Source organism: Coregonus lavaretus, assembly GCF_964263955.1.
Source record: "Coregonus lavaretus genome assembly, chromosome: 32".
Taxonomy (NCBI): domain Eukaryota; kingdom Metazoa; phylum Chordata; class Actinopteri; order Salmoniformes; family Salmonidae; genus Coregonus; species Coregonus lavaretus.
The window spans coordinates 29682461-29754549 of NC_140019.1; the positions used below are offsets into that span (position 1 = coordinate 29682461).

Consider the following 72089-nt stretch of genomic DNA (forward strand, 5'->3'; position numbering starts at 1 on the left):
AGGATGGCTCATGTAACTGGCTGAAAACGAGTGAATGGAATGGCATCAAACACATGGACCCATGTGTTTGATATATTTGATACCATTCCACTCATTCCTCTCCTGCCATTACCACGAGTCTGTCCTCCTGCATTGGAGACTGTTTAGTGATAAATACATGTAAAGATCTTTCTGATATCTCTCAGATGTAGGTAAGACACTTAAGAACAAACTTTAGCATTTGGTGGGACTATCTGTTGTACCATTTAGTGAATCTGTTATTCAATGTGTTCATATGGGCTAATAGCAGTAAGGCCAAAAATAATTTGGCAGTTTCTGAATATTATATTGTGAGTTGTTATATTCAAATAATGGTCGCTCATGTAGGAGAGTGCTTGTAGTTTACGGAAGTGCATTATGTTAAAAGACATTCTGGGATTCAATTCAAGTTAATGATATATAGAAATTGATTCTTAAATAATATACTGTAGCTTATAGATGTCACATGAGCTTGTTTTACACCATTGTTTGTAAATAATGTTATTGTAAACAAACACTGTATAGCATCAAAACATGGTTAAACTATAATTGTGTTATCATGGAAGGTCAGTCTGTGTTACATTTCGTCAGCACTATCCCTTAGCTGTTTATCAACATAAGTGGTGGGGGGGGGTCACTTTGTTGTTTTTTCTCATCTTGGATTCATCCCTTCAAACGATATTATCAATATTGTATTATTTTATTTTCTATTGTATAAAGCATCAATGCCGGCCCGTCCTGTAGTAATTGCACTGGGAGTGACATCAGTTTGTGTGTCTTTGTGATTGTAGTCATTATCATCTGCAACAGAAATACAAAGCCAGAACGTGAACATTGTAAAGGTGAGCTCTAAAATATTGCCAATTGTTGGGCACCAATTTTCTGATTAATGTGGTGTATAGTGAGACATTTCTAGTCAATCATCTTGCATCTAAGTGAGATCTGCTTCATTTGGACTTTTGTTATTTTAATCCATGGAAACAGTGAGTACCTCTCAGCGAATCAGATGTGACTCCATGTTTCTTATGGTCTGAGAGTCCTTTAGGTGCCTTTTGGCAAACTCCAAGCAGGCTGTCTTGTGCCTTTTACAGAGGAGTGGCTTCTTTCTGGTCACTCTACCATAAATGCCTGATTGGTGGAGTGTTGCAGAGATGGTTTTCCTTCTGGAAGGTTCTCCCATCTCCAGAGAGGAACTCTGGAGCTCTTTCAGAGTGACCATCGGGTTCGTGGTCACCTCCCTGACCAAGGCCCTTCTCCCCCGATTGCTCAGTTTGGCCGTGTGGCCAGTTCTCGGAAGAGTCTTGGTGGTTCCAAAATTCTTCCATTTACGAATAATGGCCACTGTGTTCTTGGGGTCCTTCAATGCTGCAGAAATGTTATGGTACCCTTCCCCAGATCTGTGGCTCGACACAATTCTGTCTCGGAGCTCTACAGACAATTACATCGACCTCAAGGCTTGGTTTTTGCTCTGACATGCACTGTCAACTGTGGGACCTTATATAGACAGGTGTGTATCTTTCCAAATCATGTCCAATCAATTGAATTTACCACAGGTGGACTCCAGTCAAGTTGTAGAAACATCTCAAGGATGATAAATGGAAACAGGATGCACCTGAGCTCAATTTCGAGTCTCATAGCAAAGGGTCTGAATTATTTATTTATTATACATTTGCAACATTTCTCAACCTTTTTTTGCTTTGTCATTATGGGGTATTGTGTGTAGATTGGAGAGGGGAAAACATGATTTAATCCATTTTAGAATAAGGCTGTAAAGTAACAAAATGTGGAAAAAGTGAAGGGGTCTGAATACTTTCCAAATGCACTGTATGTGTCAGTACTGTTAAGAAGAATTTAATGATCTAGTTCAGTCATCTCTTTTTATAATACTTTGTTTATATACCATTTATAACAATGTATATATATTTCAAATGTCGTTTTTGACGAAAAAATTGAGATTTATAACCCTAATTCATGAAGATTCATTTGAACTTGTATCACAGAATGAACTCAAACTTCATAAATCTGTGAATATGTATATTTGGTAATATATTTGGTATTTCTCTTTGCATCCAATATATATATATATATATATATATATATATATATATATATATTTTTTATTGAATATGTTAAGAGTCTCACACGTGTCAGTAAATGTAAACAATCTGCATTTGTATTTGACCCTATAATGTTACAAAATATTAAAATTCATATTAAAACCTTTTATTTTTTTGAGTCACACTCAGCATTAAAGGGGATTTTCAGGATTTTACAACTTCATGTTAGATGGTTCCTCACCGTGAAAGTAGTCTATGTGTCAATACAAAATGTAATCCATTGGTCGGTTTTCTCTAAACAGGATATACAGACTTCAGCTAAATTTGAGCCACAGCTAGCTAAACATCTATGGGAATGATAGGGGCAATTTTCATGCAATTTTCATGGCCAAATACACTCCATATTTGGTTTGATGCTCTTAAAGGTGATTGTTCCATAAAAGAACACTGCACACTTGCCCTATCACTTCCATTGATTGTTAGCTATCGGTGGCTAAAGTTAGCGTGAATTTGTAGTGGCTGTTTCCCAGACACAGATTAAGCCTAGTCCTGGACTAAATAGCTCTTTCAATGGAAAATATTTTTAGTCGTGATCTAGGCTTAATCTGTGTCTGGGATATATGGCATCACTAGGCAATATCTTGCTGTAAAATAGGCCAACAAATTAGTGCACGCCATAAATCTTTAGATTGTATTCAGTACATGGCTGAAAAAGGGTGGAAATGTTACACAGGAAGTGATGCATGTCTTTCCCCTAACCAATCAAGTCATTCTTAGATTTTAAACAGCCCACAATTATTTTCATTTAGTCAGTCATTCATAGTAACAAAGAAAAACAGTTGTTAAAGCTACAGTCAGTCCATATCAAGATGATCAGAATCTACCTTCTTTGGGGACTTCTCTCTCAAATGTGTAAGTGCATGTCCTAATCTCAACTAGTATTTTACTGAACAGTAAAATAGAAAATCAGTAAAGAATAACACTATCTTATTGGAAAGTCATATCTAAAGGTAATGAAATATATTCCGTTTGGACAGCAATGTGACCGATATAGCATCATGCAATTTGAATTGCAGTAGTTTGATGACTTAATAAAAAAAATACTATGTTATTCATAGGCTGAAAATTGTCCATTTCCATTTCAAATTGACATCTGATAACATTCACATTTTGGCAGACCTGATTCAGACTGAAGATGCTCCTCAACCAATACCAGTGACTACACGTCTATTTGGAGACACTGTATCTTTGCCATGTCCCAAAGCGGAATCTCAACATTTCCTGTACTGGTACAGACAAACTGTTGGCCAACTGCCCAATCTTGTTGCTTCTGTATCCTATGGATCAGAACCTGTACTTAAAGGAGAGTTTAAGAACCCACGTTTCAAAGTGGAGGAATCTGAATATGTGTATAATCTCATTATCAGAAATATCAGCACATTAGATGAGGCAACATACTTTTGTGGAATAGGGACAATGTATGGGATGAACTATGGAAATGCAACATTTTTGGCTGTGAAAGGTAATTTAATTTAAATTGTGTATTTCAATGTTCACCAAGTGTTTTTGTATATTGCTATACATACAGTAGATGCACACTGCCATGTGTTGTAGATGTTCAGAAAAATTATAGACAATCTGGCTGCAGTATGCAAAGAAAGTGGATATTCATGGATAAGTGTCATAATGATCAAATGTAAAGACAACTCGTCATTTTTGTAGACAGGTTTTTGAAATGACAACGTTACGGTATAGGTAGCAAAAGAGTGTAGAAACGGCAGCTAACTAACTAAACAACTCTTAAGCTGGCTAGCTAAGCATCTTGAATGACTGTGGGGCAAATAAATTAGAATAATTACTGACAAATAAAGAAAACGTTTACAGTTAATTAGCAACCGCACCACTATTTTCTAGCAAACAAAACCCTGTATCCAAAACCGCCATGTGCCTAAAGGAATGTATACTATTTAAAATTCTATGACGTCTCAACTTTACAAGCTTATGAATAATTATTTTCTCAATACAATTACACAATATAGGACACAATCACCTTACAGTGGTGCAGCGACCAGTTTCTGATCCAGTCCATCCAGGAGACTCTGTGACTCTACAGTGTACAGTACTCTCTGAGACCTGTACAGGAGAACACAGTGTGTACTGGTTCAGAGCCGGATCAGGAGAATCCCATCCAGGAGTCATTTACACCCCTGGGAACAGGAGTGATGAGTGTAAGAAGAGCCCTGAGACTCCCTCTCCTACAAAGAGCTGTGTCTACAGCCTCTCCAAGAACAACCTCAGTCTCTCTGATGCTGGGACTTACTACTGTGCTGTGGCCACATGCGGGGAGATCCTGTTTGGCAACGGAACAAACCTAAGTATTGGTAGGTTATGAATATTATGAGTTATAGTGTCGAAATGAGAGGATAATGTTTAGAAATATTTAAGTGGTGAATATACACTGAGTGTACAACTCATTAAGAACATCTTCCTAATATTGAGTTGCACCGCCTTTTGCCCTCAGAACAGCCTCAATTCATCGGGGCATGGACTCTACAAGGTGTCGAAAGCATTCCAAAGGGATGCTGGCCCATGTGGACTCTGATGCTTTCCACATTTGTGTCAAGTTGGCTGGACGTCCTTGGTGTGGTGGATAATTCTTGATACACACGTGAAACTGTTGAGCGTGAAAAACCCAGCAGCGTTGCAGATCTTGACACACTCAAACCGGTGCGCCTACCCCATTCAAAGGCAATAATTTTAAAAAATCACCCTCTGAATGGCACATAAACACAATCCATGTCTCAATTGTATCAAGGCTAAACAATCGTTATTAACCTGTCTCCTCCCCTTCATCTACACTGATTTGAAGTTGATTTAACAAGTGACATCAATACGGGATCATAGCTTTCACCTGGATTCACCTGGTCAGTTTGTCATGGAAAGATCAGGTGTTCATAATGTTTTGTACAGTCATTGTATAGCACAGTGGTTGAGGTCTATGTGCCTTTTGCTATAACAGTATTCTCATCATTGACCAGAAATGAATGTTCAGCTGTAAATTCTTAGATGCTGTTAACAAAATACAACTTGCTGATAGTTATGAATAACTAATTTAAAGAAATATAAACTATAAACTATAACTAATATTTTATCAAATCTCTCCTTCAATCCATGTCTTTTATATGATAATGATAACAATTGTATTTAATGTGTATAGCAGTTTTTAATAGAAAAATAATCTCAAAACGTTAAAAAGCAAAACAAAATGACAAACACAACAAATATAAATTGAGATGATGGAGATGGAGATTGAATGTCCCTAGTCAGATTAGGATGATGGAGATGGAGATTGAATGTCCTTAGACAGATTAGGATGATGGAGATGGAGATTGAATGTCCTTAGTCAGATTAGAATGTGGATATGGAGATTGAATGTCCCTAGATAGATCAGAATGATGGAGATGGAGATTGAATGTCCTTAGACAGATTAGGAAAAGGGAGATGAAGAAGTTTGGGTTGGAAAGGCAGGATATAGATGAAGAGAGAGCCCCTCATCAGAGCACCACACCTGCTTCTCCTGCATTCACTTCCTCCATAGAAGCCGATCCTTTACGTAGGTACTGGTCTTCCATTACCAAAAAGGTAGCAACCACCTGGGTGATGCCACGGCTGTTGAAAAGCGCTTGAAAAGTCACTGCAAATAAACACTTATTAGGAACAGTCCCCGATCCTCCTCTACCATCTCCAGAAGGGTGATATATATCTCTCTTACTATTTTATTTTAATATAATGTCACGGTTCAGACAGACGACCAGAGGACCACAATTGCGTCACACCAGAAAGTTTATTAAACTTAAGGGAAAAGGGAAGTAGGGAGTGAATGAAGGCTCCAGGGGTAACAGGGATCCCGTCCAATGCGCTGGGTCTGTGCCCCCCCCAGTGGCAGCGGTGCGTCCTATGAAGCCGGTGGTGGGTGGTCCAGAAGTCCTGGGGGGGGGGAGACACAGACACAACAGGGCGGAATGAAACAAGGCAGCAGTACAGTTCAAGGGAAATCCAAAATACGTAGTAGCAAGGCAGAAGGCTGGTCAGAGTTACCGGGATTGAAGAGTAGTCAGGAGTCGTAATGGCAGAAGCAGGTCTGGATCTCCTGAGGCAGAAGAGTATCCAAAAAACAGGCAGGTCCGGGGTCACAAAACCAGGGTGAGCCAGAAGCGCGAGCAAACAGGTTCCGGGTGTGAGCTTTGCAGACGATCTGACACCGGAGAGCTGAAAGACAGGGCCTTAAATACTGGGAGAGGTAGTGGGTAATGCAGCGCAGCTGGCAGAGTAATTAGAGCAGAGCAGAGCAGGGACAGGTGGAGCTAGTTAGGCTGAGTAGAGAGAGTGGTGAGCAGAGTGGAAGACAATTAAGGTGGTAACCCGGTGGAGTGAGAGGCCCATGACAGAACCCCCCCCCCAAGGGACGGCCCCAGAAGTCCCAAGAGCAACACCACGCCGGGCGGGAGGAGGGGAGCCGGAGGAGGGCTAGAACTCCTCCGAACGGTCCGAGTGAACGTCCTCATCCTCGGAGGAAGCCGGAGGGCCGTGGTCGGGAGATGGGACAGGTCCCGAGACAGGATCAGGCACAGGACAGGAAGCCGAGCGGGCAGGACGGTTAGGGACCCCTCTGGGGCGGCCCCTACGGATTGCAGGTTGATCAGGATGCCGTTGGTGGAAAGCGGTGATGAGAGTCCTATCCACAATCCGACTAGCTGGCACCCAGGTCCTTTCCTCAGGTCCATAGCCCTCCCAGTCAATGAGGTACTGGAGACCCCTACCCCTCCGTCTGGACCGAAGCAGGCGGCGGACGGTGTAAACCAGACCACCATCGACGAGCCGTGGAGGAGGAGGACCAGGCGCAGCAGGGACCAGCGGACTCTCATGGATGGGCTTAATCTTAGACACATGGAAAGTGGGGTGCACCCTCAGGGAATTAGGCAGTTGGAGCCGGACAGCAGTTGGGCTAATCACTCTTATGATAGGGAATGGGCCAATGAACCGAGGTGCCAGCTTCTGCGACTCCACCCTGAGTGGCAGGTTCTTCGATGACAACCACACCCTTTGACCAACATGGTAGGTGGGAGCAGGAATTCTCCGACGGTTGGCCCCGGTAGTGTAGCTGGCAACGGATCTGAGGAGTGTGGCTCGGGCTTGTGACCAGGTGCGGCGACATCGACGGGCAAAAGCAAGTGCAGATGGGCAAGTAACCTCCTCTTCCTGGCTGGCAAATAGAGGAGGCTGGTATCCATAAACACATTGGAAAGGGGACATACCGATGGCAGAGCAGGTCAGAGAATTGTGTGCGTACTCCACCCATGTCAATTGCTGCGACCAGGAGTGGGGGTTGCGTGAAGTCATGCATCGCAGTGCCTTCTCGAGCTCCTGATTAGCCCGCTCTGACTGCCCATTGGATTGGGGATGGAATCCGGAAGTCAGACTGACTGTGGCTCCCAGCAGGTGACAGAACTCCTTCCAAAAAGCGGAGGAGAATTGTGGACCACGGTCAGAAACTACATCCTTTGGCAGTCCGTGGATCCGGAAGACGTGTTCCAGGACCACCTGGGCGGTCTCCTTGGCGGTTGGGAGCTTGGGGAGGGGAATGAAGTGTGCCATCTTGCTGAAACGGTCAACGATGGTGAGAATGACGGTCATGCCCCTTGAAGGGGGCAGCCCTGTGACAAAGTCAAGGGCGATGTGAGACCAGGGACGTCTGGGCACAGGCAGGGGCTGCAGCAATCCGGCTGGGGGCTGGCAGGACGACTTGTGTTGGTTGCAGATGGGGCAGGCTTGGACGAATTCCCGTACATCCTTCCTCAGAGAGGGCCACCAGAACCTCTGGGCGAGCAGGTTGTAAGTGCGGGTGGAGCCAGGGTGACAAGCTAGGCGGGAGTCATGTCCCCACTGAACGACCTGGGACCTCAGGTCTTCGGGGACAAAAAGGCGGTCAGCTGGGCAAGTGCTGGGACCTGGCTGGTTACGGAGAGCCTCCAGCACCTGTTCCTCAACAGCCCAGGTCAGAGCTGCAACGATGCAGGGACTTGGCAGAATCGACACAGGGTCCTTGGAGGGGGTGTCATCCTTCTGGAATTGACGGGAGAGGGCGTCTGGCTTGGTGTTGCGTGATCCAGGCCGGTATGACAGAGTGAAATTAAACCTGGTGAAGAACAGGGCCCAGCGGGACTGCCTGGAGTTCAACCGTTTGGCCGTGCGGATGTACTCCAAGTTCTTATGATCGGTCCAAACGAGAAATGGAATGGTGGACCCCTCCAGCCAGTGACGCCACTCCTCCAAGGCAAGCTTCACAGCCAGCAGCTCACGGTTCCCTATGTCGTAATTGCACTCAGAGGGGGACAACCGACGTGAGAAAAAGGCACAGGGATGGAGCTTCCTATCCTCCGCAGCCCACTGAGAAATCACAGCACCAACTCCCACATCCGAGGCGTCCACCTCCACAATGAATTGCCGGTCCACATCAGGCATCTGGAGGATGGGAGCGGAGGTGAACCTCACCTTGAGGGTACTGAAGGCCTTGTCGGCTGCTGGGGTCCAGGTGAAGGGTTGCTTGGTGCTGGTTAGAGCAGTGAGAGGGGCAGCAACGGTACTGTAGTTCCGGATAAACTTCCTATAGAAGTTAGCAAACCCCAGAAACTGTTGCAGCTTCTTTCTGTTCTCCGGAACTGGCCATGAAGTGACTGCTGATACTTTGGCAGGATCCATTTGGATACTTCCCTCTGCCACTATGTACCCCAGGAAGGCCACTGTCTTGACGTGAAACTCACATTTCTCTGCCTTGGCGTAGAGGGAATTCTCCAGAAGACGATGAAGGACTTGCTGGACATGGCGGGTGTGTTCAGACAGGTTTCTGGAGTAGATTAAGATGTCATCCAGGTAAACGAAGACAAACTTGTTTAACATGTCCCGCAGTACATCATTCACTAGAGCCTGGAACACAGCAGGAGCATTGGTGAGGCCAAAAGGCATAACCAGATACTCGTAGTGGCCTGTTGGTGTATTGAATGCGGTTTTCCATTCATCTCCCTCCCGGATCCGCACTAGGTGGTAAGCGTTTCTGAGATCCAACTTGGTAAAAACAGTGGCTCCCTGGAGCAACTCAAAAGCAGAGGTGAGCAGAGGCAGAGGGTAACGGTTTTTCACTGTGATGTCGTTGAGTCCCCTGTAGTCGATGCAGGGGCGAAGAGATCCGTCCTTCTTCCCCACAAAGAAGAAGCCAGCACCAGCAGGAGATGAAGATGAACGGATTAATCCTGCGGACAGAGAGCCATTGATGTAGTCCTCCATGGACTTTCTTTCAGGAGCAGACAACGAATAAAGACGACCCTTTGGAGGAGCTGTTCCAGGGAGGAGGTCGATGGCACAGTCGTACGGTCGGTGAGGGGGCAGAGATGTGGCTCTTGCTTTGTTAAACACCTCTCTGAGACCATGGTAGCATTCTGGGACATTGGAGAGGTCAGGAGCGGAGTTAGTAGGTACTGGCCGAGGGGGTAGTGCGGCAGCAAGCAGGCAGGTTCGGTGGCAGTCCTCTCCCCACTCCCTGATCACCCCGGTCACCCAGTCGAGCTGAGGGTTGTGCCGGCGGAGCCATGGGTAACCCAGGATGAGGGGTTGGCCTGGAGAGGGGAGCAGGTGAAACTGGATAGTTTCTTGATGGTTTCCGGACAGACCCATCGAGACCGGGGCCGTGACATGAGTGACCGATCCGAGTAAGTGTCCGTCCAGTGCCCGGGCAGGAATAGGAGGTGTCAAACGGAGGTTCTCCAGTCCCAGTTGGCGTGCCAGCTTGATGTCCATTATGTTGGCTTCGGCGCCAGAATCCACCAGAGCAGCCAGGGTGTGAGTAGAGTCAGAGAGGCGGAGGTGAACTTGCAGCAGGGGTTTGCGGTCGGAGGACTGGATGGTCATTGAACTCAACCGGACTCCCTCTATGCCCGGTGAGCTTCGGCCCTTTAAAGGGCAGGTTACCACACGATGTCCATCACCTCCACAATAGAGGCAGAGGTTTGAGGTGAAGCGGCGCTGGCGCTCTGCAGGAGTGAGAGAGGCTCGCCCAATCTCCATAGGCTCAGACTGATCAAGCTGACCTGGGTGAGTGGCAGTAGATGACAGGAGCCCAGTCGGATCTCTCCGAATGCCGGTAGTAGGTGGACCTTGGCGCCCCCTCTCACGACGACGGGTCTGTATCCTTCTGTCGATCCTGACAGTCAGTGCGATGGCTTCATCAAGAGTGGAAGGCAGTTCATGGGAGACCAACTCGTCCTTGATATAGTCAGCCAAACTATGGAAGAACGCGTCCACCAACGATGGTGTGTTCCAAGAACTTCGTCTAGCCAGGGTTCGGAAGTCGATGGAATGGTCTGCGACTGTACGTCTGCCTTGTCGAATACTGAACAGTTCACGAGACGCCTCTGCGGTGGGTGAATCCAGGTCAAACACCTTCAGCATCTCCTCAGCAAACAGGTCGAAGGTTGCACATGCGGGGGTTTGACGTTCGAACTCTGCTGTTCCCCAGAGTCGAGCTCGGCCCGTCAGGTGAGTGATGGCATACCCAACTTTAGCCCCCTCCGTGGCGAAGGTCCTTGGCTGCAAGGAGAACTGAAGTCGGCAGCTAGTCAGGAATGGCCGGACCTGGGTTGAATCGCCGTTGAACCGCTCGGGGTTTCCAATCTTGGGTTCCGGAGCAGCGGCTGCAATGACCGGGGCAGGTAACTCGGGGGCAGGGCTGGTGGGCAGACTGGCTGGGGTAAGGTTGGTGAGGAGTTGAATGATCATGGCGAGTTGTTGTTGCTGCTGCTGGAACTGCTGCTCATGCTCATCGGTTTCCATGTCGGGGAAAGTGTGCGCTGAGTCCATAATGGTCAGATCGTACTGTCACGGTTCAGACAGACGACCAGAGGACCACAATTGCGTCACACCAGAAAGTTTATTAAACTTAAGGGAAAAGGGAAGTAGGGAGTGAATGAAGGCTCCAGGGGTAACAGGGATCCCGTCCAATGCGCTGGGTCTGTGCCCCCCCCAGTGGCAGCGGTGCGTCCTATGAAGCCGGTGGTGGGTGGTCCAGAAGTCCTGGGGGGGGGGAGACACAGACACAACAGGGCGGAATGAAACAAGGCAGCAGTACAGTTCAAGGGAAATCCAAAATACGTAGTAGCAAGGCAGAAGGCTGGTCAGAGTTACCGGGATTGAAGAGTAGTCAGGAGTCGTAATGGCAGAAGCAGGTCTGGATCTCCTGAGGCAGAAGAGTATCCAAAAAACAGGCAGGTCCGGGGTCACAAAACCAGGGTGAGCCAGAAGCGCGAGCAAACAGGTTCCGGGTGTGAGCTTTGCAGACGATCTGACACCGGAGAGCTGAAAGACAGGGCCTTAAATACTGGGAGAGGTAGTGGGTAATGCAGCGCAGCTGGCAGAGTAATTAGAGCAGAGCAGAGCAGGGACAGGTGGAGCTAGTTAGGCTGAGTAGAGAGAGTGGTGAGCAGAGTGGAAGACAATTAAGGTGGTAACCCGGTGGAGTGAGAGGCCCATGACATATAAAGGTGATATATATATCTCTTACTATTTTATTTTAATATAAGGGTGATATATATCACTCATACTATTTTATTTTAATATAAGGGTTGTATATATGTCAATTATTATATTATTTGAATATAAGGGTGGTATATATCTCTCTTACTATTTTATTTTAATATAAGGGTTGTATCTATCTCTTTCACTATTTAATTTTATTATAAGGGTGGTATATATCTCTCTTACTATTTTATGTAAATACAAATGTGGTATATATCTCTCTTACTCTATTAATTTATTTTAAGGTTGTATATCTCTCTTGCTATTTCATTTTAATATTTGGGTGGTATATATCTCTCTTATTATTTTATTTGAATATAAGGGTGGTATATATTGACTCTTATTATTAAATGTTTTCTTCCTTTTAGAAAGATCTCTGGATAATGTAGTCATTGGACTGGGAGTGACATCAGTTTTCTTTGTCATTGTGATCATTATGCTCGTCTTCAGCAGAAATACAAAGCCAATTTGTGAACATTATAAAGGTGAGTTCTTTGGTATTTCAAACTGTAGTTGAACACCTAATACATTTTACGATTAATACACAATACTTGTCACCATGTATATTATCTCTGACTTTTACCTATCTTGACTTTTGTCATGTTGATGCTTGTTTTTATTCATGTTAACAGTGAGTGTTGCACAGCATGGACATGACAACTCAACCACCGAGCGTGATCAGGTAAATAAATACAATTGTTATAATCTTGGCCTGTTGGTAGATGATTTGTAATATGATACTGAATACACCAATTACCTGACTACTATTATTATTATGACTACATTTATTTATTTTTAAAAAATGATGATGATTCACAGGCTCAAGATGGAGTTACGTTGAATTATGCTGCATTGAATTTCTCTGAGAGGAAAACTAAAAGAGGAAGAAAGAAGAGAGAGTCACCACAGGAGAGTGTGTACTCTGATGTCAGGTACTCAGACTGGGACTGAACGTTGTTTATGTGCAGAGGAATGGGTGTAGTTTGGTCAATAAACTATCTTTAATATAGATGTATATAATGTATTCAGACAGTCATAACATTTTATCCTCACTGATACTATAATGTATAATATAAATAGCTTGTTCTTCTAGGAGTGTTCTCTGTCAGAGCACCACTGTTATGGAACGGCTTGTCCTGTCAGGTAGAGGGCCAGAAACCATTGAGGTCATTAAATCAAGCAGGAAAATCTACCTTTTAGCTTGGCCTTTAATCTTAATCTGTGATTGTATTGTTATTTTAGACTTCCTTAGTGATTCTATGTTCTCCTCTTGTATCGTATCTCTTGTATCTCAGCCCATTGTTTAGACATACTGTTTAACTGTGAGCCAACTAAGTGGCTTTGTGCTTAGTGACCACCCTGAGATTAGAAGGTTGAGGGTTTGATCCCCGGTCGAGTCACACCAATTACTAAAAAAATAGGACCGAATGCCTCTCTGCTTGGCACCCAGCTTAAAGGAGATTGATTTGGTTAAATGTCCTGTCCAGGAGGTGTACTTGAACATCAAGCTGCCTTCTGCTATAGAACCAGGAGATAGGCTTCTGCCCCTATGAGCCGTTCTGACTCAGACAAGGATTGCTTACTTACGTATTGTTCTACTGTAAAGTTTGTTGCAATTTAAATGTTTTTCAAAAAAAATTAGAGTTGATCAGCCCCAGTCATTTTTCTCTATTTGCAATAATGTATAATTGTATTATTGTTTTATTTTTCTTGTTTTAATCATTTTTCCTAAATGTATGATTGTTGTGGTATTTACTGTAAGCCATGAAACAAACAATAAGATAGCATAACTTCTTAAACATTGCATATAATGTAGGTTAATTACGTTCTACAGTATTTCTTGAGATTCATCAGCATACTGTATTTATAGCTGTAATGTACCAGCATGTACCAGTAGCGCTGTGTCGAATCATCAAACCAATTTATCATTAAATATTGTCTGATTCATAACATTATTTACAATGGAGCTTTTAATAATGGTACAAAGGGTGATTTACACAACTGTCATCAAAGGACAACTCTTTGAAATTGACTACAAATTAAACATACTGCAAATGTATTCACTCTTGATTTCTGAAATAATCAAGGAAACAAAAAAGCACGAGCCAGACACTGTATATGGGATTGGTTAGGAACTCTGGGAATTATACTCCTTTAAACTGTAGAAAACAAACTGTAATCGCTGTCCATAAAAAAAGATTGCTTGTTTCTGTCAGGTTGCAACTTCCAATGGTGGACCGACTGAATGCTCTCACTGTTCTTTCATTTCTTTCTCCTGGTTCCAGTTGTCTTGTTGGTAAAGGTCACTGCAGTGTATTGTAGCCAGTCACCCTGAGAAGAAACATGGAGAAAAAAACAAAAATTCCTAACATGAGTGAATAATTCCCACAAGGCTTTGTTACAGAACAGTAGAGTGGCATAGCAGGCATCTCAAATTGCTGGTCTCAGTAAAACATATAGCATTGATGTTGATCATTAAGTAAGATAGTAGTCACATACCTTTTTGTAAGCTAGTATTTGCACCTGTTGACCCAACTGGTCAGCATTGTGAATGCCGTCAAAGATTTGTAGAGAAGTGTCATCTGTTTCCATAGCAGAATTCATTGAAATAATTAGAAAATCATTAGAAGAAAATCAACCTTCATAAAATAAAGCAACAACAACATATTGTGATTTATCCAGATACAGCTGGATTAGTAAAAGTGCATATGAGTGAGAAAAGTACCAAGAATGGTGCCTGCATAACAGTATGGTGCCTGCATAACAGTATGGTGCCTGCATAACAGTATGGTGCCTGCATAACCGTCACGATCGTTTACGGACGAGACGGACCAAGGCGCAGCGTGATATGCATTCATGTTTATTGACGACTAAACACACGACAAAACAACAACCGAAACGTGACGTCCAAGGTAGACAAATAACATACCTCACACGGAACAAGATCCCACACCCCACTAGTGCCAACAGGCTACCTAAGTATGGTCCCCAATCAGAGACAACGAGCTACAGCTGCCTCTGATTGGGAACCACCCTGGCCAACATAGATCTAAACGATCTAGAAACTAACATAGACAAACCCAACACAGAAAAATACACACCCTGACTCAACAAATACATGTCCCTAGAGTCAGGGCGTGACAGTACCCCCCCCCCCCCAAAGGTGCGGACTCCGACCGCGCCACATAAACCTAACAGGGTAGGGGCCGGGTGGGCATTCCGCCTCGGAGGCGGATCCGGCTCCGGGTGTGACCACCACTTACTCTCCACCTCCCCGTTGTGCCCCTGGTCTGGTCTGGACCTTGGCGCGCTGCTTCCTCTCTCCTTCCTCCCACGAAGTACCACGCCCTGTCTGGACCCTGGTGTGGGAGACCCCGAACCTGGAGAGGGGCTGACGTCTGGGTCTGGACTGGAACCGCTGACTGGAGCTGGACCCGACGATGGTGGATCGAACTGCTCTGGCTCCGGCATGGAGCCACTGACCGGAACTGGATCAGGCACCGGTGGAACGGACTGCTCTGGCTCCGGAGTGGAGCCGCTGACCGGAGCTGGACTGGACCCCGGTGGAGCGGATTGCTCTGGCTCCGGAGTGGAGCAGCTGACTGGTGCCGGACCAGGCACCGGTGGAACAGGCACAGGCCGTGCCGGACTGGACACACGCACCACTGGCTTGGTGCAGGGAGCAGGAACGGGCCGGACTGGGCTGACGACGCACACCACTGGCTTGGTGCGGGGAGCAGGAACGGGCCGTACCGGACTGGCGACGCGCACCACTGGCCTGGAGCGGGGAGCAGGAAAGGGCCGGACTGGGCTGACAACGCGCACCACTGGCTTGGTGCGGGGAGCAGGAACGGGCCGTACCGGACTGGCGACGCGCACCACTGGCCTGGTGCGGGGAGCAGGAACAGGCCGGGCCGGGCTGGCGACGCGCACCACTGACTTGGTGCGAGGGACAGGAACAGGCCGGACCGGGCTGGCGATGCGCACCACTGGCTTGATGCGAGGAGCAGGAACGGGCCGAACCATTCTGGGAACACCCACCACTGGCTTAGTGTGGGAATCAGGAAAAGGGCGGACCGGAATAGCGACACGCACCACTTGATTGGTGCGAAGAGCGGGACTGGGTTCCTTCATTAACCCCCGCTCCTTCTGCTGCCTATCCAGCTCCTCTCGCCGTGCCTCTACACTTTCCTTCTGTTCCCTCTGAACCAATGACCCCCTTAATCTGGCGGCCTCCTCTGCTAAACGGCTGAACCGCTCTATCGCGGCCTCCTACTGCCTCGTCGTCCACAGCGTGAGCCCCCCCCTAATTTTTTTTTTTGCTTGTCTCTCCCCCGTGATCATGGCCTCCATCCCTCTTGCCAGACTCTCGCTCATCTCCTCCCAAGTCCATCCTCTCTCCTCGTCACACTGCTTGATCCAGGATTGGTGGGATCTTCTGTCACGATCGTTTACGGACGAGACGGACCAAGGCGCAGCGTGATATGCATTCATGTTTATTGACGACTAAACACACGACAAAACAACAAACGAAATGTGAGTCCAAGGTAGACAAATAACATACCTCACACGGAACAAGATCCCACACCCCACTAGTGCCAACAGGCTACCTAAGTATGGTCCCCAATCAGAGACAACGAGCTACAGCTGCCTCTGATTGGGAACCACCCTGGCCAACATAGATCTAAATGATCTAGAAACTAACATAGACAAACCCAACACAGAAAAATACACACCCTGACTCAACAAATACCAGTCCCTAGAGTCAGGGTGTGACAATAACAGCATGGTGCCTGCATAACAGCATGGTGCCTGCATAACATCATTGTCCCTGCATAACAGTATGGTGCCTGCATAACAGTATGGTGCCTGCATAACAGTATGGTGCCTGCATAACAATATGGTGCCTGCATAACAGTATGGTGCCTGCATAACAGCATGGTGCCTGCATAACAGTATGGTGCCTGCATAACAGTATCGTGCCTGCATAACAATATGGTGCCTGCATAACATTCCGTCAGTAGAGGATACCTGCTTGTTCTTTAAAAGTGCTTTCCTCTCCATCTTAAATAAGCATGCCCCATTCAAAAAATTCAGAACTAAGAACAGATATAGCCCCTGGTTCACCCCAGACTTGACTGCCCTTGACCAGCACAAAAACATCCTGTGGCGTACTGCATTAGCATCGAACAGCCCCCACGATATGCAACTTTTCAGGGAAGTTAGGAACCAATATACACAATCAGTAAGGAAAGCAAAGGCTAGCTTTTTCAAACAGAAATGTGCATCCTGTAGCACTATCTCCAAAAAGATTTGGGACACTGTAAAGTCCATGGAGAATAAGAGCACCTCCTCCCAGCTGCCCACTGCACTGAGGTAGGAAACACTGTCACTACCGATAAATCTATGATAATCGAACATTTCAACAAGCATTTGTTACGGCTGGCCATGCTTTCCACCTGGCTACCCCTACCCTTCCATCAGCTCTGCACCCTCCGCTGCAACTTGACCATGTCCCCCCTGCTTCTCCTTCACCCAAATTCAGACAGCTGATGTTCTGAAAGAGCTGCAAAATCTGGACCCCTACAAATCAGCTGGGCTAGACAATCTGGACCCTTTCTTTCTAAAATTAGCCGCAAAAATTGTCGCAACCCCTATTACCAGCCTGTTCAACCTCTCTTTCGTATCGTCTGAGATCCCCAGAGATTGGAAAGCTGCCGCGGTCATCCCCCTCTTCAAAGGGGGTGACACTCTAGATCCAAACTGTTACAGACCTATATCCATCCTGCCCTGCCCTTCGAAAGTATTTGAAAGCCAAGTTAACAAACAGATCACCGACCATTTTGAATCCCACCGTACCGTCTCCGCCATGCAATCTGGTTTCCGAGCTGGTCATGGGTGCACCTCAGCCACGCTCAAGGTCCTAAACGATATTATAACCGCGATCGATAAAATACAGTACTGTGTAGCCGTCTTCATCGACCTGGCCAAGGCTTTCGACTCCGTCAATCGCCACATTCTTATTGGCAGACTAAATATCCTTGGTTTCTCAAATGACTGCCTCGCCTGGTTCACCAACTACTTCTCAGATAGAGTTCAATGTGTCAAATCGGAGGGACTGTTGTCTGGACCTATGGCAGTCTCTGTGGGGGTGCCACAGGGTTCAATTCTCGGGCCGACTCTAGTCTCTGTGTGTATCAATGATGTCGCTCTTGCTGCTGGTGACTCTCAGATCCACCTCTACGCAGACGACACCATTTTGTATACATCTGGCCATTCATTGGACACTGTGTTAACAAACCTCCAAACGAGCTTCAATGCCATACAGCACTCCTTCCGTAGCCTGCAACTGCTCTTAAACACTAATAAAACTAAATGCATGCTCTTTAATCGAACACTGTTTGCACCCGCCCGCCCGACTAGAATCACTACTCTCGGCAGGTTTGACTTTGAATATGTGGACAACTACAAATACCTAGGTGTCTGGTTAGACCATAAACTCTCCTTCCAGACTCACATTAAGCATCTCCAATCCAAAGTTAAATCTAGAATCGGCTTCCTATTTCGCAACAAAGCCTCCTTCACTCATGATGCCAAACATGCCCTCGTAAAACGGACTATCCTACCGATCCTTGACTTCGGCGATGTCATTTACAAAATAGCCTCCAACACTCTACTCAGCAAATTGGATGTAGTCTATCACAGCGCCATCCGTTTTGTCACCAAAGCCCCATATACTACCCACCATTGTGACCTGTACGCTCTCGTTGTCAGAGCAGCTTACCGATGACTGCACCTGTACACATCCCATCTGTAATTAGCCCACCCAACTACCTCATCCCCATATTTATTTTGCTAATTTGCACCCCAGTATCTCTATTTGCACATCATCTTCTGCACATCTATCATTCCAGTGTTAATACTAAATTGTAATTATTTTGCACTATGGCCTATTTATTGCCTTACCTCCTTAACTTACTAAATTTGCACACACTGTATATAGATTTTCTATTGTGTTATTGACTTTACATTGTGTTTATCCCATATGTAACTCTGTGTTGTTTATTGTTTTTATCGCACTGCTTTGCTTTATCTTGGCCAGGTCGCAGTTGTAAATGAGAACTTGTTCTCAACTGGCTTACCTGGTTAAATAAAGGTGAAAAAAATTAAAATAAAATAAAATGGTGCCTGCATAACAGCATGGTGACTGCATAACAGCATGGTGCCTGCATTACAGTATGGTGCCTGCATAACATCATGGTGCCTGCATAACAGTATGGTGCCTGCATAACAGTATGGTGCCTGCATAACAGCATGTTGGAAATGTGTGAGGAAGTTGACACAATGTCAGAGATATGTAAAGATAAAAGTAACAGGAAATTAGAGCACTTGACTTGTAATCAGCTCACACTCTTTGAATAGCTGCTCTGAGCTTATTTTCTCTAGACAGGTTGCTGAGGACACTAATAAATCAAACAAACATTTATTAGACTACAGGAAAATATTCAAAGAAGTCTTTTTTTTATCGATTTGTGTACATAGGAACTACATTATTTAAAAAACGAAATGGTTGAACTGTTAATAACCTCCTATCATGATGATTTGGATAAATATCATTTAATTAATTAATAGTTTAAAATTCAATGTTTCATGTAGTCAAAAAAAATCCAATTATTGCACCAATTATTCAATTATTGCACCAGTTATTAAATTATAGCACCAGTTATATTAAATTACAGCACCAGTGCAATACTCACCATTTGTTTCCTTTTGACTTGAGTAGATAAAGAACAGTAAAACAGCATTCAATATCAATGCTCCACACAGACCAATACAAACTGGAACCAGGGCATTACAGTCCATCCCAACTACAAACACATGGGGAAAATTATAACAATCAACTGAAAACATATTTTTATGATTGGACAAAATAATAATAGTGAACAATGAACAACAGGAACTTCAACCATTTAAAAGGCTGCATTGTAGGTTCCATATAAACCGCAAATATCGTAGTAGGCATTTTAATTGATTGTTGAACTCTATTTATGATAATGCTTCAATGTAAATCAGTTCTAAGGTTACTAGGCTTCTTCCCATCTGATCATTTACATGAATAGTGGTCATAAAAGTACCTTTGTCATCCAGTTTTGTTCCGTTGCCAAACAGGATTTCCCCACATGTGGCCACAGCACAGTAGTAAGTCCCAGCATCCAAGGGACTGAGGTTGTTCTTGGAGAGGTTGTAGACACAGCTCTTTGTAGGAGAGTCTCAGGGCTCTTCTTACACTCATCTCTCCTGTTCCCAAGGGTGTAAATGACTCCTGGATGGGATTCTCCTGATCTGGCTCTGAACCAGTACACACTGTGTTCTCCTGTACAGGTCTCAGAGAGCACTGTACACTGCAGAGTCACATTGTCTCCTGGGTGGAATGGGTCAGACATTGGCCACTGTACCACGGTCTTGTAATCAGACCTCTGGTGATTCTTACCTAAATGGTACATTTATGGTTTCATGTATATCAATCTGAAACAACACTTTCTAAAATGCACATGAATGTATAAAACCACACAGACACATAGAAAACATATGAAGATGTAAGAACCCTGAACAAAAAAGAAAGGGCATTAATATCTTCTCATTACCTTTTAATACTAAAACAGTCCCATTGATAAAGTTGACTTCATAGTCTATCCTATGGACACAATAGTAAATGGCTTGATCCGTTGGTTCCATCTTTGGGATCGTGAGACGATATATCCCGTCAGCTTGAGCCTTCTCCACACTAAGATGTGAATTGTTAAATTCCTTGTGCAGATCAGGCCTTGACTGATTTTTCTGCATCCTTGCAACAACCTGAGGAATTTCCCCTGTTACGTGCTTGAACCAGAACATGTTTCCCTCATTGAATACTTGCTTTGAGAAAACACAGTAGAGAGTCACAGGGTCACCAATTTGAACCCCCTGAACTTGAACATGCCGCTGAACATTGTTGCATTGTGTCACATCTAAAAATGCAAAAAACGATTTAAAAGGTTAATGAGAAGAACTAGGACTGAAGGACTGAAGAAAGCTAAACAGTATCAGAAAACCTATAAAGACAATTTCCCCCTCAATTTCTTACATTGTGAACTGAACATAATCACAATATGGATAGATAAGTCAAGGTAGGAATTGCAAAACTTACATATTGTACTGAAAAGTACCACAACAACCCTGATTCTGATCATCGTGGTGTGTAGCTCCAACTTCAGGTTAGTCCTCTGACTGGCGGATAAATGCTTGAAATAAGTATGTACCAATAAGCAGGTCTGATGTCAAAGACCTACCCGATAGGCTGGTGGAAAAAATCTAACACAACACTTCCTGTTACATTTTCCAACTTGCAACAGTGTTTTTGGTTACCCAAACACCTACAGTGTTTCATTTAGGCCACTATTCTGGTATTTGCTAAATTTGCTGCAACATCTCAATGTATCTATTATATAGAGGCCTGCCACTCTTTCCTGAAGTGCTTTACAAGAGGGTAATGGCAAATAGGCTTCACTGCTATTTGTACAGCTTTCAGATAATGTTATGCCAAAGGTAGTCACTGCCAATAGTTTTGTGAAGGGGAATAGCCAACCAAAAGTTCTCAACTTTGTGAGCTCATTGTCCCTTTATTGTCCAGGTAATATAATAACCATGATGGCACAACAACAACCCTAGTGTTATCTTTTGTCAGAAATTACACCTAGTTAAAGGTAATTGTTTCCCGCCTCATTCTCACAAATGTATCTCACTTTTTACGAAGTTTTTCATTCACCCAGTGACGCTGACCACGGGCGTTGTGCGATTTATTTCCGAAGTTAGAGACGATTGAGAAAACCTCAAACCCAACTTTTAGAACAACATAATATACTATAATATTATAACAATTGATTTAAGAGTTTGTAATTTGGGAATGTTTTCTTGGGTTGCTCTAAGTTAGTATTATATGCGTTTCTGGCATTGACAAATAAGTGCTACACTCCCTTTAATAAGATGATTCAGGTAAAATATTTAAAAAATATACCTTAAAAAAATAAATATATATTTGTATTAAGTCTTTTTTGGGGGTTAAAATAAGCAAAATGATCAGCCCATGACGTAAGATAATTTAGCTTGGTCAGAAAAAACAAGCGAAAAACCAAATTTTAAGGGAATAATCAATAGAAGATATTTAGGCTTGCTTAGAGTTCACTTTTTGCAGTGTCAACATATGTGTAATTGGCACGTTTCTATGTTTTGCAGTAAAAAAGATAGAGGCGGCGACGATGGAAGTCCCAAATTAGGTTGGGGTCCAGAACGTCCCCAGCCGGAACCCAGCTCCTCTCCTCAGGACCATACCCCTCCCAGTCCACCAGGTAATGGAGCCGTCCCCCACGGAACCTGGAGTCCAGCAGGTGCCTCACCGCATACGCCGGACTCCCGTCAATGTCCAGGGGCGGAGGAGGCGTACACCGGGGGACGGCATCCGCAAGAGGACCAGGAACCACCGGCCTGAGGAGAGACACCTGAAAAGTGGGTGAGACACGGTAGTGAGGGGGATGGAGCAGCCGGTATGATACCTCATTTATCCGCCGGAGGACCTTAAACGGCCCCACAAACCAGGTGCTCAGTTTCTTGCAGGGCAGGCAGAGAAGGAGTTTTTTTGTGGACAGCCAGACACGATCCCCAGGCTGGAATACAAGGGCCTCACTGCGGTGGCGGTCGGCTTAGTCCTTCTGCCGACGAATGGCCCTCTGGAGATGGACATGGGTGGTGTCCCAGACTTGTCCGGCCCTGTGGAACCACTCGTCGACAGCGGGCGCTTCGGTCTGGCTGGGTGTTCAAGGGGCCAGGGCCGGCTGGTACCCCAGGATACACTGTAAGGGAGTGAGCCCCATGGAGGAGTGAACGATGGAGTTCTGGGCATATTTTGCCCAGGGAAGAAACCTCACCCACTCACCCTGCCGGTCCTGACAGTGGCAACTAAGAAACCTCCCAAGATCCTGGTTCATGCGCTCCACCTGCCCATTCGACTGAGCCCTATACCCGAAAGTGAGGCTGGCTGTGGCCCTGATCTTCTCCAGGAAACCTTCCACACTCGGGAGGTGAATTGGGGGCCACAGTCCGAGACGATGTCCTCCGGAAGACCATAATGCCGGAAGACCTGTTGGAGCACGACCTCAGCGACCTGGAGAGCAGAAGGAAGACAGTTAGTGGCAAAAAATTGCATGATTTGGTGAACCGATCTACGACCACCATGACTGTGGTGAAGCCTTCAGAACGTGGAAGGTCGGTGACAAAGTCTATGGACAGGTGTGACCAAGGTCGCTGAGGCACTGGGAAAGGAACTAGTTTGCCTGCCGGGGCGGTCCGAGGTGTCTTCGTTTGGGCACATATGGAACAGGAGTTGACATAGTGGGAGACATCAGAAGCCAAGGTGGGCCACCAGTATTTTGGGGCTAGAGAATGCAGGGTGCGCGTAATACCAGAGTGCCCTGCCATAAGGGTAGTGTGCGCCCAGATCAGCAGGCGGTCACGGATACTGGTGGGTACATACACGCACCCCGGAGGGGCGTTGGCAGGCGCTGGGTCCTCCTGAGCCGCCAGGCGGATGTCTTCGTCCACATCCCAAATGACAGGTGCAACGATGAGAGACGAGAGCAGGATAGGACCCCCCAGATCCTTCCTTTCTCCGGTATGGAGCATCCTGGAGAGTGCGTCGGCCTTCACATTCTGGGATCCTGGGCGGTAGGATAGAATGAATTGGAAGCGAGTGAGAAATTGGGCCCACCTGGCTTGACGAGTGTTCATCCGTTTCGCTGCCGTATGTTCTCCAAATTCCGGTGGTCAGTAAGAATCCGTAATGGATGGACTTCGCCCTCCAGCCAGTGTCTCCATTCCTCCAGAGCGAGGACCACCGTCAAAAGCTCCCTGTCTCCAACTCCATAGTTCCTCTCTGCGGGGGTAAGCTTTTTAGAGAAAAAGGCACAGGGATACATTTTCTCTGGCTTACCGTGCCGCTGGGAGAGGACCGCACCCACGCCCTCCTCCGATGCGTCCACCTCCAGGATGAAAGGACGAGAAGGATCTGGGTTTTTAGGATGGGCGCTGTGGTGAACCTCTCCTTCAGCCTCTTGAAGGCAGCGTCAGCATCAGGGTTCCAGGCCAGCTTCTGAGGCCCACGAAGGGGGAGAAATTTGCATTTCTCCCCCTTCACCTACAGGCTGTGTTCCCGGAGATGGAGTAGGACAGCTCGGACATCCCTGACGTGCTCCTCGAATGTACCCGAGTAGATCAGGATATCGTCGATGTACACCACCACATGTCTACTTGGCATGTCCCGGAACACATCATTTACGAAGGACTGGAACACAGAAGGTGCATTGGCGAGGCCGTAGGGCATGACGCAGTATTCATAGTGGCCTTAGGTAGTGCTGAATACCGCCTTCCACTCGTCTCCTTCCCGGATTCGGATCAGGTTGTAGGCACTCCTCAGGTCCAACTTGGTAAAGTACCGGGCCCCTCGTAGCTGCTCGATGGCCGACAGAACCAGAGGGAGGGGGTACCGGTACTTGGTGGTGACTGCGTTCAGCCCCCTGTAGTCAATGCATGGTCTCAGTCCTCTGTCTTTTTTGGGCACAAAGAAGAAGCTGGTGGAGGCAGGATAGTTAGAGCATCTCATGAACCCCTGTTTCAGGGTCTCCGCCACATACTTCTCCATGGCCTCAGTCTCCACCATGGAAAGGGGGTAAATGCGACTCTTCGGGGGGTGTTGTCCCTCCAGCAGGTCAATGGCGCAGTACCAGGGCCTGTGAGTAGGGAGACACGTAGCCTTTAATGAAGAGAAGACATCGGAGAGATCTGCGTACTCACGTGGAATGTTGGGCTGGAGGGCGGACTCCGGACTCTCCACTGACGTGGAACAACAAACCACCAGCATGCAGGTCTTCCGGGATGAGGTGGACCAGGCTGTGATCCTCTTGGTGCTCCAATTGATGGTGGGATTGTGTAGTCTGAACCAGGGCAATCCCAAGACGATCCGGTGAAGGGGTGACGTTACGATGTGGAATGACAGCTCCTCATGGTGCTCCGGTAGTTTGTGAATGGTGATGGTGATGGGGAGAGTGACGTGCGCAATGGTGCATAATCCTAGGGGTTTACTGTCCAGTGAAGTGATGTATAGCGGAGATAGCAGTGGCACGGTGGGCAACCCCCATTCAGAGACCAGCTCCGTATCTATAAGGTTCCCCGCTGATCTGGAATCTATCATTGCAGTAGAAATGGAAGAGAAGGAATAACCAGTCACCGTTATGGGAACTAAAAACAATGGTTTTGTGATAGGAGCTGACGTAACACTTACGGAGCGGTGAAAGGAGTCATATCGCCTAGATAGGGAGCCACCAGGAGATCTGTTGTCCATGGTGGTGTAGGGGGTGCTGCTCACCTCCATGGGTGATGACTCGGATGCAGGGCGGCTTCCATAGCTCAGATAGGGGTGAGCGTCGAGGCTCCGGAAGGTGTTGGGAACGCCGTCTCCCTCTCAACATGTCGTCAAGACGGATGGACGTGGTGATGACGGTATCAAGGTCCATCTCGTCGTCCCGACATGCAAGTTCCATCTTGATGTCCTCCCGTAAGCCTCTCCTGAAGACCGTGCGCAGAGCACGCTCATTCCAGCCGGAAGACGCCGCCACCGTGCGAAAGCTCAGAGCGTACTCGGACGCGGGCCCCTCTCTCTGTGGTAGATGGAGGAGATGCTCACCCCCATCCTTTCCCTCCGTGGGATGATCAAACATCTCCCTGAACCGAGAGAGGAAGATGGGGTAGGGAAGCGCCACTGCCTCCTCTCCTTCCCAGACTGCCGTGGTCCAATCCAGCGCCTTTCCTTTAAGGAGCGAAATCACCAGCGCCATCCTGGCTTGGTCAGATGGATAAGCCCCAGGCTGACGCGCCAGATAAAGTGAAACCTGTAGCAGGAAGCCGCAACATATAGTAGTTTTACCGTCAAAGCGCTGGGCAGATTTTGCAGAGTTTGGAGCACTTCCTGCATTGTGATGAGGTAGCCCTGCCTGCATCTTTTAAACCCAATGTCACCCTCAGACCAGGAGGGAATTTCCTCTTGGTCAAATGCAGGGTTTCTTAAACTATAGGTCGGGACCAAAAGTGGGCCCCGGGCATGTGAGAGGTGGGTCGCAAGTTATGAGAATACATATATAATCACACACTATTTCTTCTTGATTTGGGTCGTTGGAGGACAATTTGGGTCACGATAGTACGGTCAATTTCTAATTTGGGTCTCGAGCTGAAAAAGTTTAAGAAATGGTCTCGACGTTGGTTTCCTGAGCGGTCCCCTGGTTACTGCCTGTTTAGCCTGGCACTTGAGAGCTTTAAGGAAATCAACCCAGTCTACGTAAATGATCCCAGACCTCGCTTGTATCCTCTATGACCGATGGCATTTGATCTGAACCACGTAACAAAAAAACCCTAAGATCAATGTCCGCGCCCCCGCGGAAATCTAATTAACATAATAAAAATATTCCCATAAAAATCTGTCAATTTAAGCTACAGATATCCACTGCATCCGCCTATGTAACACTTCTGCATCTGCGGTGAAAGGTGACAGAGCTAGAGAAGTGTTTGTCAGACCATGAGACATCCTGAAAATTGGTCTTCTCACAATAACGTCTGTGCCATCCGAACGGTTTGGCCTACATTAACTATTATGACCTCTTTATGGAAAGATGAGAATCTCACAAACACTGTGGTGTTACACGTTTTGCTCTACCTCCCCCACAAGCGTCTTGGGACTTGTCTGAAGTCGGTACAGCCGATCTGACAACTTCTGTCTGTAGTTTGCTATGACCCCTCTATGGAAAGATGAGATTCTCACAAACACTATGGTGTTCTCCGTTTTGCTCTACTACCCCCACAAGCGTCTTGTGACTCATCTGAAGTCGGTACAGCCGATCTGACAACTTATGTCTGTAGTTTGGGTTACATACTGCTATGACCCCTCTTTGTAAAGATGAGACTCTCACGTACATTCCGGTTGTTTTTCTCTAGGATGCCCACAGGCCTCACAAGACTTGTCTGAATGTACCCCGGTACCAGTTGGAAAAATGCGTTGAAGTATATATGGAGACCGGTGGAGGCTGCTGAAGTCAGGATGGCTCATATAACTGGCTGAAAACGAGTGAATGGAATGATCGTCTGACGAATGTCACGATCGTCTGACGAATGAGTAGACCAAAGCGCAGCGCGTTGAGCGAACATGACTTTATTAATTCAAAGTCTGGAACAAAACAACAAAACAAGAACGATTCGTGAAGTCCTCTGCAATACTGACAGAACATGGAACAAAAACCCACAAACACAAGGTGAACACAGGCAGTTTAAATATGGCTCCCAATCAGAGATAACGAGCCGACAGCTGACACTCGTTACCTCCGATTGGGAGTCATTAAATACAAACAAGGAAAACCACCCAATTAGACAACCCAACCAAAACACAACAAAACAAACACACCCTGGCTCAAAACACAAAGTCCCGGAGCCAGAGCGTGACAGTACCCCCCCCTAAAGGCGCGGACTGCGACCGCGCCTCAAAACCCCAAAATAGGGGAGGGCTGGGTGGGTGTTGCTCCTCGGAGGCGGCTCCGGCTCCGGGCTTTACCACCACCCTACTTCACTCCCCCCGTAGTGCCCCCGGTCCGATCTGACCCAGCTTGCTGGATCAGGACCTCCGACGCGCACCCCTGGCTTGGCGCGTGAGGTAGGAATGGACCGGAACTGGCTGACGATACGCACCCTAGGCTTGATGCGTGGAGCCGGAACGGGCCTCACCAGGCTGACGACTCGCATCCCTGGCTTGGTGCGAGTAGCAGGAATGGGCTGGATCAGGCTGACGGCTCGCACCCTTGGCTTGGTGCGAGTAGCAGGGACGAGCTGAACCAGGCTGACGACTCGCACCCTTGGCTTGGTGCGAGTAGCAGGAATGGGCTGGACCAGGCCGACGACTCGTACCCCTGGCTTGGTGCGAGTAGCAGGAATGGGCTGGATCAGGCTGACGGCTCGCACCCTTGGCTTGGTGCGAGTAGCAGGGACGAGCTGAACCAGGCTGACGACTCGCACCCTTGGCTTGGTGCGAGTAGCAGGAACAGGCCGGGCTGGGCTGGCGACGCACCCCGTAGTCTTGGTGCGTGGAGCAGGAACAGGCCGGGTCGGGCTGGCGACGCGCACTGTAGACTTGGTGCGGGTGGCAGGAACAGGCCGGACCGGGCTGGCGACGCGCACCGTAGGTTTGGTGCGAGTGGCAGGAACAGGCCGGACCGGGCTGGCGACGCGCACCGTAGGTTTGGTGCGAGTGGCAGGAACAGGCCGGGTCGGGCTGGCGACGCGCACCGTAGGTTTGGTGCGCGTGGCAGGAACAGGCCGGGTCGGGCTGGCGACGCGCACCGTAGACTTGGTGCGGGTGGCAGGAACAGGCCGGACCGGGCTGGCGACGCGCACCGTAGGTTTGGTGCGAGTGGCAGGAACAGGCCGGGTCGGGCTGGCGACGCGCACCGTAGACTTGGTGCGGGTGGCAGGAACAGGCCGGACCGGGCTGGCGACGCGCACCGTAGGTTTGGTGCGAGTGGCAGGAACAGGCCGGGTCGGGCTGGCGACGTACACCGTAGGCTTAGTACGTGGAGCAGGAACCGGCCGGGCTGGACTGGCGACGCACACCGTGGGTCTGGTACGTGGAGCAGGAACAGGTCGGGCTGGGCTGGCCACGTACACCGTAGGCTTAGTACGTGGAGCAGGAACCGGCCGGGCTGGACTGGCGACGCACACCGTGGGTCTGGTACGTGGAGCAGGAACAGGTCGGGCTGGGCTGGCCACGTACACCGTAGGCTTAGTACGTGGAGCAGGAACCGGCCGGGCTGGACTGGCGACGCACACCGTGGGTCTGGTACGTGGAGTAGGAACAGGCCGGTCCATACTGGGAACACACACCACTGGCCTTAACCGGGGATCAGGAACGGGCCGGTCCGGACTGGTAACACACCTCAGTCTCTCACGCCGTGCCTCCACTACTTCCCTCCCTCTACTCGCCAATGGCTCCCGTAATCCGGTAGCCTTCTCTCCACGTCTCCCTGTGGCAGCCTCCTGCTGCCCAGCCGCCCAAGCCATGTGCCCCCCCCAAAAAACTTTTTGGGGTTGCCTCTCGTCCTTCCGACGATGGCCCTGCTGACGCCGTTGCTCCTCTCTCGCCAGGGCCTTGATCCTCCCCCAAGGTCCCTTGCCCCCGAGCATGTCCTCCCAGGACCACGATTTGCCCACCTGGGCCATCGCCAGCCTCTCGATCTCCTTACCCGGCGCTTCCTCCCATGTCCAGTCTCCTTGCTCCTGGACACGCTGCTTGGTCCTTTTTTGGTAGGTTTTTCTGTCACGCACGTCTTCCAAATGAGTAGACCAAAGCGCAGCGCGTTGAGCGAACATGACTTTATTAATTCAAAGTCTGGAACAAAACAACAAAACAAGAACGATTTGTGAAGTCCTCTGCAATACTGACAGAACATGGAACAAAAACCCACAAACACAAGGTGAACACAGGCAGTTTAAATATGGCTCCCAATCAGAGATAACGAGCCGACAGCTGACACTCGTTACCTCCGATTGGGAGTCATTAAATACAAACAAGGAAAACCACCCAATTAGACAACCCAACCAAAACACAACAAAACAAACACACCCTGGCTCAAAACACAAAGTCCCGGAGCCAGAGCGTGACAGATATATTTGATACCATTCCACTCATTCCTCTCCTGCCGTTACCACGAGTCCGTCCTCCTGTATTGGAGACTGTTTAGTGACAAATACATGTAAAGATCTTTCTGATATCTCTCAGATGTAGGTAAGACACTTAAGAACAAACTTTAGCATTTGGTGGGACTATCTGTTGTACCATTTAGTGAATCTGTTATTCAATGTGTTCATATGGGCTAATAGCAGTAAGGCCAAAAATAATTTGGTAGTTTCTGAATATTATATTGTGAGTTGTTATATTCAAATAATGGTGGCTCATGTAGGAGAGTGCTTGTAGTTTACGGAAGTGCATTATGTTAAAGGGACAGTCTGGGATTCAATTCATGTTAATGATATATAGAAATTGATTCTTAAATAATATACTGTAGCTTATAGATGTCACATGAGCTTGTTTTACTCCATTGTTTGTAAATAATGTTATTGTAAACAAACACTGTATAGCATCAAAACATGGTTAAACTATAATTGTGTTATCATGGAAGGTCAGTCTGTGTTACATTTAGTCAGCACTATCCCTTAGCTGTTTATCAACATAAGTGGTGGGGGGGATCACTTTGTTGTTTTTTCTCATCTTGGATTCACCCCTTCAAACGATATTATCAATATTGTATTATTTTATTTTCTATTGTATAAAGCATCAATGCCGGCCCGTCCTGTAGTAATTGCACTGGGAGTGACATCAGTTTGTGTGTCTGTGTGATTGTAGTCATTATCATCTGCAACAGAAATACAAAGCCAGAACGTGAACATTGTAAAGGTGAGCTCTATAATATTGCCAATTGTTGGGCACCAATTTTCTGATTAATGTGGTGTATAGTGAGACATTTCTAGTCAATCATCTTGCATCTAAGTGAGATCTGCTTCATTTGGACTTTTGTTATTTTAATCCATGGAAACAGTGAGTACCTCTCAGCGAATCAGATGTGACTCCATGTTTCTTATGGTCTGAGAGTCCTTTAGGTGCCTTTTGGCAAACTCCAAGCGGGCTGTCTTGTGCCTTTTACAGAGGAGTGGCTTCTTTCTGGTCACTCTACCATAAATGCCTGATTGGTGGAGTGCTGCAGAGATGGTTTTCCTTCTGGAAGGTTCTCCCATCTCCAGACAGGAACTCTGGAGCTCTGTCAGAGTGACCATCGGGTTCGTGGTCACCTCCCTGACCAAGGCCCTTCTCCCCCGATTCTCCGTGTGGCCAGTTCTCGGAAGAGTCTTGGTGGTTCCAAAATTCTTCCATTTACGAATAATGGCCACTGTGTCCTTGGGGTCCTTCAATGCTGCAGAAATGTTATGGTACCCTTCCCCAGATCTGTGCCTCGACACAATTCTGTCTCGGAGCTCTACAGACAATTACATCGACCTCAAGGCTTGGTTTTTGCTCTGACATGCACTGTCAACTGTGGGACCTTATATAGACAGGTGTGTATCTTTCCAAAGCATGTCCAATCAATTGAATTTACCACAGGTGGAATCCAGTCAAGTTGTAGAAACATCTCAAGGATGATAAATGGAAACAGGATGCACCTGAGCTCAATTTCGAGTCTTCATAGCAAAGGGTCTGAATTATTTATTTATTATACATTTGCAACATTTCTCAACCTTTTTTTGCTTTGTCATTATGGGGTATTGTGTGTAGATTGGAGAGGGGAAAACATGATTTAATCCATTTTAGAATAAGGCTGTAAAGTAACAAAATGTGGAAAAAGTGAAGGGGTCTGAATACTTTCCAAATGCACTGTATGTGTCAGTACTGTTAAGAAGAATTTAATGATCTAGTTCAGTCATCTCTTTTTATAATACTTTGTTAATATACCATTTATAACAATGTATATATATTTCAAATGTCGTTTTTGACGAAAAAATTGAGATTTTTAACCCTAATTCATGAAGTTTCATTTGAACTTACAGTGGGGCAAAAAAGTATTTAGTCAGCCACCAATTGTGCATGTTCTCCCACTTAAAAAGATGAGAGAGGCCTGTAATTTTCATCATAGGTACACGTCAACTATGACAGACAAATTGAGAAAGAAAAATCCAGAAAATCCCATTGTAGGATTTTTAATGAATTTATTTGCAAATTATGGTGGAAAATAAGTATTTGGTCACCTACAAACAAGCAAGATTTCTGGCTCTCACAGACCTGTAACTTCTTCTTTAAGAGGCTCCTCTGTCCTCCACTCGTTACCTGTATTAATGGCACCTGTTTGAACTTGTTATCAGTATAAAAGACACCTGTCCACAACCTCAAACAGTCACACTCCAAACTTCACAATGGCCAAGACCAAAGAGCTGTCAAAGGACACCAAAAACAAAATTGTAGACCTGCACCAGGCTGGGAAGACTGAATCTGCAACAGGTAAGCAGCTTGGTTTGAAGAAATCAACTGTGGGAGCAATTATTAGGAAATGGAAGACATACAAGACCACTGATAATCTCCCTCGATCTGGGGCACCATGCAAGATCTCACCCCGTGGGGTCAAAATGATCACAAGAACGGTGAGCATAAATCCCAGAACCACACGGGGGGACCTAGTGAATGACCTGCTGAGAGCTGGGACCAAAGTAACAAAGCCAACCATCAGTAACACACTACGCCGCCAGGGACTCAAATCCTGCAGTGCGAGACGTGTCCCCCTGCTTAAGCCAGTACATGTCCAGGCCCGTCTGAAGTGCATTTGGATGATCCAGAAGAGGATTGGGAGAATGTCATATGGTCAGATGAAACCAAAATATAACTTTTTGGTAAAAACTCAACTCGTCATGTTTGGAGGACAAAGAATGCTGAGTTGCATCCAAAGAACACCATACCTACTGTGAAGCATGGGGTTGGAAACATCATGCTTTGGGGCTGTTTTTCTGCAAAGGGACCAGGACGACTGATCCGTGTAAAGGAAAGAATGAATGGGGCCATGTATCGTGAGATTTTGAGTGAAACCCTCCTTCCATCAGCAAGGGCATTGAAGATGAAACGTGGCTGGGTCTTTCAGCATGACAATGATCCCAAACACACCGCCCGGGCAACGAAGGAGTGGCTTCGTAAGAAGCATTTCAAGGTCCTGGAGTGGCCTAGCCAGTCTCCAGATCTCAACCCCATAGAAAATATTTGGAGGGAGTTGAAAGTCTGTGTTGCCCAGCGACAGCCCCAAAACATCACTGCTCTAGAGGAGATCTGCATGGAGGAATGGGCCAAAATACCAGCAACAGTGTGTGAAAACCTTGTGAAGACTTACAGAAAACGTTTGACCTGTGTCATTGCCAACAAAGGGTATATAACAAAGTATTGAGAAACTTTTGTTATTGACCAAATACTTATTTTCCACCATCATATGCCAATAAATTCATTAAAAATCCTACAATGTGATTTTCTGGATTTTTTTTTCTATTTTTGTCTGTCATAGTTGACGTGTACCTATGATGAAAATTACAGGCCTCTCTCATCTTTTTAAGTGGGAGAACTTGCACAATTGGTGGCTGACTAAATACTTTTTTTCCCCACTGTATATCATAGAATGAAAACTTCATAAATCTGTGAATATGTATATTTGGTAATATATTTGGTATTTCTCTTTGCATCCAATATATATATATATATATATATATATATATATATATATATTTTTTTTTTTTTTTTTTTTTTTTTTTTATTGAATATGTTAAGAGTCTCACACGTGTCAGTAAATGTAAACAATCTGCATTTGTAGTTGACCCTATAATGTTACAAAATATTAAAATTCATATTAAAACCTTTTATTTATTTTTATTTATTTTATTTATTTTTATTTTTTATGTCATTTAGCAGACGCTCTTATCCAGAGCGACTTACAGGAGCAATTAGGGTTAAGTGCCTTGCTCAAGGGCACATCGACAGATTTTTCACCTAGTCGGCTCGGGGATTAGAACCAGCGACCTTTCGGTTACTGGCACAACGCTCTTAACCACTAAGCTACCTGCCGCCCCTTACATTTTTGAGTCACACTCAGCATTAAAGGGGATTTTCAGGATTTTACAACTTCATGTTAGATGGTTCCTCACCGTGAAAGTAGTCTATGTATCAATATAAAATGTAATCCATTTGTCGGTTTTCTCTAAACAGGAAATACAGACTTCAGCTAACTTTAGCCACAGCTAGCTAAACATCTATGGGAATGATAGGGGCAATTTTCATGCAATTTTCATGGCCAAATACACTCCGTATTTGGTTTGATGCTCTTAAAGGTGATTGTTCCATAAAAGAACACTGCACAATTGCCCTATCACTTCCATTGATTGTTAGCTATCGGTGGCTAAAGTTAGCGTGAATTTTTTAGTGGCTGTTTCCCAGACACAGATTAAGCCTAGTCCTGGACTAAATAGCTCTTTCAATGGAAAATATTTTTAGTCGTGATCTAGGCTTAATCTGTGTCTGGGATATATGGCATCACTAGGCAATATCTTGCTGTAAAGTAGGCCAACAAATTAGTGCACACCATAAATCTTTAGATTGTATTCAGTACATGGCTGAAAAAGGGTGGAAACGTTACACAGGAAGTGATGCATGTCTTTCCCCTAACCAATCAAGTCATTCTTAGATTTTAAACAGCCCACAATTATTTTCATTTAGTCAGTCATTCATAGTAACAAAGAAAAACAGTTGTTAAAGCTACAGTCAGTCCATATCAAGATGATCAGAATCTACCTTCTTTGGGGACTTCTCTCTCAAATGTGTAAGTGCATGTCCTAATCTCAACTAGTATTTTACTGAACAGTAAAATAGAAAATCAGTAAAGAATAACACTATCTTACTGGAAAGTCATATCTAAAGGTAATGAAATATATTCAGTTTGGACAGCAATGTGACCGATATAGCGTCAGGTAATTTGAATTGCAGTAGTTTGATGACTTACTACTATGTTATTCATAGGCTGAAAATTGTCCATTTCCATTTCAAATTGACATCTGATAACATTCACATTTTGGCAGACCTGATTCAGACTGAAGATGCTCCTCAACCAATACCAGTGACTACACGTCTATTTGGAGACACTGTATCTTTGCCATGTCCCAAAGCGGAATCTCAACAATTCCTGTACTGGTACAGACAAACTGTTGGCCAACTGCCCAATATTGTCGCATCTGTATCCTATGGATCAGAACCTGTACTTAAAGGAGAGTTTAAGAACCCACGTTTCAAAGTGGAGGAATCTGAATATGTGTACAATCTCATTATCAGAAATATCAGCACATTAGATGAGGCAACATACTTTTGTGGAATGGGGACAATATTTGGGATGAACTATGGAAATGCAACATTTTTGGCTGTGAAAGGTAATTTAATTTAAATTGTGTATTTCAATGTTCACCAAGTGTTTTTGTATATTGCTATACATACAGTAGATGCACACTGCCATGTGTTGTAGATGTTCAGAAAAATTATAGACAATCTGGCTGCAGTATGCACAGAAAGTGGATATTCATGGATAAGTGTCATAATGATCAAATGTAAAGACAACACGTCATTTTTGTAGACAGGTTTTTGAAATGACAACGTTACGGTATAGCTAGCAAAAGAGTGTAGAAACGGTAGCTAACTAACTAAACAACTCTTCAGCTGGCTAGCTAAGCATCTTGGCTGACTGTGGGGCAAATAAATTAGAATAATTACTGACAAATAAAGAAAACGTTTACAGTTAATTAGCAACCGTATACTATTTAAAATTCTATGACGTCTCAACTTTACAAGCTTATGAATAATTATTTTCTCAATACAATTACACAATATAGGACACAATCACCTTTCATTGGTGCAGCGACCAGTTTCTGACCCAGTCCATCCAGGAGACTCTGTGACTCTACAGTGTACAGTACTCTCTGAGACCTGTACAGGAGAACACAGTGTGTACTGGTTCAGAGCCGGATCAGGGGAATCCCATCCAGGAGTCATTTACACCCCTGGGAACAGGAGTGATGAGTGTAAGAAGAGCCCTGAGACTCCCTCTCCTACACAGAGCTGTGTCTACAACCTCTCCAAGAACAACCTCAGTCTCTCTGATGCTGGGACTTACTACTGTGCTGTGGCCACATGTGGGGAGATCCTGTTTGGCAACGGAACAAACCTAAGAATTGGTAGGTAATGAAAATTATGAGTTATAGTGTCGAAATGAGAGGATAATGTTTAGAAATATTTAAGTGGTGAATATACACTGAGTGTACAACTCATTAAGAACATCTTCCTAATATTGAGTTGCACCGCCTTCTGCCCTCAGAACAGCCTCAATTCATCGGGGCATGGACTCTACAAGGTGTCGAAAGCATTCCAAAGGGATGCTGGCCCATGTGGACTCTGATGCTTTCCACATTTGTGTCAAGTTGGCTGGATGTCCTTGGTGTGGTGGATAATTCTTGATACACACGGGAAACTGTTGAGCGTGAAAAACCCAGCAGCGTTGCAGATCTTAACACACTCAAACCGGTGCGCCTACCCCATTCAAAGGCAATAATTTAAAAAAAATCACCCTCTGAATGGCACACAAACACAATCCATGTCTCAATTGTATCAAGGCTAAACAATCGTTATTAACCTGTCTCCTCCCCTTCATCTACACTGATTTGAAGTTGATTTAACAAGTGACATCAATACGGGATCATAGCTTTCACCTGGATTCACCTGGTCAGTTTGTCATGGAAAGATCAGGTGTTCATAATGTTTTGTACAGTCATTGTATAGCACAGTGGTTGAGGTCTATGTGCCTTTTCCTATAACAGTATTCTCATCATTGACCAGAAATGAATGTTCAGCTGTAAATTCTTAGATGCTGTTAACAAAATACAACTTGCTGATAGTTATGAATAACTAATTTAAAGAAATATAAACTAAATATTTTAACAAATCTCTCCTTCAATCCATGTCTTTTATATGATAATGATAACAATTGTATTTAATGTGTATAGCACTTTTTAATAGAAAAATAATCTCAAAGCGTTAAAAAGCAAAACAAAATGACAAACACAACAAATATAAATTGAGATGATGGAGATGGAGATTGAATGTCCCTAGTCAGATTAGGATGATGTAGATGGAGATTGAATGTCTTTAGACAGATTAGGATGATGGAGATGGAGATTGAATGTCCTTAGTCAGATTAGAATGTGGATATGGAGATTGAATGTCCCTAGATAGATCAGAATGATGGAGATGGAGATTGAATGTCCTTAGACAGATTAGGGAAAGGGAGTTGAGGAAGTTTGGGTTGGAAAGGCAGGATATAGATGAAGAGAGAGCCCCTCATCAGAGCACCACACCTGCTTCTCCTGCATTCACTTCCTCCATAGAAGCCGATCCTTTACGTAGGTACTGGTCCTCCATTACCAAAAAGGTAGCAACCACCTGGGTGATGCCACGGCTGTTGAAAAGCGCTTGAAAAGTCACTGCAAATAAACACTTATTAGGAACAGTCCCTGATCCTCCTCTACCATCTCCAGAAGGGTGATATATATCTCTCTTACTATTTTATTTTAATATAAGGGTGATATATATCTCTCTTACTATTTTATTTTAATATAAGGGTGATATATATCACTCATACTATTTTATTTTAATATAAGGGTTGTATATATGTCAATTACTATATTCTTTGAATATAAGGGTGGTATAGATCTCTCTTACTATTTTATTTAAATACAAAGGTGGTATATATCTCTCTTACTCTATTAATTTAATTTAAGGTTGTATATCTCTCTTGCTATTTCATTTTAATATTAGGGTGGTATATATCTCTCTTATTATTTTATTTGAATATAAGTGTGGTATATATTGACTCTCATTATTAAATGTTTTCTTCCTTTTAGAAAGATCTCTGGATAATGTAGTCATTGGACTGGGAGTGACATCAGTTTTCTTTGTGATTGTGATCATTATGCTCGTCTTCAGCAGAAATACAAAGCCAATTTGTAAACATTATGAAGGTGAGCTCTTTGGTATTACAAACTGTAGTTGAACACCTAATACATTTTACGATTAATACACAATACTTGTCACCATGTATGTTATCTCTGACTTTTACCTATCTTGACTTTTGTCATGTTGATGCGTGTTTTATTCATGTTAACAGTGAGTGTTGCACAGCATGGACATGACAACTCAACCACCGAGCGTGATCAGGTAAATAAATACAATTGTTATAATCTTGGCCTGTTGGTAGATGATTTGTAATATGATACTGAATACTCCAATTACCTGACTACTATTATTATTATGACTACATTTATTTATTTTTAAAAAATGCTGATGATTCACAGGATCAAGATGGAGTTATGTTGAATTATGCTGCATTGAATTTCTCTGAGAGGAAAATTAAAAGAGGAAGAAAGAAGAGAGAGACACCACAGGAGAGTGTGTACTCTGATGTCAGGTACTCAGACTGGGAGTGAACTTTGTTTCAGATACAGCATGGATGAAATTATCTCAGTCAATCATCTCTATTTAAACAAAATGTAAGCATTTTGGTTAAAAAAATCTCAGGACATTGCTTTCGTATCAACTTTTACAATTTTACAACACAATATCCGAAAACTATACAATAGACAATGGAATTCCATCCATGTTTCTGCTCAAAATGTATTCTGGAGTGGTCCTCCTACTCTGAGCTAGCTGATGTCAACTAGTAGCAGGAGGGAATTTAGCTTTATATGTCCATGTACACCACATGACCAAAAGTATGTGGACACCTGCTCATCGAACATCTCATTTCTAAATCATGGGCATTAATATGGAGTTGGTGCATTCCGAAAGTTTTCAGACCTCTTTACTTTTTCCACATTTTGTTACGTTACAGCCTTATTCTGAAATGGATTAAATTGTTTCCCCCCCTCATCAATCTACACACAATACGCCATAATGACAAAGCAAAAACAGGTTTGTAAAAGCTTTAGCAAAAAACGAATAAAAAAATCACGGAAATATACCATTTACATAAGTATTCAGACCCTTTACTCAGTACCTTGATGAAGCACCTTTGGCAGCGATTGCAGCCTCGAGTCTTCTTGGGTATGACGCTACACGCTTTGTACACGTGTATTTGGGGAGTTTCTCCCATTCTTCTCTGCAGATTATCTCAAGCTCTGTCAGGTTGGACATTCAGAGACTTGTCCAGAAGCCACTCCTGCGTTGTCTTGGCTGTGTGCTAAAGGTTGTTGTCCTGTTGGAAGGTGAACCTTCGCCCCAGTCTGAGGTCCTTAGCGCTCTGGAGAAGGTTTTCATCAAGGATCTCTTTGTACTTCATCTTTCTCAACTTTCCCTCGATCCTGACTAGTATCCAAGTTCCTGCCACTGAAAAATATCCCCACAGCATGATGCTGCCACCACCATGCTTCACCGTAGGTATGATGCCAGGTTTCCTCCAGACGTGATGCTTGGCATTCAGGCCAAAGAGTTCAATCTTGGTATCATCAGACCAGATAATCTTGTTTCTCATTGTCTGAGAGTCTTTAGGTGCCTTTTGGCAAACTCCAAGCGGGCTGTCATGTGCCTTTTACCGAGGAGTGACTTCCGTCTGGCCACTCTACCATAAAGGCCTGATTGGTGGAGTGCTGCAGAGATGGTTGTCCTTCTGGAAGGTTCTCCCATCTCCACAGAGGAACTCTGGAGCTCTGTCAGAGTGACCATTGGGGTATTAGTCACCTCCTTGACCAAGGCCCTTGTCCCCTGATTGCTCAGTTTGGCCAGGCGGCCAGCTCTAGGAAGAGTCTGGGTGGCCACTGTGTTCTTGGGGACCTTCAATGCTGCAGAAATGTTTTGGCACCCTTCCCCAGATCTGTGCGTCGACACAATCCTGTCTCGGAGCTCTACGGACAATTCCTTCGACCTCATGGCTTGCTTTATGATCTGACATGCGCTGTCAACTGTGGGACTTTATATAGACAAGTGTGTGACTTTTCAAATCATGTCAAATCAATTGAAACTTTGTTTATGTGCAGAGGAATGGGTGTAGTTTGGTCAGGAAACTCTTGTCAATATAGGTGTATATAATGTATTCAGACAGTCATGACATTTTAGCCTCACTGATACTATAATGTATAATAGAATAAGCTTGTTCTTCTAGGAGTGTTCTCTATCAGAGCACCACTGTTATGGAAAGGCTTGTCCTGTCAGGTAGAGGGTCAGAAAACATTGAGGTCTTTAAATCAAGCCGGAAAATCTACATTTTTACCTTGGCCTTTAATCTTAATCTGTGATTGTATTGTTATTTTAGACTTCCTTAGTGATTCAATGTTCTCCTCTTGGATCGTATCTCTTGTATCTCAGCCCATTATTTAGACATACTGTTTAACTGTGAGCCAACTCAGTGGCTTTGTGCTTAGTGACCACCCTGAGATTAGAAGGCTGAGGGTTTGATCCCCGGTCGAGTCACACCAATTACTCTAAAAGTGGGACCGAATGCCTTTCTGCTTGGCAATCAGCATAAAGGAGATGGATTGGGTTAAGTGTCCTGTCCCGGAGGTGTACTTGTACATCAAACTGCCTTCCGCTATAGACTCAGGAGACATGCCCCTATGAGCCGTTCTGACTCAGCCAACAAGGATTACTAATTTACCTATTGTTCTATTGTAAAGTTTGTTGCAATTGAAATGTATTTCAAATAAAATGTGAGTTGATCAGCCCCAGTCATTTTTCTCTATTTGCAATAATGTATAATACTTTGTTCCCAATGCACAGTAGTAGGTTAGCTCATCTGATGTGCTGATATTGCTGCTAACGAGATGAGAGATGTCTTCAGCTTTGTCCACTTTAAAACGTGGGTTATTAAACTTTCCAGAAAGAACAGGTTTTGAAGAATCAGTAATAGCTGCCACAACATGGGGCATTTGACCAATAGTTTGCTTGTACCAGTACAGGACTTGAAAATGTTTGTTATCAGCGAATAGGCATGATAGAGATATGGAGTCTCCAAGCTGAACAGTGGTCAGCAGAACTGGCTGATGAACTTCTTCATTTTGAATCAGGACAGCAATAGATTTGAAAGAAGTTTTGCAAATACATTAACTACAGACATCAATTTGCAGAATAATTGCCAAAGTGGTCAGAGCTATCTGGAAATGGTCTAGGAGAAAGCCTAACCAATGTCCTTAAAACCATGGAAACATACTGATATGTTGATATTTCCTGTCACAACTACATTGATATAGCTACAGTATGTCATCCTCTTTCTGCACTACTGCACTACTTTCCAATAGTCTAAGACTTTGATTACACATTCAGTTTAAAAATTCTGCAGTTCAGTAAGACAATTGGTTAGGCATGCACTTACAAAGTTGAGTGAGACGTACCAAAACAAAGCTGATTCTGATCATCTTGCTATGTTGCTATTGTTGTGACAAGAGTTTGTCTTATTTCCCCTAACCATGAAACATGTAGTGACTGATGTGATTAAATGAACAGAACTATTCATTTTGCTTGGTGCCTTTGAAATGTAAGAATGACCTGATTGGTTGTGCAACACTTCCTGTATATGGTTTTCCATCAACAAGGGTCTGGACATGGTATCACTTTAAATTACACCTTGAACTATAGTGTGATTTGTTGGCCTTATATATTGATCATTGATGCCATTGCCATATTGATTTTGAACCAGTCCAATGACTTTGAACCAGTCACAACCCACTGGGTGCACCTCAGCCACGCTCAAGGTCGTAAACGATATTATAACCGCGATCGATAATAGACAGTACTGTGCAGCCGTCTTCATCGACCTGGCCAAGGCTATTGACTCTGTCAACCACCGCATTCTTATTGGTAGACTAAATAGCCTTGGTTTCTCAAATGACTGCTTCGCCTGGTTCACCAACTACTTCTCAGATAGAGTTCAATGTGTCAAATTGGAGGGCCTGTTGTCTGGACCTATGGCAGTCTCTATGGGGGTGCCACAGGGTTCAATTCTTGGGCCGACTCTTTTCTCTGTGTATATCAATGATGTTGCTCTTGCTGCTGGTGATTCTCAGATCCACCTCTACGCAGACGACACCATTTTGTATACATCTGGCCCTTCATTGGACACTGTGTTAACAAACCTCCAAACGAGCTTCAATGCTCTTAAACACATTGTAAAACTATTCAATCGAACGCTGCTGGCACCTGCCCACCCGACTAGAATCCCTACTCTCGACGGGTTTGACCAAGAGTATATGGACAACTACAAATACCTAGATGTCTGGTTAGACTGTAAACTCTCCTTCCAGTTTTAAATGAGAACTTGTTCTCAACTGGCTTACCTGGTTAAATAAAGGTTAAATAAAAAATAAAAAAATAAACTGGGAACAGACAGTTCAACATCTAGTTTTGATTTACATTTGGTTGAGTTGTCAACTAACGTGAATTCCACTTGAAATCAACCAAAAATGTCACTGTGTTATTGGACTTAGGTTAAAAGTTGGGTGAAAAAAACCTTGAAATTCCCTTTTGTTGATAACTTTTTGCAAATTCAATCAGTTTTCCACATTGATTGAACGGCATCACTGTCACGGTCGTCGGGAAGAGAGGACCAATGCGCAGCGTGGAAAGTGAACATACTTTATTATTTAGAGCACCACACGAACAAAACAACAAACGATACGAAACGTGAAGTCCTTGGTTACAACACAAACCATACGGAACAAGATCCCACACATGACAATGCCCAAACGGCTGCCTAAGTATAGTTCCCAATCAGAGACAACAAGCAACAGCTGATTCACGTTGCCTCTGATTGAGAACCACCCCGGCCAACATAGAAACACAAGCACTAGAATATCACCCTAGCACACAAAACACAAAGAAACAACACACCCTGGCTCAACATAACAGAGTCCCAGAGCCAGGGCGTGACAGTACCCCCCCCAAAGGCGCGGACTGCGACCGCGCCAAACATAAACCGAACAGGGGAGGGCCGGGTGGGCATTCCTCCTCGGAGGCGGTTCCGGCTCCGGGCATGACCCCCACTCCCTCTCTAACCCCCCAAAGCGCCCCTGGTCCGGTCTGGCCCTGCTGGCCGGAGCTGGACTGAACACCGGTGGAGCGGACCGCTCCAGCCCCGGAGTGGAGCAGCTGACCGGTGCCGGACCAGGCACCGGTTGAACAGGCACGGGCTGCGCCGGACTGACGACGCTCACCACAGGCTTGGTGCGGGGAGCAGGGACTGGCCGGACCGGGCTGACGACGCGCACCATTGGCCTGGTGCGGGGAGCAGGGACGGGCCGAACCGGGCTGACGAAGCTCACCACTGGTTTGGTGCGGGGAGCAGGAACAGGCCGGACCGGGCTGACGAAGCGCACCACTGGTTTGGTGCGGGGAGCAGGGACGGGCCGAACCGGGCTGACGAAGCGCACCACTGGCTTGGTGCGGGGAGCAGGAACAGGCCGGACCGGGCTGACGAAGCGCACCACTGGTTTGGTGCGGGGAGCAGGGACGGGCCGAACCGGGCTGACGAAGCGCACCACTGGCTTGGCGCGGGGAGCAGGAACAGGCCGGACCGGGCTGACGACGCGCACCACTGGCTTGGTGCGGGGAGCAGGGACGGGCCGAACCGGGCTGACGAAGCGCACCACTGGCTTGGTGCAAGGGGCAGGATCAGGCCGGACCGGGCTGGCGACGCGCAGCACAGGCTTGGTGCGGGGATCAGGAACGGGCCGGACCGGACTGGCAACACACCCCAGTACCTCTCGCCGTGCCTCTACATCCTCCTTCCCCCTGGTGACCAGTGACTCCCGTAACCTGGCGGCCTCCTGCTGCCCCGTCGTCCACGGCGTGAGCCCCCCCCCTAAAAATGTTCTGGCCGTCTCTCCTCCCCGTGGGCCAGGCCTCCATGGCTCTCGCCAGACTCTTGCTCCACTGCTCCAAAGTCCAGCCTCTCTCCTCCTCCCGTGGCTTGACCCAGTCGAGGTTGATATCCTTCAGAGTCACCTCTGGCGTTGGCTCCTGGACATGCTGCTTGGTCCAGTTATGGTGGGATCTTCTGTCACGGTCGTCGGGAAGAGAGGACCAATGCGTAGCGTGGAATGTGAACATACTTTCTTATTTAGAGAACACCACACGAACAAAACAACAAACGATACGAAACGTGAAGTCCTTGGTTACAACACAAACCATACGGAACAAGATCCCACACATGACAATGCCCAAACAACAAGCAACAGCTGATTCACGTTGCCTCTGATTGAGAACCACCCCGGCCAACATAGAAACACAAGCACTAGAATATCACCCTAGCACACAAAACACAAAGAAACAACACACCCTGGCTCAACATAACAGAGTCCCAGAGCCAGGTCGTGACAATCACATTGCATTTTTTGTTGTTGAAATGACGTGGAAACAACATTGATTCAACCAGTTTTTGCCCAGTGAGTACACTACAGAGATGGTCCTTGAAGCTGAGAGCAATTGATGGAAGCAAACCTTTCTTATCTCTTAAAATCTCATTTGTTTAAACTTGGTGCTGATTTTAGAGCCCCTGACAAAGGAACCCCTCACACAGAATGTCCCAAGTGGGGTGTTACACCTCTGAGTCAAAAAGCATTGCAAATGCTTCGGCTAAGAGCCCTGGTCACTCTTTTTGGCAAAATGCCTACCACATATCCCAGCTGGTTTTGCTGGATTGCATAAATTCAGAGGTCAGGTCAGAAATTGTGTAAAATGTAGGCCTAAGCCAATGATTTTTGTCAGCTCCCCCTATTGGACCCAGTATTACGATGTGTGTGACTAGGCTGGAAAGATGAGCCATTAAAAAGTTATACCTTGCACACAGTGGCGGCTCCTGAAAAAATTCTCAGGAGGGGCAATTTTTCTGATGATTTAGGTGACCTACACACGTGCACGAGTCCGTGCACGCGATTCCAGATATCTTTACCTCTGAATAAACTGCCTTTATTATACCATATCCACCCTGTCCAAAGTCTCTACTTGGTCTCAGTTCTCCAGTAAACTTGTGATTATCAACAGTACACAACGGTAACAAACAATTGGGGGAACTCACGGGGCAGATAGTAACCACTTAAAAGGAAGCGATTCCCAAACCTTCCATAACAAAGCCATCACCTACAGAGAGATGAACTTGGAGAAGAGTCCCCTAAGTAAGCTTGTCCTGGGCCTCTGTTCACAACCACAAACAGACCCCACACAGCCCCAGGACAACAACAACAACAACAACAACAACACAATTAGACCCAACCAAATCATGAGAAAACAAAAAGAGAATTATTTGACACATTGGAAAGAACAAACAAAAAAACAGAGCAAACTAGAATGCTATTTGGCCCTAAACAGAGAGTACACAGTGGCAGAATACCTGACCACTGTGACTGACCCAAACTTAATGAAAGCTTTGACTATGTACAGACTCAGTGACCATAGCCTTGCTATTGAGAAAGGCCGCCGTAGGCAGACCTGGCTCTCAAGAGAAGACAGGCTATGTGCACACTGCCCACAAAATGAGGTGGAAACTGAGCTGCACTTCCTAACCTCCTGCCAAATGTATGACCATATTAGAGACACATATTTCCCTCAGATTACAGCGATCCACAAAGAATTCGAAAACAAACCCAATTTTGATCAACTCCCTTATCTACTGGGTGAAAAACCACAGTGTGCCATCACAGCTGCAAGATTTGTGACCTGTTGCCACAAGAAAAGGGCAACCAGTGAAGAACAAACACCATTGTAAATACAACCCATATTTATGTTTATTTATTTTCCCATTTGTACTTTAACTATTTGCACATTGTAACAACACTGTATATATACATAATATGACATTTGAAATGTCTTTATTCTTTTGAAACTTCTGAGTGTAATGTTTACTGTTAATATTTATTGTTTATTTCACTTTTGTTTACTATCTACTTCCCTTGCTTTGGCAATGTTAACACACGTTTCCCATGCCAATAAAGCCCTTAAATTGAATTGAATTGATAGTAAGGTCGCAATGACACAGAAAGCAGTTCAATGTCGGGGTACAGAGTCGCTCTCTTACCAGGATCGCGGTCCGCTCTGACCAGGGTGAAGGTGGCCGGCTCCACTTCTCTGTCCGGGACTCATCCAGCCAAGTCTCCCAGCTGTATTGGGATTCAGCTGCCAGCAGCGTTTTCATTATTTAGTCCGTTCGTAGCGGGTATGTACACGATCAACAAGATCAGTCCAAAACCAACCACTGGAAATCCATGGTTGGCAGAATGTTTGTAAACTAAGTCTACAAATTAAAAACATAAAATAACGCCGCACTGCAGGTCGCAACAGAGACGCTTCTAGCCGCCATTGTCTTAGTTACGTTCAACGTTACGTCACGTATGACGAAAGCGCGTAAGTGCAAGCCCACAGACACCCATAGAGAATGTATTGAAAGCTTTGAAATGTGAAAAAAATAGATTTTACATGACAGGCTATGAGAGACTTCTGGGCGATTTTCAACTTGACTGAAATCGCCCCAAAAACGGGCGGGGCCATTTGAAGCACGACTTTAGCCTGATTTGACATTTAGTGGCTGGCAGATCAGACGTGAACACTGATAACTGCTGTTGCCGTGATATAATTGATTAGAAAAAAAATCCCTTCCTTTTCCCGTTTGGCAGTGCGTCGCCCATATCGCCCTATTGAACAAGCCGTCCCTGCTTGCACAACAACAAAGAGGAAGAGGCCAAGCGAGAGGGTCCATTCCCGTCATAATCTGGCCACACGGGAACACAGTGATAAGTAGACCGTTAAGTAGAATGCCTCCCTTCCCGCCTTTCGGACATCATTTACATTTACATTTTAGTCATTTAGCAGACGCTCTTATCCAGAGCGACTTACAGACAACGACTCCCATTGTTAGGGTCGAAGACAAGACCATCTCATCATTATACAGTATACAGTATCTCTGATAACACACACTCATGCACACACACTCACGCACACACTCACACACACACACACACACGCACACATACACACACACACACACACACTCACGCACACACACACACACACACACACACACACACACACACGCACACACAGTTTGGGGTTGTTTTGAGGGGGTGGGAACATCAAGGCTGACACACTGTGAGCATCAGAGAGACAGACAGTCAGCCTGACACCCACCTCCTCTATAATAATAATAATATTATTATTATGAATAATAATAATAACAATAATAATAACACTAATAATAATAATAATAGATTACATTTATATAGCGCTTTTCATTACATTAAGAATGTCAAAGACACAAAGACACACACATATGGGGCTGGACAATACTCTTCCACAGAGGCGGGCAAGTCTAGATGACATCCAACCTAAAGTCACACTCCAGTCTCCTTTTCACCTCATTTACCACCTGATTTACTTAACAAAATGCACATCTCAATAGGTGGTCCAGGTGTCCTCATGACATGGCACAAGTGGGGGGGGGGGGGGGGGGGGGGGGGGCTTTTCCTCTTTTGTTCTTGATTGCTCCTCTATTGTTCCTAAAGCAAGGGGGGAGGCTGATGACATCAGAGGGCACCATCAGACATTTACGTCATTTTATCCAGAGAGACTTACAGTTAGTGAGTGCATACATTATTAATTTATATATATATCTTTTTTAACTTTGTATTTTTGGCTTGGTGCGGGGAGCAGGGATGGGCCGGACCAGGCTGACGAAGCGCACCACTGGCTTGGTACGCGTCGCCAGCCCGGCCCGGCCTGTTCCTGCCCCTCGCACCAAGCCAATGGTGCGCGTCGCCAGCCCGGCCTGTTCCTGCCCCTCGAACCAAGCTTATGGTGCGCGTCGTCAGCCCGGTCCGGCCCGTTCCTGCTCCCCGCACCAAGCCAGTGGTGCGCTTCGTCAGCCTAGTCCGGCCCATCCCTGCTCCCCGCACCAAGCCAATGGTGGGCGTCGCCTTCCCGGCCCGGCCTGTTCCTGCTCCCCGCACCAAGCCAGTGGTGCGCTTCGTCAGCCCGGTCCGGCCCATTCCTGCTCCCCGCACCAAGCCAATGGTGCGCGTCGCCAGCCCGGCCTGCTCCTGCTCCCCGCACCAAGCCAGTGGTGCGTTTCGTCAGCCCGGTCCGGCCCGTCCCTGCTCCCCGCACCAAGCCAATGGTGCGCGTCGTCAGCCCGGTCCGGCCCGTTCCTGCTCTCCGCACCAAGCCTGTGGTGCGCGTCGTCAGTCCGGCACAGCCCGTGCCTGTTTCACCGGTGCCTGGTCAGGTACCGGTCAGCTGCTCCACACCGGAGCCTAAGCAATCCGCTCCACCGATGTCCAGTCCAGCTCCAGCCAGCGGGACCAGACCAGGGGCGCTACGGGGGGGTTGTTACGCCCGGAGCCGGATCCGCCTCCGAGGAGGAATGCCCACCCGGCCCCTTCCCTGTTGGGTTTTTGTTGGCGCGGTCGCAGTCCGCGCCTTTGGGGGGGGGGGGTACTGTCACGCCCTGGCTCTGGGGACTCTTGTATGTTGAGCCAGGGTGTTAGTTTCTTTGTGTAGTGTCTATGTTTCGTTTTCTATGTTCTGTTCTAGGTTATGTGGTTCTATGTTGGCCGGGGTGGTTCTCAATCAGAGGCAACGAGAATCAGCTGTTGCTTGTTGTCTCTGATTGGGAACCATACTTAGGCAGCCTGTTGTGCACTTGTGTTTGGTGGGATCTTGTTCCGTGTTGGTTTCTGTTCATGACCGAGGACTTCACGTTTCGTTTTATTGTTTTGTATCGTGTTGCTAGTACACTATTAAAGAGATGTACGCATATCACGCTGCGCCTTGGTCCAATCATTATGACGAGCGTGACAGCTACATCCCTGCCGGCCATTCCCTCCCATACACTGGACGACGCTGGGGGCAATTGTGCGCCGCCCCATGGGTCTCCCGGTCGCGGCCGGCTACGACAGAGCCTGGATTCGAACCAGGATATCTAGTGGCACAGCTAGCACTGCGATGCAGTGCCTTAGACCACTGCACCACTCGGGAGACCAACTACTTGAATGGCCTACTCCATGAAGTATGCATTTGTGTCTAAAAAAGGGTTACCCATAAGTGTGTGTACATTACTGTATTTATATGTGGGATATTGTAAAAAATAAGAAAAGTTAACAAATAGTTGGAGTGTGTCTTTAAGGGACTCAGACTCCTGTCTTTACTCCACCATCTGAGCACACAGTCCTCTTCGTCACAGTCCATGGCTCGTCAGCAGGAAGGCCCAGATGAAGCAAGCTTGGGAGGATGGTGGTGGGGGCGGTCTTGGGTCAGGAAGACAGGTCTGGAGCTGTTGATAAGGAAACACTCCTTGCCAGCCTCTCTGTAGGCTCTGTGGTAAACGACACTCTTAGAAAAAAAAAGTGCTATCTAGAACCTAAAAGGTTTCTCTTGAACATGCCATACTAATAAAGGCATTTTAATTAATTATATGAAGAGTGCCTTGGTCCTCCTTTCTTTTTGATGACCAATTCACCCCCTTGACCAAAGAGCACCTTCTGTCTACCAACATTTACTATTGTGTACCTTAGTAGCGCTTCCCTTCCTCCTCTTTCTACTAGGTAAGCATAGCACTTGGGTGGTGCTTAGAGGAAGCTGCTCCACAGTCATTTTTTCTGTGTTTTGGGGGACATTTAACAACTGTAACTATGGATTTTATCCAAGAGGCTACAAGATTTTCCTATTCCCATGAAGAGGGCCAACTGATTATTACCACTACCTCACTGCTAGATGAGATGACAGCCACAGAGAATACTGGATTGGATTTAAACAAGGCTTACAGAGACTTGCAACACCTTATGGAGAAAGACACCAAACTTGACCTCAATTCTATCACCTTGTCTGACTATTGGAGGAAAGGCCTAATCCCTAGAGGACTGCGTATTATGAAGTTTCCAGCTACTGGAGCACAACGTAAAACTGAATTTAGAGATAAATGGGAGGCTATTCTCAACAAGTGTTCTTTTGACCTAATGCTACTTCTAATAGAATAATCTAAAAAGGACAGACAAGTAGTCCAAACAGAAATTGAAGAAGTAAAAAGGAAAATCACAGAACACAGTGACAATTCCAACAAAGCACAATGTGATGAGATCTTGAAAGGGAAAGTAGACACATTCACTCTGACATTGAAGCAAGATAAGCTAAGAAAATTTAGAAGAGATGAAGTAGACTATAGAGATGGTAAGGTCTTTGCCTGGAGAAAACCAACGCGCAAGAATTCAGAATGGAGGAGGAAGCCTAGATCTGTTTCTTTCAACTTTACAAGCAGTGACGATGAGGATCACCCCAGACACTCAGAGGCCAGCTCCTCCCAAGATTTTTAAGATCAGGAAGAGGAGTCACGCAGGTACCTCAACAAGAGAGGGAGAGGACGCAGAAGAGGTCAACACGCAGGGGGAGGAAGAAATCAAGACTATCCAACCACACGGAGCAGGACCAGAACAAGGCTGTGATCAACCTTTCTGGAGAACCCCCTTTCTGATGATTGCGTGAGGGTATTGTCTAAAGGACTGTCCTTTGCCCCCACATACTCAACTAATGAATTTAATACAAAGATTGACCTATTTAGTTTCTACAGGAATCTACATCTGAAGGCCTGGTACAAGCAAAACATCTCTCCAACTACAGACGCCAGTGTCTCAGGTCAGGCAGTTTTTGTCCCTCAGAAACACCTTTTAAGCCCAAGTCCACCTTTTGTCCCATCGTCCAGAATGCCACACTAAATAAATTTGCCAAGAAGGTGAATTTTGATGTGGAGAATCTGTTTAAGGGTAAAATTGACTCCAACCTAACACGACGTAACCTTTCTAAGACAGAGAGGGATGCAGTTGAATCATTATCCAAAAATGAACGGATAGTGGTTAAAAAAAGCAGACAAAGGTGGCGCTACAGTAGTGTGGGGTAAAGACAAATATGTGACAGAAGCCTACCGTCAATTAGACAATGAAGAATTCTACCAATCTCTTACCTTCAACCCTACAGAGGACCTAAAAACTGAATTGAAAGGGATCCTCACAGAAGCTAAGGAGAATGGCTACATTTCAGACAATGAGTTCAAATGTATTTTCAATGGCAGTCCGCGTATGGCTTCTTTTTACATTCTTCCAAAAGTACACAAAAATCTTGAAAATCCCCCAGGCAGGCCAGTCATTAGTGGTAATGAAAGTCTGACAGAACCCATCTCTAAGTACATTGATTACTTTATTAAGCCTTTTCTGACGTCACTCCCAGCCTATCTTCAAGATACCACAGATGTGTTGAACAAAATTAAGGAATTGAATAATATAGGTACAGCTTCCTTTTTAGTCACCACGGATGTGGGGTCTCTATACACCACCATTGAACATGAACAAGGTTTGGCAGCTATGCACCATTTCTTGAGTCCCGACCTGAAACTGAGATGCCTCCTACAGAATTCATTGTCTCACTGACTGAATGGACTCTTAATCATAATAATAATAATAATAATAATAATAATATGCCATTTAGCAGACGCTTTTATCCAAAGCGACTTACAGTCGTGCGTGCATACATTTTTGTGTATGGGTGGTCCCGGGGATCGAACCCACTACCTTGGCGTTACAAGCGCCGTGCTCTAACATCTTTATCTTTCAGGACCGTATTTTTAAACAGGTCAAAGGATGTGCCATGGGAGCTTGCTACAGCCCTTCCTACGCTGGTTTGTACTTGGGTAAATGGGAAAATGACTTCATTTAGGATCCTTCTAATAACCATTTCTTTGACCGGATTATATGGTGGGGACGCTATATTGATGATGTTTGCCTGTTTTGGTCTGGCTCAGAAGATGAACTTATTTCCTTCCACCAATACCTTAACAGCATTAATCCTAACATCAAACTAACTATGGAGTACAGCAAGGATAACATTACTTTTTTGGACCTCGACATTAGTAAAAATGACAAAGGTTGTTTGCACACATCAATCTTTAGGAAGTCCACAGATGGGAATACCATTCTGAGGGCAGACAGCTTTCACCCCAAAAGGCTAAACGAGAATATTCCATATGGCCAATTCCAAAGAGTCCGCAGAATTTGTGATCAGGAAACAGACTACAGTGTCAAATCTGCTGAATTGGAGAATTGCTTCTTGAATTGGGGTTACAGCGTTCAGGTCCTGAAAGATGCAGGTATAAGGGCTGGATTACTTGACAGAGAGAACTTGTTCCAAAGGGGAGTGCCTCGTAATACATCAGAGAGAGTGTATTTTGTTACAAAATACAGCACTGAAGCAGAGAACATTAAAATAATCATTAAAATTAATTGGGGAATCATCCAAAGTGATACGCTACTACGCCAAGTCTTTCCTGAGCCACCAGTCATAAGCTTTAAGAGATGTCCTACCCTAAATGACAAATTAGTCCACAGTTATCTTCCGGGTGACTCTCAAAAAACTTGGCTTGACCACAAACCCAAGGGCTCTTTTAAATGTAACCAGTGCAACCATTGCAGAAACATTGCACAGAAAAAGTATTTTGTTGACACAGCTTCCAAAATGGAGTATTACGTCAAGCATTTAATTAACTGCAAAACCACTCATGTCATCTATAGATTGAAATGTCCACAGTGCAAGGTGTTCTACAATGGAAAGAAGAGAGATGCCTTCAAGACCGCTTAGCGGAACACAAGTACGCCATACGGGTAGGCAATGAGGACTACCCCATGGCAAGGCACTACAAGTCCTTACACCATGGTAACCCTGCCTCCCTACAATATATGGGTATTGATCATATACCGACCTCTATTAGAAAAGGGGACCGTCTGAAACAGTTAAACCAAAGGGAAAGTTTTTTGGATTTACAAACTACAGGCTACTAAATACCCTGGTTTAAATGAAGATATGGATTTCTCACCCTTCCTGTAGGGTTGTGATAGGTCCGTTTGCTGTCATCTAGTGGACATTGTGCTCATTTGCCCTCAGCTATGTTTAGACTGTTGTTCATGTTTTGCTGGTTTCTAGTGTACTATGGAATATATTGCTTTCTTATTTTTGACACTTTTCCTAGTCATATTTAAGGTTAGAACTACCTTTCTAAGTGTTCTGATACTTCTAACTTGGAGTTGTATTTGTATGATAACATAGTTACAGTATTTCACTTGTTAATGTGTATAGTATTGCTTACTAGGTGTGTCCAATCAACTTTGTAACCACTCCCTCTTCAAATTAGGGCTAATTGGAAAAGCTGTTCAAAAGAAGACCAAAAAAAAATAAAAAATCTTGTTTCTATTGAAAATGCCATACTAATAAAGGCATTTTAATTAATTATATGAAGAGTGCCTTGGTCCTCCTTTCTTTTTGATGACCAATTCACCCCCTTGACCAAAGAGCACCTTCTGTCTACCAACATTTACTATTGTGTACCTTAGTGGCGCTTCCCTTCCTCCTCTTTCTACTAGGTTTTTTCGGCTGTCCCCATAGGAGAACCCTTTTAAGATCCCTTTTTGGTTCCAGGTAGACTGTTTTGGTTCCAGGGAGAACTTTTTAGGGTTCCATGTAAAACCCTTTCCAGAGAGGGTTCTACATGGAACCCAAATGGGTTCTACCTGGAACCAAGAAGGGTTCTACTTGGAACCAAAAAAGGGTTATCCTATAGGGACAGCCAAAGAACCCTTTTGGAACCCTTTTTTCTAAGAGTGTACTCCGCAAACACATAGTGTAGTGCCCAACTGGGTGATGCCAGGCGCCGCTAGGGTCATTGAGACTTATACAGTTGTAGCTGCAAAGAAAAAAAATGGAACTACAGGTATATTGAACTATCAATGTTGCTATAGTCCTTTCAAATACTCGTATTAGTTCTAACAGAAATTGATGACCATCCAGAAGAAATTCCCATCATGATGGATAAATTCACTACTCTACTTTTTTAATCTTGCCATTACTACAAATTTGCAGTGACCAGTGGCGATTTTAGCATGTAAATCTTTGTGGGGCAAACTCTGTTTTTTTTCCTTTTTCTGAATGCCAGCAAAGCCACTGCACAACACAACACTAAACAATACAATAATTGCACTATAACGGTGACAAACGGTGCCCACAAACTGATTTGAATCCTTACCACTGCTACACCTGGCTATCAGCAGAGTCTTGTCTGGCAGCAAAATAGTTCATTCAGCCTCATTTACTGCCTTTTAAAAAACATAGCTGATATGGCTGACTTGCTTAAACCCAGACTTGGACCACACATCCACTCCACTGAATAGCAGGCTAGTGATTGCTTTGCAACGCTTGCAGTTAGCCACTGATTCCTTCCAAACCACTCATTGTTGAATTTGCGATTTCCAAATAGTTGTGTCATGTTTATGTCCAATGGCCGATGAGTACCAATACGTTTTATCTATCATTTCTCTTCATAGATTGTCCATGTGATTCATGATGACGACTGCTTGTCTAGCTTGCTAGCTAAGATTTTGAAAGTATGATGTTGACATGATCAGTCCAATCAATGCTACAGTAGATATAATGTGATTTGACATCATTTTATCTGTGGCCAATGACCTTGAGCCTTCTTGGATGGGCAGTTCTAATGTAACTCTATGGCAGCACCCAAGGGGCTTTAATTTTCAAGCTCTCCCCATAGATTTTGCGGTGACGTAGTGTTCCCATCAGTGACAGAACACTGAGCCAATCACTGCGCAACTAGAGAACATTACCAACCCTTACACTGCATATTATCAGCTGGCTGCCCCACCACCACAGAAAGCACTGAGCTAGGCTCAAACAACTGCATTTTGGAGCTGCCTTACTCAAGAAAGAAAAAAGAGACCATGTTTGTATGCGACTTTATTAACTCAATTATTATTATTATTTTACATTGTTTGCAAACTGATATGTGTCACGTATTAATGCCAAAATAACATGAGAAATATAGCCCTATTTGGTAAAAGACCAAGTCCATATTATGGCAAGAACAGCTCAAATAAGCAAAGGGAAATGACAGTCCATCATTACTTTAAGACATGAATGTCAGTTAAGAGCTATGATGAAGCTGGCTCTCATGAGGACCGCCACAAGTAAGGAAGACCCAGAGTTACCTCTGCTGCAGAGGATAAGTTCATTAGAGTTACCAGCCTCAGAAATTGCAGCCCAAATAAATGCTTCACAGAGTTCAAGTAATAGACACATCTCAACATCAGCTGTTCAGAGGAGACTGGACACCAATAATAAGAAAAGACTTGCTTGGGCCAAGAAACACAAGCAATGGACATTAGACCTGTGGAAATCTGTCTTTGGTCTGATGAGTCCAAATTTGAGATTTTTGTTTCCAACCGCTGTGTCTTTGTGAGATGCAGAATAGGTGAATGGATGATGTCCGCATGTATAGTTCCCACCGTTAAACATGGAAGAGGAGGTGTGATGGTGTGGGGGTGCTTTGCTGGTGACACTCTCAGTGATTTATTTAGGATTCAAGGTACACTTAACCAGTAAGGCTACCTCAGAATTCTGCAGCGATACGCCATCCCATCTAGTTTGCGCTTAGTGGGACTATCATTTGTTTTTCAACAGGACAATGACCCAACACACCTCCAGGCTGTGGAAGGGCTATTTGACCAAGAAGGAGAGTGATGGAGTGCTGTATCAGATGATCTGGTCTCCACAATCACCCGACCTCAACCCAATTGAGATGATTTGGGATGAGTTGGAGAGCAGTGTAAGCAGTGTGAAGAAAAAGCAGCCAACAATTGCTCAGCATATGTGGGAACACCTTCAAGACTGTTGGAAAAGCATTCCAGGTGAAGCTGGTTGAGAGAATGCCAAGAGTGAGCAAAGCTGTCATCAAGGCAAAGGGTGGTTACTTTGAAGAATCTAAAATCTAAAATATATTTTGATTTGTTGAACACGTTTTTGGTTACTACACGATTCCATATGTGTTATTTCATAGTTTTGATTTCTTCAATATTATTCTACAATGTAGAACATAGTAAAAATAAAGAAAAATCCTTGAATGAGTAGGTGTGTCCAAACCTTTGACTGGTATTTTATATTTTTTAGCTAAACATGTTGGGCTCAACACAGGTTGGGCTCTGCCTTACCTGCCCTGAATGATGGGGTCGCCACTGGCGCTGACTGATCAAAAATCCTCAAGTACCCATCCACATGTATAATGTAGCCAGGGGAGTGCCAGGGGAGTGCCAAGGGAGTGCCAGGGGAGTGCCAAGGGAGTGCCAGGGGAGTGCCAGGGGAGTGCCAAGGGGAGTGCCATGGGAGTGCCAGGAGAGTGAAAAAAAATAACTGAACACTTGAGCGTGCATAACTATTCACCCCCCCAAAGTAAATACTTTGTAGAGCCAGCTTTTGCAGCAATTACAGCTGCAAGTCTCTTGGGGTATGTCTCTATAAGCTTGGCACATCTAGCCACTAGGATTTTTGCCCATTCTTCAAGGCAAAACTGCTCCAGCTCCTTCAAGTTGGATGGGTTTCGCTGGTGTACAGCAATTTTTAAGTCATACCACAGATTCTCAATTGGATTGAGGTCTGGGCTTTGACTAGGCCATTCCAAGATATTTAAATGTTTCCCCTTAAACCACTCGAGTGTTGTTTTAGCAGTATGCTTAGGGTCATTGTCCTGCTGGAAGGTGAACCTCCGTCCCAGTCTCAAATCTCTGGAAGACTGAAACAGGTTTCCCTCAAGACTTTCCCTGTATTTAGCGCCATCCATTATTCCTTCAATTCTGACCAGTTTCCCAGTCCCTGCTGATTAAAAACATCCCCACCGCATGATGCTGCCACCACCATGCTTCACTGTAGGGATGGTGTTCTCGGTGTGATGAGAGGTGTTGGGTTTTCGCCAGACATAGTGTTTTCCTTGATGGCCAAAAAACTCAATTTTAGTCTCGTCTGACCAGAATACCTTCTTCCATATGTGTGGGGAGTCTCCCACATGCCTTTTGGCGAACACCAAATGTGTTTGCTTATTTTTGTCTTTAAGCAACAGCTTTTTCTGGCCACTCTTCCGTAAAGCCCAGCTCTGTGGATGGTACGGCTTAAAGTGGTCCTATGGACAGATATTCCAATCTCTGCTGTGGAGCTTTGCAGCTCCTTCATGGTTATTTTTGGTCTCTTAGTTGCCTCTCTGATTAATGCCCTCCTTGCCTGGTCTGTGAGTTTTGGTGGGCGGCCCTCTCTTGGCAGGTTTGTTGTGGTGCCATATTCTTTCAATTTTTTAAATAATGGATTTAATGGTGCTCCGTGGGATGTTCAAAATTGTGGATATTATTTTATAACCTAACCCTGATCTGTACTTCTCCACAACTTTGTCCCTGACCTGTTTGGAGAGCTCCTTGGTCTTCATGGTGCCGCTTGCTTGGTGGTGTCCCTTGCTTAGTGGTGTTGCAGACTCTGGGGCCTTTCAGAACAGGTGTATATATACAGAGATCATGTGACAGATCATGTGACACTTAGATTGCACACAGGTGGACTTTATTTAACTAATTATGTGACTTCTGAAGGTAATTGGTTGCACCAGATCTTATTTAGGGTCTTCATAGCAAAGGAGGTGAATATATATGCACACACCACTTTTCCGTTATTGATTTTTTTAGAATTTGTTTTTACAAGTTATTTTTTTCATTTCACTTCACCAATTTGGACTATTTGTCCGTGTATGTCATTACATGAAATCCAAATAAAAATCAATTTAAATTACAGGTTGTAATGCAACAAAATAGGAAAAACGCCAAGGGGATGAATACTTTTGCAAGGTACTGTTAATATTTAACTAAGGCATATCTAAATATGTATATAGTATGTCAATATGTAAATAGAACATTAAACAAGTATTTTTGTCACGATCGTCAAGCATAGAGGAGGACCAAGGCGCAGCGTGTGCAAAATACATCTCTTTAATTTTGGAAGAGAGAAAAACACGAAACCGAACACTATCCAAAACTTACAAAAACAACAAACGACCGTGAAGCTAAATAACGTAAGTGCACAGACAAGCAACAAACGTTCAACATAGACAATTACCCACAAACACATGATGCCCATGGCTGCCTTAAATATGGCTCCCAATTAGAGACAATAAACCACAGCTGTCTCCAATTGAGAACCAATCTAGGCAGCCATCAACATACAAACACCTAGACAAGCCTTACCCCATAAACCTACAAACCCCTAGACAAACCAAAACACATACTTCACCATGTCACACCCTGACCTAACTAAAATATTAATGAAGACAAAGATAACTAAGGCCAGGGTGTGACATAACCCCCCCCTTAAGGTGCGAACTCCGGGCGCACCAGCATAAAGTCTAGGGGAGGGTCTGGGTGGGCGTCTGTCCACGGTGGCGGCTCTGGCACTGGTCGTGGTCCCCACCCCACCATAGTCACTACCCGCTTTCGTAGCCTCCTCCAAATGACCACCCTCCAACTTAACCCCACTGGATTAAGGGGCAGCACCGGACTAAGAGGCAGCACCGGACTAAGGGGCAGCACCGGACTAAGGGGCAGCACCAGGATAAGGGGCAGCACCAGGATAAGGAGCAGCACCAGGATATGGGGCACCACCAGGATACGGGGCAGCACCAGGATACGGGGCAGCACCGGACTAAGGGGCAGCACCGGACTGAATGGCGGATCCTGGCTGGCTGGCGGATCCTGGCTGGACGGCTCTGGCGGATCCCGGCTGGACGGCTCTGGCGGATCCTGGCTGGACGGCTCTGGCGGATCCTGGCTGGACGGCTCTGGCGGATCCTGGCTGGACGGCTCTGGCGGATCCTGGCTGGACGGCTCATGGCTGGCTGACGGATCTGGCTGCTCATGGCTGGCTGACGGATCTGGCTGCTCATGGCTGGCTGACGGATCTGGCTGCTCATGGCTGGCTGACGGATCTGGCTGCTCATGGCTGGCTGAAGGATCTGGCTGCTCATGGCTGGCTGACGGATCTGGCTGCTCATGGCTGGCTGACGGATCTGGCTGCTCATGGCTGGCGGAAGGCTCTGGCTGATCCTGTCTGGCGGAAGGCTCTGGCTGATCCTGTCTGGCGGAAGGCTCTGGCTGATCCTGTCTGGCGGAAGGCTCTAGCGGCTCCTGTCTGGCGGAAGGCTTTAGCGTCTCCGGTCTGGCGGACGGCTCTGAAGGCTCATGGCAGACGGGCGGCTTAGCAGGCTCAGTACAGACGGGCAGTTCATGCAGCGCTTGGCAGACGGACAGTTCAGACGGCGTTGGGCAGACGGGCAGTGCAGGCGCCGTTAGGCAGACGGCAGACTCTGGCCGGCCGAGACGCCCTATAGGCCTGGTGCGTGGTGCCGGAACTGGAGGTACCGGGCTGAGGACACGCATCTCAGGTCTAGTGCGGGGAGAAGGAACAGGGCATGCTGGACCCTGGGGACGCACATAAGGCCTAGTGCGTGGTGCCGGAACTGGTGGTCCAGGGCTGAGGACACGCATCTCAGGGCTAGTGCGGGGAGCAGCAACAGGACGCACAGGACTCTGGGGACACACAGGAGGCTTGGTGCGTGGTGTAGGCACTGGTGGTACTGGGCTGGAGCGGGGAGGTGGCGCCGGAAATACCGGACCGTGCAGGCTTACTGGCTCCCTTGAGCACTGAGCCTGCCCAACCTTACCTGGTTGTATGCTCCCCGTCGCCCGACCAGTACGGGAAGGTGGAATAACCCGCACCGGGCTATGTAGGCGAACCGGGGACACCATGCGTAAGGCTGGTGCCATGTAAGCCGGCCCGAGGAGACGCACTGGTGGCCAGATGCGTTGGGCCGGCTTCATGACATCCGGCTCAACGCTCAATCTAGCCCGGCCGATACGTGGAGCTGGAATGTACCGAACCGGGCTATGCACGCGTACAGGAGACACCATGCGCTCTACTGCGTAACACGGTGTCTGCCCGTACTCTCGCTCTCCACGGTAAGTACAGGGAGTAGGCGCAGGTCTCCTACCTGACTTCGCCACACTCCCTTTAAGGCCCCCCCCAAGAAATTTTTGGCTAGTGCTCACGGGCTTCCAGCCTTGCCTCCGTGCTGCCTCCTCATATCGCCTCCTCTCGGCTTTAGCTGCCTCCAGCTCTTCACGAGGGAGGCGAACTTCTCCCGGTTGTGCCCAAGGACCCTTTCCATCCAGTATCTCCTCCCATGTCCATGAATCCTGTGTAGGTGGGTCCTGTTGCCGCTTGACACGCCGCTTGGTCCTAGATTGGTGGGTAATTCTATCACGATCGTCAAGCATAGAGGAGGACCAAGGCGCAGCGTGTGCAAAATACATCTCTTTAATTTTGGAAGAGAGAAAAACACGAAACCGAACACTATCCAAAACTTACAAAAACAACAAACGACCGTGAAGCTAAATAACGTAAGTGCACAGACAAGCAACAAACGTTCAACATAGACAATTACCCACAAACACATGATGCCCATGGCTGCCTTAAATATGGCTCCCAATTAGAGACAATAAACCACAGCTGTCTCCAATTGAGAACCAATCTAGGCAGCCATCAACATACAAACACCTAGACAAGAGATTACCCCATAAACCTACAAACCCCTAGACAAACCAAAACACATACTTCACCATGTCACACCCTGACCTAACTAAAATATTAATGAAAACAAAGATAACTAAGGCCAGGGTGTGACATTTTTGCATCATACCCGTGGTCTGTTATCTGATATACATATGACTGAAATGCTGTTACAGCCTATCAGCATCCAGGACCCAAACTACACAGTATATAATGTTGTATAACCATCTTTCGGTTTAAAAAACATGGAAATTAAACACAAAGACTGAATCCGAAAAAGAAAGGAAATTCACATGAGAAACAACATGTAGACAGGTTGCTCAGGATTCAAACCTTTTCAAACAGCCTAAAACAGAGGCATGAGTTTAGCAGTGTGGTTAAGTTTATTGTTAGGTTTGAAATCAGAATTTAAGAAAATAAATTGTAGAAATAGGCGGGGGTTATGACTTTGTGGCTGTGGTAACTAGTAACGACCCAGAAAAAGGGTTCAAGCATATGAGAAATGATATTGGCCTGCAATCAAAGCAACCTCTTATTTTACCAGGTAAGTTGACTGAGAACACATTCTCATTTACAGCAAAGACCTGGGGAATAGTTACAGGGGAGAGCTTTTGAAGTTAATAAAATAAAACAATTGTGAAACATATTTTTTTGGGAATTCATCCAAGTTTGTTTACTGTCTAGTTGAGCATTACTGTAACAAGAATTCAGCCTGTAAATAATAGCAAAGTCATAGAAGTAGTAGTAGTAGTAGAATTAGTAGTAGTAGTAGTAGTAGTAGTAGTAGTAGTATCAGTTGCAGTAGTAGTAGTAGTAGTAGTAGTGGGAGTACTAGTAGTAGCAGTAGTAGTAGTAGTAGTAGTTGCAGTAGTAGTAATAGTAGTAGTAGTAATAGTAGTAGTAGTGGTAGTAGTAGTAGTGGTAGTAGTAGCAGTAGTAGTAGTAGTAGTAGTAGATTATATATATATATATATATATATATATATATATATATATATATATATATATATATATATATACACTGCTCAAAAAATAAAGGGAACACTTAAACAACACATCCTAGATCTGAATGAATGAAATAATCTTATTAAATACTTTTTTTCTTTACATAGTTGAATGTGCTGACAACAAAATCACACACAAATTATCAATGGAAATCAAATTTATCAACCCATTGAGGTCTGGATTTGGAGTCACCCTCAAAATTAAAGTGGAAAACCACACTACAGGCTGATCCAACTTTGATGTAATGTCCTTAAAACAAGTCAAAATTTGGCTCAGTAGTGTGTGTGGCCTCCACATGCCTGTATGACCTCCCTACAATGCCTGGGCATGCTCCTGATGAGGTGGCGGATGGTCTCCTGAGGGATCTCCTCCCAGACCTGGACTAAAGCATCCGCCAACTCCTGGACAGTCTGTGGTGCAACGTGGCGTTGGTGGATGGAGCGAGACATGATGTCCCAGATGTGCTCAATTGGATTCAGGTCTGGGGAACGGGCGGGCCAGTCCATAGCATCAATGCCTTCCTCTTGTAGGAACTGCTGACACACTCCAGCCACATGAGGTCTAGCATTGTCTTGCATTAGGAGGAACCCAGGGCCAACCGCACCAGCATATGGTCTCACAAGGGGTCTGAGGATCTCATCTCGGTACCTAATGGCAGTCAGGCTACCTCTGGCGAGCACATGGAGGGCTGTGCGGCCCCCCAAAGAAATGCCACCCCACACCATGACTGACCCACCGCCAAACTGGTCTTGCTGGAGGATGTTGCAGGCAGCAGAACGTTCTCCACGGCGTCTCCAGATTCTGTCATGTCTGTCACATGTGCTCAGTGTGAACCTGCTTTCATCTGTGAAGAGCACAGGGCGCCAGTGGCGAATTTGCCAATCTTGGTGTTCTCTGGCAAATGCCAAACGTCCTGCACGGTGTTGGGTTGTAAGCACAACCCCCAACTGTGGACGTCGGGCCCTCATACCACCCTCATGGAGTCTGTTTCTGACCGTTTGAGCAGACACATGCACATTTGTGGCCTGCTGGAGGTCATTTTGCAGGGCCCTGGCAGTGCTCCTCCTGCTCCTCCTTGCACAAAGGCGGAGGTAGCAGTCCTGCTGCTTGGTTGTTGCCCTCCTACAGCCTCCTCCACGTCTCCTGATATACTGGCCTGTCTCCTGGTAGCGCCTCCATGCTCTGGACACTACGCTGACAGACACAGCAAACCTTCTTGCCACAACTCGCATTGATGTGCCATCCTGGATGAGCTGCACTACCTGAGCCACTTGTGTGGGTTGTAGACTCCGTCTCATGCTACCACTATAGTGAAAGCACCGCCAGCATTCAAAAGTGACCAAAACATCAGCCAGGAAGCATAGGAACTGAGAAGTGGTCTGTGGTCACCACCTGCAGAACCACTTCTTTATTGGGGGTGTCTTGCTAATTGCCTATAATTTCCACCTGTTGTCTATTCCATTTGCACAACAGCATGTGAAATGTATTGTCAATCAGTGTTGCTTCCTAAGTGGACAGTTTGATTTCACAGAAGTGTGATTGACTTGTAGTTACATTGTGTTTTTTAAGTGTTCTCTTAATTTTTTTGAGCAGTGTATTTTCTGTCATAGGCTGAATTGCACACCAATTTACAATCATAGAATACAATCCAAAGTAAAATCTTAAACTATCACAATACTTTAAATATAAGACAATGTTAAAATATGTAATATATACAAAACAATAATATTACAACTCTAAGGTGTGGAGCGACAGCCTTAGAAAATACATCATTAGGGTTCTTAGGTACAATAGGCCTTAGGCACCTGGACTGTATGGTGTGTGCATTGATGAGTTTAGTGAAGTATGGAATGGGAGCGTTCTGAAAGTGGCCATACAGATATCATACAATGTCATACAATCATGTTTGCCAATCATGCAGCGGCGGCTTGTCCATTAGGGAATTAGGGGCGGCACCCCACTTGTGATTTGTCACAAAATAAGTTACAAACTTGTGATTGGTCAAAACTAAAAGTAGAAATATTTTGATTACAAAAAAATATATGATATAATTCATGGAATATGTTTCAAATGCTCATGAAAGTGTGCATGTCCAAGTTTCAATAATATATTGTTTAAAACAAGCTGTTCAGTTACTTACTACTCTGCCCCTCAGTAACTGCCAGCAGCGGCAGCTTCGCCTCCGTGGGCGCACAGGCCGTGCGAACATTGCTTGGATTGTCTTGTCAGCTACACTGAACAAACATGTAGTGTTGGTCCCATGTTTCATGAGCTGAAATAAAAGATACCAGACATTTTCCATACACACAAAAATATTACTTATCTCAAATTTTGTGCAAAATGTGTTTATATCCATGTTAGTGAGCATGTCTCCTTTGCCAAGATAATCCATCCACCTGACAAGTGTGGCATATCAATAAGATGATTAAACAGCATGATCATTACACAGGTGCACCTTGTGCTGGGGACAATATCAGGCCACTTTAAAATGTGCAGTTTTGTCACATAGCACGATGCCACAGATGTCTCATGTTTTGAGGGAGCATGCAATTGGCATGCTGACTGCAGGAATGTCCACCAGAGCTGTTTCCATAGAATTTAATGTTAATTTCTCCACCATAAGCTGCCTCCAACTTTGTTTTATAGATTTTGGCAGTACATCCAACCGGCCTCACAACCACAGACCACGTGTATGGCGTTGTGTGGGCAAGCTGTTTGCTGATGTCAACATTGTGAACAGAGTGCCCCATGGTGGCAGTGGGGTTATGATATGGGCAAGTATAAGCTACGGACAACAAACACAATTGCATTTTATCAATGGCAATTCGAATGCACAAAAATGATAACGCCCTTTTACTGTTGTTAAAAAAAAAGCCTGATATTTCTGCCTGTTTTGGTGGGATGTAGATTTGGCTTTCAATGGCTTTCAAATTAGTTAATAGACCAATAAGAAAGACACTTCCTAAACTCTCTGCCAATAACAGCTAGTTTTCAGTTGCCCCCTCCCCACTCAGACCACTCACAGACGGTCCTAGCAAAATTCTTGCTTGAGAATATGCCCTTTGCTAGGAAGCTATTTTTGTTTATTTCTGACCATTTTAATTGAAAACAATCACAGTAAAATACTTAATTGTTACACAGAAATGATTTGATATTGAGATAAAAACGGCTGCATTGGACCTTTAAGCACGGTGAGGGTAGGCTTTTATTAGATGGCAAAGTGTCAGTCAGAGACATTTGTTAATAAGATGGTTATAAATTAATTCACAAATACTTCATGAATTTGATGATATAATCTTGAAGCCCATTCAAAAACAGTATGCTGGAGGTCATTTTGCAGGGCTCTGGCAGTGCTCCTCCTGCTCCTCCTTGCACAAAGGCGGAGGTAGCAGTCCTGCTGCTTGGTTGTTGCCCTCCTACAGCCTCCTCCACGTCTCCTGATATACTGGCCTGTCTCCTGGTAGCGCCTCCATGCTCTGGACACTACGCTGACAGACACAGCATACCTAACTTGATCCATTAAGTATGCAGAACTTTCCTAGCATATATTGTTTCAGAGATGTCCATGGTTGCAGATCAATGCATACTTATCAACTAATCGATATAGGATGATTGGTGCAAAATCACCTTACCAAAAACATAAACAGGACACAATTAATTCAAGTGATAAATTAGTTATGTTATTTCAGAAAGCCAATTATTTGAGTTACGCTTGGAAAGTAGATTCACATATGTCAGAAAAGTTTTGGAGACAGTGTTGCAATTGTTAGAAGAGATTTTTTTGCAGTAGCTAATTAATAGTAAATAAGTTAATTATGTTCCACCACTGTTAGCAAAGATGATTAGTTAGCCAGCTAAAATTATTTACAGTTGTTAGCAATCACTCATACACTCATTTGCTAGCTACAGTAGCGCTGCCTTGTTGATAACGTTTCCAGTTTTGTTTACAGTTAGTGATGTGACACAACTTTCATATGTATTCACTGTCCAGCCGTAGGAAAAATATCACCGTCATAGTGCACTGGCCATCCTCGATCACAAGCAATGACAACCTTCTTAGTGGGCTTAGAACCCTTGTATGTACAATTGGGATGGTAATCTCCACCTGTACGTTTACATATGACTACAGGGAAGGGATTGTTGCTTTCAAACAGATTGAGGTTCCTATGTGTGCCACCAAGACCACAGATGGCCTTGACCTGATTTGAATTGGCCACGATGAAGGTGTTCTTCCATTTGCATTTTCCATCAGGCCCTGTCAACTTCAAGTTGCTCATCACATGCTGACAATTCTGGATCGTCATTCCCCCGTGACGTGCTGTAGGAGAAAGCGTTGATAACGAGGGCTAACATCGGCCGGTTGACCGTGTACCATCACTGTGGCACATAGCAACACCAGGAACAGGAAAGCCCTCTGGAACACCATGACTTGGTCTAAATGGAGAGACAGGAGGGGTAAGTTAGACTATTACTAGTATATTTCTATACAGTAGATTACTATATCTTTCACTAAATGGAGAAACAGGAGAGATGAGTCAGACAGAGTAGAAGACTTATACTGAGTGTACAAAAAATTAAGAACACTTTCTAATGTTGAGTTGCACCCTCAATTCGTAGGTACATGGACTCCACAAGATGTTGAAAGTGCTCCACAGGGATGATGGCCCATGTTGACTCCAATACTTCCCAGTTGTGTCAAGCGGGCTGGATGTCCTTTGGTGGTAGACCATTCTTGATACACACAGGAAACTGGTGTGCATGAAAACCCCAGCAGCGTTACAGTTCTTGACACAAACAGTACTACCATACCCCATTTATAGGCACTTCAATCTTTTGTCTTGCCCATTCACCCTCTGAAAGGCACACATACATAATCTATGTCTCAATTGTCTCAAGGCTTTAAAATTATGATTTACCTGTCTCCTCCCCTTCCTCTACCCTGCTTGAAGTGGATTTAACAAGTGACATCAATAAGAGATCATAGCTTTCACCTGAATTAATCTGGTCAGTCTATGTCATGGAAAGAGCAGGTGTTCCTAATTGTTATACTGTATGTTCTGGTTCAAAACGGTCAAAAATGTTTTCTCTAAGGGGAACGGTAACTGTGATTAACAGCAATGCACTGTGTTAGAAGTTATATACTAAGGTAGAGTCATCATACTCTAAAACCATTATATATAGGTTACACAAACATGAACTACATTATATCATTCAAATCATATTTTGGTTATGAAAATGTGGCAATATTGCACTTGAGAGAGAAGGCATTTACCTCTGGCAACTGGTTTCAATGGTCTTTGATGTGACTGGTTAGTTGTTTTCTGTCCTCTCAGATATCTACAGATACAATACAGCATTAACCAAAGACAATAATCTTCAGATACGGAGCTATTGTTTAATGCTCTAGTACTGTAATGCTCAGGCAATTATATCTTACCTGTTTGTGATGAACTTAGATGTTGGTTACCCTGGGCACCTGTGGTGCAACATTGTATGGGGAGAAAGGGTTTTAAATGAGCAATTAGCTTATTAACTATTAACAGTCCAATCTTCCCCAGATATCTGGCACAGTCAATCAAGAGAGATTTCATATTAGGGTGCCTTCAAATCAAAACTCATAAAATGCATGTCTGACAGCGGTGGGGTGGGGAGAAATGATTCGGTAGAAATGCTTTTCCACGTTTTCAATTGGTTGACCGATACCTCTTTTAGACTTTTCTGACGGACAACGCAACACAACTCTAGAAACAATCAAGTCAATCTTACCTGTCTGGAGTGAGCCTTCTTGTGTGGTCTTGTCTTGATGGTTATGGCCTCTGTCTCCCAGAGTATGGTAGAAGGTACCAAACCTGCTTGATTTTATAACATATGCTGAAGAGGGAAGTTCTCATTTCAAATAGTAAAATCAATATATATGTATTTTTTAAAATTCAAATTAGAGCTAATAAATAGTTTCCAGAGAATTGGCATCATCACAAAGTAAATACAGCACACAATGTTCCCAGTGTGTCACGATCGTCGGATATAGAGGACCAAGGCGCAGCGTGGAAGGTGAACATACTTATATATTAAATGATACACGAACAAAACAACAAATCGATACGTGACGTCTACAGGTGCAAAACACAAATCAACACGGAACAAGATCCCACAAACACTGTGGGAAAACCACCTGACTAAATATGGTTCCCAATCAGAGACAACCAGCAACAGCTGATACTCGTTGCCTCTGATTGAGAACCACTCTGGCCAACATAGATATACAAAAACTAGACTAGACACAACGAGCACAAAACATAAACTCTACACACCCTGGCTCAACTTAAAAGAGTCCCTAGAGCCAGGGCGTGACAGTACCCCCCCCCCCTAAAGGCACAGACTGCGACCGTGCCTAAACATCACCGAACAGGGGAGGGCTGGGTGGGCATTCCTCCTCGGAGGCGGTTCCGGCTCCGGGCTTGACCACCACCCTCTACTAACCCCCCCGTAGTGCCCCTGGTCTGGTCTAGCCCCACTGGCTGGAGCTGGACTGGACTTCGGTGGAGCGGATTGCTCAGGCTCCGGTGTGAAGCAGCTGACCGGTACCTGACCAGGCACCGGTGAAACGGGCACGGGCTGGCGATGCGCACCACAGGTTTGGTGCGGGGAGCAGGAACAGGCCGGACCAGGCTGGCGACGCGCACCATTGGCTTGGTGCGGGGAGCAGGAACAGGCCGGGCCGGGCTGGCGACGCGCACCACTAGCTTGGTGCGGGAAGCAGGAACAGGCCGGACCGGGCTGGCGACGCGCACCATTGGCTTGGTGCGGGGAGCAGGAACAGGCCGGGCCGGGCTGGCGACGCGCACCACTAGCTTGATGCGGGAAGCAGGAACAGGCCGGACCGGGCTGGCGACGCGCACCATTGGCTTGGTGCGGGGAGCAGGAACAGGCCGGGCCGGGCTGGCGACACGCACCATAGGCTTGGTGCGAGGGGCAGGAACAGGCCGGGCCGGGCTGGCGACGCACACCATAGGTTTGCCGCGATGGACAGGAACAGGCCGGACCATACTGGGAACACACACCACTGGCCTTACACGGAGATCAGGCACTGGCCGGACCGGACTGGCAACACACTTCAGTACCTCTCGCCGTGCCTCTACATTTTCCTTCCCTCTATACACCAATGGCTCCCGTAACCCGGTGGCCTTCTATCCTCGTCCACCAACTGGCCCCTTGTCTGCCTCCAGTGGCCCCGTCGTCCCTGCCATGTGCCCCCCCCTAAAAATTTCTTGGGGGTGCCCCTCGCCTGTCCGACAACTGCCCGGTTGGCGCCGCTTCTCCTCTCCTGCCTGGGCACGCTGCTTGGTCCTGTATTGGTGGGATGTTCTGTCACGATCGTCGGATATAGAGGACCAAGGCGCAGCGTGGAAGGTGAACATACTTATATATTAAATGATACTCGAACAAAACAACAAATCGATACGTGACGTCCACAGGTGCAAAACACAAACCAACACGGAACAAGATCCCACATACACTGTGGGAAAACCACCTGACTAAATATGGTTCCCAATCAGAGACAACCAGCAACAGCTGATACTCGTTGCCTCTGATTGAGAACCACTCTGGCCAACATAGATATACAAAAACTAGACTATACACAACGAGCACAAAACATAAACTCTACACACCCTGGCTCAACTTAAAAGAGTCCCTAGAGCCAGGGCGTGACACAGTGGCGATTTGAACATTTTTTTTATTTTTATTTCACCTTTATTTAATCAGGTAAACCAGTTGAGAACAAGTTCTCATTTACAACTGCGACCTGGCCAAGATAATGCAAAGCAGTGCGATAAAAACAACAACACACAGTTACATATGGGGTAAAACAAAACAAAGTCAAAAAAATACAACAGAAATACATATATATACAGTGTGTGCAAATTTAGCAAGATGTTGGTGTTGGTGAGACAAACTCTGTCAAAAAGTTGATTTGCATTGAAACCACTACATTACACTACATATTGAATGCAGAATAATAACCAACGGCAGAAATGAGTTTTGAGCTACACACACAAACATTTTAACTTTGGGTGATGATGAAGTTTATAGGCTGCTTCCCATGTCCTTACCTGTTATTGCACCACTGTGGAACACGGGAGTCGAGCATATACTTTTACAGAGTAAAGTTGATTTGACTTTAGATAATAAAATCCAGCGTAGCCTATCACGCGCAACCAGGGAAGATGGAGGGTAGCCCCTGTCTAGCCCTGCCGCTACAGAGAGCACTAAGTGAGGCTGAAACAGTTGCATTATGGCAGCTACAGAGAGCACTAAGTGAGGCTGAAACAGTTGCATTAGGGCAGCTACAGAGAGCACTAAGTGAGGCTGAAACAGTTGCATTAGGGCAGCTACAGAGAGCACTAAGTGAGGCTGAAACAGTTGCATTAGGGCAGCTACAGAGAGCACTAAGTGAGGCTGAAACAGTTGCATTAGGGCAGCTACAGAGAGCACTAAGTGAGGCTGAAACAGTTGCATTAGGGCAGCTACAGAGAGCACTAAGTGAGGCTGAAACAGTTGCATTAGGGCAGCTACGGAGAGCACTAAGTGAGGCTGAAACAGTTGCATTAGGGCAGCTACAGAGAGCACTAAGTGAGGCTGAAACAGTTGCATTAGGGCCGCTACAGAGAGCACTATGTGAGGCTGAAACAGTTGCATTAGGAAAGCTGCCTTCCTCTAAGAAAATTAAAACAACAATACAACAGGAATTGACCACGTAATGTTAATTACCAACTTAAAATCCTTCCGTTTATAATTCTCTACTGGTCCTGTAGGACTTTTTTCCCTTCAAAAAACACACACATCCCACTGTAAATAAGCCAGCTAGATACTGCTCACAGAGAGGGCTCGGGGGCAGATGTCACGATCGTTGAACGAAGTGGACCAAGGCGCAGCGTGATGAGCGAACATACTTTATTATCAAAAGTGAAAACACGAACAAAACAATAAACGATAACGTGACGTCCTAGGTTAAACACAACCAACACAGAACAAACCAAAAGGAACAAGATCCCACAACAACTGTGGGAAAACAGCCTGTTTAAATGTGGTTCCCAATCAGAGACAACCAGCAACAGCTGACACTCGTTGCCTCTGATTGAGAACCACACTTGCCAACATAGAAATGAAACAACTAGAACTACAACACAGAACATAAACACATATAATCTACACACCCTGGCTCAACATATAGAGTCCCCAGAGCCAGGGTGTGACAGTACCCCCCCCCCCCAAAGGCGCGGACTGCGACCGCGCCTCAACATAAACCAAACAGGGGAGGGCTGGGTGGGCATTCCTCCTCGGAGGCGGTTCCGGCTCCGGGCTTGCCCAACACCCTCCAATAATCCCCCCGTAGCGCCCCTGGTCCGGTCTGGCCCCGCTGGCTGGAGCTGGACTGGACATCGTAGGAGCGGATTGCTTAAGCTCCGGTGTGGAGCAGCTGACGGGTACCTGACCAGGCACCGGTGACCCAGGCACGGGTTGTGCCAGACTGACGACGCGCACCCCTGGCTTGGTGCGTGGAGCAGGAACGGGCCGGACCGGGCTGACGATGCGCACCCCTGGCTTGGTGCGTGGAGCAGCAACGGGCCGGACCGGGCTGACGATGCGCACCCCTGGCTTGGTGCGTGGAGCAGGAACGGGCCGGACCGGGCTGACGATGCGCACCCCTGGCTTGGTGCGTGGAGCAGCAACGGGCCGGACCGGGCTGACGATGCGCACCCCTGGCTTGGTGCGTGGAGCAGGAACGGGCCTTACCGGGCTGACGACTCGCACCCCTGGCTTGGTGCGAGTGGCAGGAACAGGCCGGGCCGGGCTGGCGACGCGCACCGTAGGCTTGGTGCGAGGGGCAGGAACAGGCCGGGCTGGCGACGCACACCGTAGGTTTGGTGCGAGTGGCAGGAACAGGCCGGGCCGGGCTGGCGACGCGCACCGTAGGCTTGGTGCGAGGGGCAGGAACAGGCCGGGCCGGGCTGGCGACGCATACCGTAGGTTTGGTGCGAGTGGCAAGAACAGGCCGGGCCGGGCTGGCGACGCGCACCGTAGGCTTGGTGCGAGGGGCAGGAACAGGCCGGGCCGGGCTGGCGACGCGCACCGTAGGTTTGGTGCGAGTGGCAGGAACAGGCCGGGCCGGGCTGGCGACGCGCACCGGAGGTTTGGTGCGAGTGGCAGGAACAGGCCGGGCCGGGCTGGCGACGCACACCGTAGGTTTGGTGCGAGGGGCAGGAACAGGCCGGGCCGGGCTGGCGACGCGCACCGTAGGCTTGGTGCGAGTGGCAGGAACAGGCCGGGCTGGGCTGGCGACACGCACCGTTAGCTTGGTGCGTGGAGCAGTAACAGGCCGGGCCGGGCTGGCGACGCACACCGTAGGCTTGGTGCGAAGGGCAGGAACAGGCCGGGCCGGGCTGGCGACGCGCACCGTAGGCTTGGTGCGAGGGGCAGGAACAGGCCGGGCTGGGCTGGCGACGCGCACCGTAGGCTTGGTGCGAGGAGCAGGCACAGGCCGGGCCGGGCTGTGGAGACGGATGGGAGGCCTGGAGTGAAGAGCTGCCACAACCCGTCCTGGCTGAATGCCTAACTTCACACACTCTGTGTGAGGCATCAGCACAGGACATACAGGGCTGTGTACCCGTACTGGCATAACAGCACGTGACACCGGCGCAGAATAACCGGGACCGAGGAGAGGCACTGGAGGCCACGAGCGCTGATACGGCACACTCCGTCCTGGCTGCATGCCCACCTTCGCACGACACGTGCGGGGTGCTCGCACAGGACGTACCGGACTATGCCGGACAACTCGTGGCACAGTACGCAGCTCCGCATACCCCGGAACCTGCCCAGTCTCATGCTGCCATGCCTGAGTACGGGGAGTTGGCTCTGCTCTCCATCCAGGCTCCGCCAACCTGCCTTCTGGCCCCCCAAACCCGGTGGCCTCCTCTCCTAATCTCCCAATACGCCCAGTGGCAGCCTCCTGCTGCCCTGTCGCCCATGCCGTGTGCCCCCCCCCCCCTAAAAAATTATTGGGGGTGCCTCTCGCCTGTCCGACCACGGCCCGGTTGACGCCGGTTCTCCTCTCCTGCCTGGGTCTCCCCCTTCATAGCCTTCCGGTACCG

At 46.0% G+C, this 72089-nt stretch overlaps 2 protein-coding genes across 2 annotated transcripts; both read left to right on the top strand.

Annotated features, from left to right (window-relative positions):
• Positions 1-2944: 2944 nt before the first annotated feature.
• Positions 2945-12650, top strand: LOC311107237 (uncharacterized protein; the record flags this gene model as incomplete). The annotated part of the gene is made up of 6 exons (XM_084149721.1): positions 2945-2987; positions 3253-3597; positions 4115-4456; positions 12068-12184; positions 12332-12381; positions 12519-12650. The coding sequence occupies 6 exons, from the start codon at positions 2945-2947 to the stop codon at positions 12648-12650; spliced, it is 1029 nt and encodes a 342-aa protein (XP_084005847.1).
• A 21520-nt stretch (positions 12651-34170) lies between these two features.
• Positions 34171-37916, top strand: LOC311107238 (signal-regulatory protein beta-2-like; the record flags this gene model as incomplete). Its single annotated transcript, XM_084149722.1, has 6 exons — positions 34171-34213; positions 34470-34814; positions 35271-35612; positions 37335-37451; positions 37598-37647; positions 37785-37916. 6 exons carry the CDS (start codon positions 34171-34173, stop codon positions 37914-37916), a joined length of 1029 nt encoding a protein of 342 aa, XP_084005848.1.
• Between the last annotated feature and the right edge of the window lie 34173 nt (positions 37917-72089).